Source organism: Pogona vitticeps, chromosome 6 (assembly GCF_051106095.1).
Source record: "Pogona vitticeps strain Pit_001003342236 chromosome 6, PviZW2.1, whole genome shotgun sequence".
Lineage (NCBI taxonomy): Eukaryota > Metazoa > Chordata > Lepidosauria > Squamata > Agamidae > Pogona > Pogona vitticeps.
This window is the reverse complement of record NC_135788.1, coordinates 32,833,946-32,906,034: the sequence shown is the minus strand read 5'-3', so window position 1 is coordinate 32,906,034 and position 72,089 is coordinate 32,833,946. Positions and strand designations below refer to the sequence as shown.

Below are 72,089 nucleotides of genomic sequence, written 5' to 3'. Positions count from 1 at the left end.
AGCTCTAATGTGGTTGTAAGTGCCAAATTGATCATGGATGTGCCTTATCTGTCTCTAATAAGCACGACTGCTTTAAGCAGTGCACAGCTGGCCATTTTAGAGGCTAGAGAGCTGTGTTCCGAACTGATTAGCAGACTGTAAGACCATTTTTAAAAAGTATGTCCATTACCTTTATTTTCCTTTTGTCCTGCTGGGAGATAAAATGATGTACACCATTACACTGTGCACACTATTGCTTTATTTTTACTTTCACAATTTTTTATCACATTATTCTCATTTTTATCTTCACAAGAAACCCAAGAGACAGGTGAGACTGAGAGACAGTGAACTTTGGAACTGAAGAGGGACTTCTTTCTAACCTCTTCCTTCTGTCCTATTTTGATGTAACAATAGGAAATATATTCAAAAAATTTAAATCAGAGTTAAACAAATATTACACAGAGGTTGAAGCAGAACTGTCAGGACTGGGTGTTATTTTTAATATTTGTGGGGTTTTTAATTTCTTTCAAACTGAGATAGCACTAGCTCCATATTACAAATGGGGGGGGGGAACAGAACAAATCTGACTGGAAGGTTTCTTGTGGCCCAACACATGCACAGAGGGGTGGAGAAGAAGAGAGAGCAATTGAACTAGCAAAGAAGGCACACCAGTGACTGGAAAAGAGAAATTGACCATAAGAGTTAATTCCTTATAGAAGCCATGCTTTAATAAGGTTGGTTGGTATTGTCTGGTTTATCGACAGGAAAATATGCAGAGATAATTGGAGACACTGACACGTTCTTCTTCTTTAGCAAGACAGGTATATTATACAAAATGTACAAATATACAGACTGGCAGCACTTCGGCATTGTAGGCAATCATCAGACAAACCGGCATAGAGGATAGCAGCAAGAGGTAGAGAGAGAAGAAAAAGATATGTACACACTGTTCTCTTATATACATTTACAAAGCTTCTTCAGTCCAATCACAGGACACATTACATCATCTTCTGCACCTGGGTATCATCTCATCTTCAGACATTGCATCATCTCTTCATCAGTCACAGTGACTCAGCAGTCACACATCTGTTCATGATGGCAGTTCATTAATAACACATTTAATCCAGGTTCAGGCCTACAAAAATTACAATATCCTGACAGGTATTTGTTGTCACCCTCTAAGTCTCTGTATCTGACATCACTGGATGACAGGCAGCGAAGCTGACAAGCAATGGAGGGTATTAGCCCTTTCAGATCTTCTGGAATTTAAATCCAGTTGAAGTCCAACATACCTGGAAAGTTGAGATATTAAGTCTTGGGATACCAAGTATGGGCCCACTTTCCCCTAAGCCTCTCAACAAATATTGTTGGCAGAGTTGGACTGAACTGTTGACAAACTTATTTGCTTGCTTGCTTACCTACTTTGTTTAGACTTGTATACCACCCAATTAGTGCTGGGCAGTTTACATAACAAAAATCAATGTAAATATATTGCAATAGACAGAAAGAGAAAACATATAGTCAAATAAAGGCCAAATAATAAAAGCAAGAAGCAACAACACAACTGTGTATAGGGGTCAGTATCCTATTGAACTTCCACTGAGTATAGTAAGACAGGATTGTTCCACTTGTGCAAACATGACTAATGTGTAAGTAGTTATTTCCATGAGGAAATGGCACAATTGCAAGTGGTCACACTCGTGGGACTTTCTGCTCAGTAGAACGCCAACAGGCTACTGGATGTGGTAAAAACCTGCAGTTGCAAAACCTTCTGGTGCATTTTTAAGAGACACACGAGTCTTTTAAGAATATCCATTTTCTTGCCGTTATTTTTAATACTCATATGGGAAGCTGCCCAGAGTGCTACGCAAATGTGACATCCATTTTGTTTCTAATTTGAGCTCAATTGGCAGCATACCAGATGGTGTCCCAGTCACTTTGTAAATGTAGTTTATGAACTGTTGAGTGAGCGCTGAGGAGGACGGAAGGCAAAAAGCCAGTTTCCAAACAGATTGAAAGAAGAAAGGCCGGGAAAAGCAGCCCAAGAGTTTTTTTTTAAAAAAAAAAGACAGAGAGAAAGGGGAAAAAAATAAAATGGTATGTCAGTAAGTCACCCAGCAGTTCTCTGTAAAATCTGAGAGGCTGATTTATAAATTTGGAAAGCATACACAGCAGCAGTTGAGAGCCAAGACAACCCGAGGAAATGGCTAAGCATTTCAACAAATACTGTTGGCAGAGCTGATCTGAGCTGGCAACAAACACAGGGGCCTAATGAGATTCCACTGAAGAAAACTTGCACCACTGTAGAAAGACAGGATCACACACTACTAGGCCTTATGAACACATGTTCTGATTTGTGGCTCAGTTGTTTTGATGAAACTCTAGCTGCTTTTTAAGTGTAAACTGCACTCAGTATTCGGGACAGCTGTCAGTCAACAACATGATGTCATCTGTTTGGAGGCTGATGTGAGCACTGATGGGCATACAGAAGAATGTAACTGGGAATGGATTAGGTCAAAGGCCTGCCTTAGCCTATTCATTCTTTTGTTCTCAGCTTGGGAAAGTTGAATGAATGTTATAATTTTGGATAGCTGGATAGCTCATGCTTTAGGCATCTGGCCGTGGATCCAGAGGTTGGGAGTTCAATTTCCCATTGTGCCTCTTACATGTAGAGTCAGCCTGTGTAACCTTGGGCAAGATGCACAGTCTCAGGGCAGAAGGGAATGAGTAGACCACTTCTGAGTATTCTTTACTTGGTAAACCCTGAAGAGGATTGCTGTTAAGTCAGAATTGACTTGATAGCAGATGATGATGATGATGTGCTGAATGAAGAAGGTACTTTTGCTTGTCTTGAAGCTGCTGCCATTAAGTTTCATTGGATGAATTCAGCTGCTAATGTATCATGGGAGATGGAGAAAAACACCCCTGTGTCCGCTTTCTCTTTTTGTTTGACCGTAATAGGGTGTTTCATTGAATCCAGTGTGGCTACTCTACTAGCCGGCCTCAGCTCAGGACTTGAATCTGAGCCTTTTAACAGAAGCACAACATCTTGAACCTGAGATCTTCTACAAGGAAAGCATGTGCTCCACTATAGGACTTCAGGTCCCTCCATTACCTCTTTCCAAATTAGCCCTTATTCTCAGAGATAAGTAGTTTTGCCCTGGGTAGAATTTGGTGCAGAAGCTTATCCAGAATATTCATTGATACAAACACTCAGGATGTACATCTGAACATACCTAATGATTCTGTACTGATACACATCCTTTCAATGAACAGAATGTAAGATCTGAACAGATTTTGGTGCAATGCCAGCTCACTGAGTTATGGACTTACCAAGATGGTCCTGGATGATTCCATTACCTTGAATCAGTGATGTAATGGAACCAGGACTCACAGGACTATGATATCATCTGCCACCCTGCATGGATTTCTCTTTCCCCTTTGACCTTAGTTGCAGTCCTCATAGTAGCTAAGAGAGAGAGTCTCTCTGGAGCAGTACATTGTTGCAGGGGTGGATTGGTTTGAATGGACAGTTAAGAGCCATTAACTTGACCAAAAAACCTGCTTCAAACTCATTGATATGGACTGATCCAGCTGCCTGCTCTTTGCATTCTTTTTATTGGGGGGGGGGGCTGACTGAGAACTGTTATAATGAGTACACGCACTTCCAACTTTACCAGTACACCATTGCAGAGGGAAAGGAAAAATATTTGAGGCACATGTGATTTTTACAGTTACATGGGAAATGCTTCTATATTTGAAAGGTTAGTTGGAACGAAGCCTCTTTACAGTTTCCATCCAGCCTATAATTGATATATGAATGATATATGAATGATATATACCCAGTTTGTAACACAGAACAGCAATAATGAACATTCTAGTTTTTAGGAACCCTTCCTCCTCCAATTCTCCAATGTCTTGATATGCTCCATTTCTTCATTATGTTTCTCTTTCTCTAAAAATGAAGTCTATAATTGGAAGGGAGAGAACCCAAGCATTGTTAGTAGCATCTTGTATTATTTCAAAAAAGCACTGGGGCGCTGTTCAAGCAAAATGTTATTACTTCTAGCAATTTGTATTAGTAATTTAATTTTCATTATTATCTAGTTCCAAGTGGGAGCTTTTTATTCCAACTTGACTTGTCTTCTAGAGTAAGCAGCCATCTTTCTTATTAATCTAAGGCTTGGCTCTGTCATGATAATGCACATCAGTACAATTTTACTAGAAGACAAAATCACAGAGTACTGTATGAGAAGGAGAAGGATGGGAAAAGGCAATGATTTGATGGTTAGTCTCCCATGAAATTCCAGTTATGGATATTCAATGTAGGCATGTATCAACGCCTAGAAGCCTCTATGCTAGGGATGGGCAAATCTGTTAATTTCCTTCTTTTACCTCCTCCAAGTCACTTCTATATGAGTTCTGTGTTGACTATTTTGACAGAGAGAAAAAAAACGGTCTGTAACAGTTACTAAAATGACAACTGCTACTGATCAGTTGAAGTAAAACTGAGTTCAAAGTATGTGCTATGAACAGGACCAAATCTTTATCATAATAAGTCCAAAACGATGCAGTGGTAAGTGGCTAATGGTGTACTAGTTAGAGTGTCATAATGGATTTAGGAATACCCATGTTAGAACCCTTCACTGAGATGTGAAACATGCCCTAAGGATGATTCATATACAAAATAAGTTAATCAGAAGTCATTGACAGGGTCACAAATACTAAAAGCTTCATTGCACAGGTGTGCAAAGGTTGTGCTTGTTTTATATAACAATTTTTTTTACAGCAGGTTTCTCTGCTCCTGCTCCTCCATTTAGGAACATCTTCAGTGAAGAGTCTAATTCAAAGTTAATTTTATCCCTGTTATTTGCAATAGCTTGAGTTGTTCTGTGGGCTTTGTTGAGTATTGGCTTCATGAAATATACTGGTGGTTTGACTTCTTGTTCCTGAGCTTCTATTTTCTTTCCTTTTTTGTTCAGAAGCCTTCATACTTTTCTGTAATGGAAAGAGGAGAAGAATAGCACACAATATCATTTTTTGCATCATATTAAGTAGTTCCAGGTCAACCCTGTACATAGCTATAAATTCCTAGCTGTATCTCTAGCTGCCTGAGGAACTGGTTCCTGATGTCATGATACACCTTCTGGTTAGGCAAGGGTGAACTTCCAAATTCAATGCTTGCCCCTCAATTACATGACTTTGGAAGGAATGTTTCTCCCACACCTGTGTTAACACAGCACTTAAGCTGCACTGCAACACCAATAGCACCCCATCTGACCTCTCTAATCCTAAGTGCACAATATATTATGCTATGATAACTAAATGACATATCTGTTTTGATCAGCCCCTTGTTCTCTCTCATATCTATATTGGTGATCTCCCATATACTAGTAGCTGCTTTGAACAATGGACCAAGAGCCAACTAGTTCAGCTGCCAAGTCTACTTTTTGTAGATTACAACTGGCTGGTGGTATCCTGGCTGGTGGTTTTGTAGTCTATGAATGGACTTTCACAGGCTCTGACCAGAAGCTGGGCTTTTCCCCCCTTTTGAGAAAAGCATTCCTTCAAGGGTGTTCCAAGCCTTGAGACTGGGTCATGAGTTGTTCACCCCGCCCCCCCTCAGGCTTGGGACTCAGGACTTGATATTAAGACGTAGGCTTCCTGGTGCCCTTCCCCACTCCACGGCCATTCCTGCTGCCATTGGCATCTCTGCTGCTGCCGCCTCCATTTGGGAGCTAGCCTGTTGTCCCCCCCCCCCCACTGCATGCACTGGCAAATTGATAGGCCATCACAGGCAGACCCTCTGAAACTGGATGATGGCAGAGGGCCTTTCGTTGTGATGCTGTAGTCTTGTCGTCGTCTAGTCGTTTAGTCATGTCCAACTCTTCGTGACCCCATGGACCAGAGCACGCCAGGCCCTCCTATCTTCCACTGCCTCCTGGAGGTGGGTCAAATTCATCTTGGTTGCTTTGATGACACTGCCCAATCATCTCATCCTCTGTCGTCCCCTTCTCCTCTTGCCTTCACACTTTCCCAACATCAAGGTCTTTTCCAAGGAGTCTTCTCTTCTCATGAGATGGCCAAAGTACTGGAGCCTCAGCTTCAGGATCTGTTCTTCCAGTGAGCACTCAGGGTTGATTTCCTTCAGAATGGATAGGTTTGTTATCCTTGCAGTCCAGGGGACTCTCAAGAGCTGTAGTCTAGCCTGCCAAAGGGAAGGTCCTCCAATCCGCCTCTTCCTGTAAGTATGGCAGGCTAGACTGTCACCAGGGTGACTTACAGGAAGAGGCGGGTTGGAGGACCTTCCCTCTGACTACAGCAGGCTAGAGTGTCACTGTGAAAGGACCTCTGATGCAATGCCTTTGGAGATGGTGGCAGTGGCAGCTTAGCTGGCAGGGGGCCATAGGGACTGGACAAAGTAACTCGGACAAATGGGTCCGAGTCGCGAGTTACCGCATAAACCCCCAAGTCAAGTCCAAGTCAAGTCATGGGTGTGACTTAAGTCTGGCTATACAGCGAGTCACGAGTCCTCATCCCTGCCACTCGATACTGCCTTTCCACCCACACTCAGAATTGCTACCTGTCTCACTCCCAGCACAGATTGCCGATACTCTCTGCTTTCTCCCTGCCTAATTCAACCTTCCTGATTTTATTCATTCATATGGCATGGAGGGGAGGAGATTGACTGGGACCTTCTGGACATTGGTAGGCCCCCAGTACAAGCCTTGCCATGTGCAAGCCTTAGCTAAATCCTACCGATTGAGTTTGCAGCCTGCCAAAGCTGATATTAAGTCCCAAAGGGCTAAGATGAGTGAGAAAGTAGTAGAAAGTAGATAAGCTTCAGCTCTTTCCCCCTTATAAGTAGGATCACATTTGTTGTCGTTATTTAGTCATTAAGTCATGTCTGACTCTTCGTGACCCCATGGACCAGAGCACGCCAGGCCCTCCTGTCTTCCACTGCCTCCTGGATTTTGGTCAAATTCATGTTGGTAGCTTCGATGACACTGTCCATCCATCTTGTCCTCTGTCGTCCCCTTCTCCTCTTGCCTTCATACTTTCCCAACATCAGCGTTTCCAGGGAGTCTTCTTACACTCCAGGTTCCTATGCAATATTTTTCTTTGCAGCATCGGACTTTTCTTCCTCTTCCAGGCATGTCTGCAGCTAAGCGTCCTTTTGGCTTTGGCCCAACCACTTCATTAGCTCTGGAGCTACTTGTACTTGTCCTCCGCTCTTCCTCAGTAGCATGTTGGACGCCTTCCGACCTGAGGGGCTCATCTTCCAGTGTCATATCTTTTAGCCTTTTGTTTATGTCCGTGGAGTTTTCTTGGCAAAGATACTGAAGTGGCTTGCCAATTCCTGCTCTAGGTGGGTCACGTTTAGTCAGAACTCTCCACTATGATCAGTCCATCTTGGGTGTCCCTGCACGGCATAGCCCATAGCTCCTCTAAATTACTCAAGCCCCTTCACCATGATTAGGCAGCAATCCATAAAGAGTGGATCACATAGGCTACCAAAAAAGAAAAAAAAAAGCCCAGAAAAATAGTTCAAAGAAATTAACAGCGTTATTTTATCTCTTCATTACTAGCTGCACTTGATAAATATTTACTTATCCAGAATATCTAAACTGGCGGCGTGACAGAGTCAATTTTACTGCTCTATTGTGAGCAATTAATTCAATTGACCACCTTCCTAAAAGTGCCTGACACAAATTACAAGCAGTCAATTACTCTGTTTTGTGGTGAGTAACATTTTTAATCATTTAGCTCAGTTTCCTTGTCCATAGTTTGAGTAGCTCGAAATGTCAATTGTGTGATTTCTATAGCCTGGGGGTCAGCTAAGAGTGTCTGTCCAGGACTGCAAACTGAAGGAAACACTGACTTCCAACCACTAGGTAATAATATTATTGATGTGACTTTAATTGGGCTCCAGTTGGCTCTACTTACTGGGCTAACTAAATTTTCAGCCCAGGACCCAGGTGGAGGATTTTTTTGGTGTGCTGTCCTGTTACCAGCCAGATAGAAACTCATAGTTTCAAAAGAATACTATATGGAAGAGTATATGCATAATGCCTAGGTTTTTTGGTTGTGGAGATGGGGTGTGATATCCAATCAACAGCTACTTGAGCCATACTTCCAATACAGCCTACATTTTTTCTACCTTATCTCTAAGAAACAAGCCCACATAGCCATCTGCCATGATCTTTTGGGAGTCTAATTTATCTGCATTAATGACAAAACACTGGTGCATGCCTGAGGAAATGGACTTTGATCCACAAATGCTAGTAGAACATTTGTGTTTTTTTCAGTGGTCTGACAAGGTGTCACTTATTCCTGCATTGTATTGTATAAGGACCATACAGGTATCTTTGATTTTTGTCCAGATTTATTAGACTACAACTCCCAGCATGCCTCATTATTGACTCTTCTAGCCAGCGGTGATGGGAGTTGTGATTAGAGGTGGGCACGAATCAGGAATATGGCAATTCATTTTGATTTGTGATATTTCAAGGTCAACAAATCATGAATAATGAATTCAAGATTTTGTTCTGATGAATCAATTTGTCAATTTGTTATTTCCTTTAAAACCCTATAAACAAGTCCCCCAAACACCTAGGAACATCAAATTCATGTGGAAGCTTCCACTGACTCTCTTCTAAAATCCCTGCAAGTCTGGTGAAGTTTGGGTTTCAGATGTCTGAGTTATACACCCACAAAGAGGCCTCCCCAGGAAAGTTCCACCCTACACACCTAGAAGCACTGAAATCATAGGGAAGCTTCCCCTGTCTCTCCTCTACAATCTCTCCAAGTTTGGTGAAGACTGGGTTTCAGACATCCAAGTTATACACACACAAATTGGGTCCTTCCAGGAAAGTGTCTTTTAGCACCTGACTTGGGGAAATCCAATCTTTACCAAACTTGGAGGGATTGTAGAAGAGAAGTCAAGGAAAGTTTCTCTGCGGTTTAGGTGCCTCTAGGTGCATGGAGGGGCATTTTATAGCCCAGTGATTCAATGAACCAAAATCTCTAAAATTGTTGATTTGTATTCATCGGGGGGGGGACATTGATTCAGATAAATACAAATTCACAAATTAGCCATTTTTGTTTTGATTAATTTTGCAATTTATTTTTTTTAATTCATGGCATCCTCTAGTTGTGATCCAACAATATCCCTAGGACTGTACTTTGCCCACCTGTGTCATAGATCCCCCCATTTATAGGGGGCACCTTTTCTAGCCACATTGTGTAATGCAGTGAATTTGTGCTTTGCTTAATCATCTATTACACCACATGGTGAATAGCACTGTAGCTGACACTGCTTCAGAAAATTTGGCCCTCCAGCCTGCAGTGGCTGTAAGAAACATAGAAAAAGCAGTGGCAGATGTGAGCAGTTTCAGACTTAATCTTTCATTAAGACTATTATGAAGGGACTCTTTAGATGGTAATAGATTTAGTTTATTTCAAAAGGTGCTTTACTGCATTTGGAGAGTCTCCTGCTTATGTAAAACTCTTCTAGATGTCTCCCCTGTAGGAATGTGACTCTTGCATCCTCTGGTTGTCCACAAGAAACTAGTAAGAAAAGTTTCTCTTTGCTGCAAGAAGAATCTTTCCAACTCTCCCTCCCAAATCCCCACTTTGAAATTTCACAATTTCTGGGAGAAATACTAAGTTGAATTGAACTCTTACATTTCTTTGTACCATGTCATCATTGTTATCAATTCATATTGGCTGATTATCATTATTACAAGTTTATAGATCATGCTGTGGAAAACTGAATGCATATTAATTGATACAATATTATTTGTATGGATATGCCAGTTGTCCTGAGCTTGTTGTTTACAAACTATTTTTAAAAAATGTATATATAGTTCCTGAAAAAGGCCTGTGTTCCAAAATGCGTTGAGCATTTTTAAATCAAAATAAAGAGTATTCACATCTTTCTACATCCTGAGACCTGGCCTCTCATTTTGACTTCTGCAGAGCAACAGGTTAAATAAGCAAGTAAATGTTTTTTTTTTTTTAAATTGTCAGTAGTGAGAAATTCCAGCACAGATACAGTATTAAAATGAGGCCAGCAAAACCCAGATACAAGTTCTGTATCAGTTGTACAGTATTTGCAAAAACACGCTAGGCATTGCAGGGGGAGCATGTTACAATTTTCTAATCCAAAGGCCGCATATCTAAGATAATGATGATGATGATATTTCAAAGAGGATGAATGCATGTTCTTGCGGAAAGCCAGCAAATGAGGGGAAAGGTTTCCATTTGTATGTTTCTCCTTCTGATATTGTCTCCATATATGATCAGAGTCATACAGTACATTTACATTTCATAAATTAGCTGCTTCTATATGACACTGACACCCATGTATTTGAAAAGAGATTGAGATAATGAGTGACACATCGCTTGGAAGCATTTTGCAGCTAATGAACTCATTTGCTCTTGCAGTTTTAAGCTGAAACTAACACCTCTCGGCTTCTATCACGAAGCTGTTAAATTGTACTCATTACGGGCTTTGTTCAGTCTCTCCCTTCTGGTTTTATTTTATCTCTTGTAGGGTCATTAAAACTGCAGTTTTGTTCCACGGAGGAGACGAGACGTGCAAAGAAAACTGTGTAGTGAATACACCGATGGCATGTGTCTTGGGAGGCCCTTCACACACTCTGGACAGCCCCCTCCTTTGTGCTGGCAGCTTACCCAGAGATATCATATAAATAGCCTCTTAAAAATATGACTTCCTCCCCACACGTTTCCACTGTCCTTAAAATGTTCCAGACCACTCTTTTCAAATGATAGAAGATGGGGAGATTATGGAGAAGGAATTTTTCAAAAAGCCAGCGGATACTATGTTTCTCGCCTATACTGTTCAAATTGCAGTGGAATTGCACAATGGGGTAGACAACGCTTGCGAACCACTCCAGCACATGAAAGAAAATGTTGGGAGTGAAATCATACGCTGTAAAGAACAAAGGGAGAGCATGTGCGTCAGATGGGGCCTGAGTTACACAATGCTTGTGGTACGTTCCCATTTTTATTGTTTGCAGGTCTTGCTACTGAGCTTTAAGCTCTATGTCCCCATTTATACAAAAAAGGGAAAGAAATGAAGTAATAATGGACTCTACAATTTGCAAAAGGCTGATATGTGGCAATGTGTCCTGCTACAATAACAGGACAGCTTTCACTAACAGCAGGAAATAAGCTGGAATGTATTTTTCTAATTGGATGTACTTAAATGTAGGTTGCTTGTGTGTGTGTGTGTGTGTGTGTAGCTCAAGGAAAAGGGTATATTAAAAATATGTTCTTGCTATGTGAGAAACTGCTGTACAACAGGGATGGGGAGCTTTCCTCCCTCTAGATGTTTTGGCCTACAACTTCCATCAACCCCAGCCATCACAGGTTGTGAGAGGTATAGCCTGAATCATCTGCCCACCTTGTGCTATATGAGAATTATTCCCTCAGCAGAGCTTCACTTACACTGAATTGTCCACCTAGGGTTTTTTTTTCTGATTCTGAATTACTATCTGCCAGCCATTCAGACAGTGCTAACAAATCAACTGCATATGAATAAATGGAGTGGAAAAGGAGTGTGGACACCCCTCAACTCCAGCCTCCCATCCTCTTCCATAGCTCCAATATGGCAGCTGCTCCTCTTGCTCAAGTGTTGGGAGAGGGTTGCCAGGCGTCCGCCAAAAGGAGGACATGTCCTCCTTTTTAGTCTAATGTCCTCCATCCCACAGGCAAAGCTAAAAACCTTTAAAATGTCCGACTTTTGTAATATTTTATGTTCTCTGATGGAGTCACTAACTAAGACACCACTTCAGGCTGTAAATCAGCTACACCCACATACAGCCTTTGCTTCTGGAGGTGACTTCCTGCTTCGTTTTGAACAAGCTGCATCTAAAGATTAGCAAAGAAAGAGAGCAAGATATATACATACATATATACACACACACATACCACGAGTGAGGGAGAACGGGAAAAACAAAAGGAGAGAGTAGAGAGAGAGTGGTGGCCGGAGAAGGGCAGGATCTTTTTTTTAAAAAAAGGGGGAAAAAGTTTGTGGGTTTGCCCAGAGATATTTGAACAAGCAGCAGGAGTCAAGAAAGGAGAGACGCTAGAAAAGATTGAGGAAGGTTGGCGGAGAAGAAGTGAAGCTGCGGAGAAGGGGAGCCAGAGCAAGAGCGGGCCTCTGCACCAGGCGCCTGCCAGACAAAGAGGGAGAGGGAGAAGAGGCGGCAGGCCCTGCCACTGCTGCCGCAAAAGGAGGTGGGAAAGAAAGGGAACCTTCTCGCAGAGCTGGCCTCGGCGCAAGTGGAGGAGCAACAACAGCAGGCGCCAGGATATGTCGTGTAATTAATAAAGATTATAAGGTAATAATTGTGCAATTGGCTGTTTAAATAAAGGTGTGTTTTTTTGGTATTTTGGAAAAAAAGCGCCTCCATTGAATTTATTTTTATTTTTTAACATGATTTGTTTCTTGGCCGGTTCACTAAGAGACTGAAGCTACCATGTTTAGAAGGAAGCAAATAGCTTTCTAAAAGTGATAGGGCAAATGTTTTCCAAATTAAAGGTGGGAGGAGAGTAAGTCTAGATCATAGGATCCCAAAGTGGTCTATATGGACCCCTGGGGGTCAATTTCAACTTCCACGTCAGAGAGAAAAAAATTGGGGGTGCACAAAATGTAAATGGGGGTCTATGTGAGCAAATCCCATTAGGCAGATCATAATAAATGTTTAGGCGATCCGTAATTACACCAGACACAGATTCTGTGTATATAATATTTCATAATATTATTTAATTAGGTACTATGTACTATCTGTATTGTTGTGTGCTACATTCATGTGTAAGTTCATAAAATTATTGGTAAAATTTTATGGTAAATGTTGGTGTGTAGTAAATGGGATTGACGACAAAATTGTATGTTTTTTTCTACACTTGTGCACTCTTTCAAAAAACCCTTAAAACACATTTGAAGTTAATAGGTTTAGGAAAATGTGATATTAGGCAGGCAGGGGGTCTACGGAAAACAAGTCAGCAAGAGGTCGACGGGGCAAAAAAGTTTGGGAACCCATGGTCTAGATCTACGGATGAATCTCCAGATTCTACAGTATGTTGCACCCCTATGTAGGTCACTGTCGCCCGAAGGAAGTGTGACAAGACGTGTTCTCCACCATTTTCTGTGCGACCAATTATCTGGTTAAGTAATTTATGGTCAAGTATATATTTTCTGTATTCTCGAAGGCTTTCACGGCCAGGATCTGATGGTTGTTGTGGGTTCTTTGGCCGTGTTTTGAAGGTTGTTCTTCCTGACGTTTCACCTGTCTCTGTGGCCAGCATCTTCAGAGGACTGGAGTAGGAACTCTGTCCACAGAGACTGGTGAAACATCAGGAAGAACAACCTTCAGAACATGGCCAAAGAACCTGAAAAACCCACAACAACTATATATTTTCTGTTGGGAAAATCTGAATGACCAAGTGTATATTGCTTATTCATTTGAGAATGGGGTTGTGCAACCTAATGCTTTCATAATGAAGGAGTATAATTAAGGGTATTATTGAAATCATGACATTAGGGGACAAATGCTAAATGACCTGACAAGTGTTAAATGACGGTTCGTTTACTTAATGTACTAGGAAGACTTGGTGAGCTACAAGCATGCTGTGCAATAATATTGACATTAGGCATTCATAATAACATATAAACAACAGCTACAATGCTAGAACAGAGATCTCCTGTGAGGAAACACAGAGAGTGATGCAAAATCAATTTGGAAAAATCTGAGAGTTGACTCTAAGGGTGAAATCTCAGTGAAATGTATCTTCTGTTATTGGGCTTTCCCTTTTCCCCTCTGCCCTCTCAAGCCTTTGCATTTCTTAAAATCTGTTCCAGAAATGCCCCTCCTCCTAAAACCTGCTCATGAGGAGAATCTAATAATGCAGGCACTCTAATCAATCCACTTTGGCAAAAGAGGATCAGATCTTCTGTAACTGCCTAGTTGTGATCAAAGCACCTCAAATACTTTTTATTACAAGGATAACTTGCAACAGTTTAATTTTCCTGGGGGAAAAAATCAATTTATCTCTTAGTTATTGTAAGGACTGCAGTTTAAGTAAGAGGGAAACTTTATGGAGATTGGCAGATGACCAGAATCCCTGCTCCTCAAGTAGTTCTTGGGCTTTGACCCTGCAAGGCCTGACTCTGCCACATCACTGCTATTACTGGGCAACCCAGATTCATATTCTATATCTTAATGCTCTTCACTGGGATAATCACCTTAGTGGGTTGGGCAGTGAGCACACATTTCCTGACCTTCAAGCATATTTTCAGTTTTATTTATATGTAGCAAGTGCTGGAACTGTGTTGTCCAAGCCTGTCCTTTTCCAAGTGTGGGAGGTCAACACAGTCTGTGAATTAAGCCATTGGTCCTGGTTCGATAAATTAGGCCACAGGAGCAGGCAGAGGCCTTGTCATCAGACTGTCCATATCATTAGAAATTCCTGGGATCTTGAGACGCAGTCTAGGTAGCAGACAGGAATTGAATTTATTCATTGTGTTCAACAAAAGCTACGATGGTATTTATATCTCTCAGCTAGCCCCTCTCTGGAATCTAGCGCTTCCAGTTAGCAGTCAGGAATTCTTAAAGCACTGACCCCGCTTCTGTTTTAATAATTCCAACCGCTGCCTTTCCCTTGTAGAAATGGGCCCACTTCTTTCACACCCTCTTCATCCTCTAAGACTTTCCTGTCAGTTGTCCTGCTTCCTAAAACTTCTGAAAGAACACTAGCAGCTGGAGTACTGAATTCCCTTTCTATGCCAGCCTCCTACAGCTGCACAAGATCTTCCTCCCCCTCTGAAGAAAACTCGACAAGGTGAGGCATGACACCTCCATCTTCAAGAAATTACTACAATGCCTGAAATTTCACAACCAGCATGGCCAGTGGCCATGCTTGTTGTTAAATTCCAGAAGTTGATGCTCAAAGAAACATTAGAATTCCATCTTTGTTCAAGGCAGTGTAAAACAGAACTGGAAAGGGGAGTATATTTCATAGGATGAATGTAGAACAGGTCCTGATGTTTTGCCAAGTCTGAAAAGAGACTATTAAGAAAAGCGGAGATTTTCAGAAATAGTGAAATTCCTTTCTCAGCAGCAAAGTTTATTTTGCTTTAAAAATGGCTAAGCTTGGACTACCTAATATTAAATTATATTATATCACAAATCAGCTTAGACATATACCAGATATTATGATACACAATAGAAACCTAATATGGAGGAAAATGGAAATGTCAGAATATCCTGACAGAACGGAGGTCTTTTTAAAAAGAAAACATTGCAGAAGAAATTAAGATAATAACTAACCAGTTTCTGACAAATATGATAGAGTGTTCGAATAATTATAGATACATATTGAGTCCACCTATATCACCTTTGGAACAAGTACTGGAGGTTCAGAGCTTCCTCAAAACTCTTTAAACTTAAAGAAGTATTAATAGAGAAAAGGTTAAATACAATAAGGAATTTGATGAAAAAGATTGACGAGAAAAATACTGTAAAGGAAATTTGGGGGGAAGAAGAGGGAATATCCTGGTTAAATATACTCCAAATGGAAAGATGGAAAAGAGAGTGGACTAGAAAAGTAGGAGAGGTTAGAAAATTGACAAAATATGAGGAGATTATCGAACAAAGACAAGGTCAAGAAGAAAGAAACAAAAGAAAGGGAACAATTAGTGTAATTTATAAGATTTAGTACATTCCAAATTTGAACAATCTATGATGAAAAATCAATGGCAGGAGGACTTCGAGGAAGAGAATAAAGGAGAGGATTGGAACAAGATATGGTCACAAAGAATAATGAAAATATGTCTATAAGGGCAAAAGAAAATTGTTATAAGATAGCATGGAGACAGTACATTACTCCAGTAAGACAGAATATATTAAATAAAAATATAGCATTTCAATGCTGCAGATGCAAAAATGAAAAAAGGGGACCTATATGCGTATGTGGTGGACATGTGAAATAAAGAAAGAATGGGCACTGGTTTTAAAGGAAATTAGAGAAATTATTGGATATGATATTCAGATATCACCAATTATTGCCCTCCTAAATATAATTAAGAATGGCCACCAAAAAAGGATCAGAAAGAATTAGTTGTTATAATGGTTACAGTAGCAAGACTAATATTTGCAAAGCATAGGAAAAGCGACAAACAAATTAATCTTGAAGTTTGGTTTAAAGAAATGTGGATCTTAGCAATTAATGATAAATTAACATGTGAAATGAAAATAAGAAGAGGAAAGATTTCTAATGATTTCAAAGATGTATGGAATTCATACTTGGAGCATGTCTTTTTGAAGGGGAAAAGCTATATGCTAGCAAAAGAATCAGTGTATTTTTGAAGAGGTATGGGGTGAAAAGGGACATACATTGATTTTACTGGTCACCCAAGGGTGAGTTGGCATGGGTGGGAAAAGTTATTGTATTGTATGTAGTTACTATTGAAAGTGTGTTGTATGTAGTTACTATTGAATTTATATTTTAGTTTTAATAGTAAATAAAAAATTAATTAAAATGGCTAAGCAAAGGAGATACTGGTAGTTTTCAAGGTAAAAATAAAACAAAATATCTACATCCTAAGATACTTTAATTCTCTTCCTCCCTGCTCCTCAGTCTGTCTCTCAGATTTGAAATAATTAACACCTTAATACTTTATCTTATTACTGATTGGGTCATTAAAACTGCAATACTGTAATTTAACCACTGCACCTCGAGGCTCCTATAATAGCTGGGAATATTTATGGCACATTCCATGCTGTTAATTGTATGAGTAAAGGGAAGAGACGGGAAAAATTACTCTGGTGGACTACAATTCCCAGAGCCCCTCAGCTAGCATGGCCAATGGTTACACACTTACTTGTTGGGAAATTCTAACAATAGGGAAGTTCTTGGTGAGGCGTCAGTATCTCTGACTCACACTGGCTAGGCCAAAAAATGGGGTCAGTTTTTCTTTCCTCCTTCAGCCTTTATTGTTTAATCGATGGAGATGGTTCAATATTATACACACAAGAGCCTCCACTGTTCTTACTAGTGTCTCAGCAGTGTTCTGAAGTGGTGACCAAAAAAGTATTCTAAAGGCTGATTTAAATCCATTGGATCCAAATCCATCTAAAATCTGGAATGGGGGGGAAATCATGTCAACTCCACCCATTTTTTCCCCTGACAATGTCAGTCACTCTCTGAATTTGGCTATTCTTCCACCTTGGATTCTCTCATTATTCTAGGTTTTATTATTATTATTGTTCATGATAGTTTGTTGAGCTGATTGTCATCCATGTTGGAAATGGTGGTGCTTATTATGATAGATGAAAAGAAGAATTTAAATTAATTGTTAGGTAGCTGACAAAAATACCTGAAACACATATAACAAGATAATTTAAAATATGTAAACCTGGTTAACTGGTATTAGCCCTCAAACTCGACTGCCTTGGTGGGGATTTGGAAAAGCCAGTCGATCTAAAGTTGCAAAAGGAGCTGAACAGATCTAAAAATAGAACTTGCTGTGGCAGTTCAAGCCATAGCTGACTCAGCAGTAAGCTATACTTTTGAACTCTTTCCCCGTCAGCTTTTCCTCTTAACATTCTCATTGCTTATCTTTATAGACACAGGAACAGAGAAATATGATGGCTCAAGTAATCATTTTAAGGCTTACTTTGATTTAAGCCAGTTTACGAGACTTTGGAAAATAATTCACATGCTAAAAAAAATGCATTAAGTTGAGATTCGCCTCTTTCTGCAAGGATGTTGGGTTGCCAACCTTTTTACTGGTAGTGATGACACAGAGAGATAGAACATGTAACGTTTATTTCCCAGCACTTCAATCTCCATTCTAGGTAAAGTTTTCACAACGTATTTTCCATTTGCCAGGCTCCTGTTAGAGACACAGAAAATGGTTGATGGCCTTATGAGGAAGACATATAAATCTCCTCCAGTTTTCTCTAGGGCCTGCTGTTAGCTGATTCTGCCTCCTTCCTTGGTTCAAAATTTTAATCAAACATTTCCTTTAAATTTAATTGCAAGTCTTTGTCTGAAACCTGTGTTAACATTTGAAATGCCTTAATAGAATATGTTCGGTGAAGCATTCTCAAAACCCCACTGAAGACTGAGAATGGAGAGTGATCATCTGTATTTCCGTTCTCTTCGGCACATGTGGAAGGGCAGTGGAGTATAATACTTGGAGTGTGAGAGTGCAAGTTGTGTGATCCTGAAACTCAAGGGATGACCTTCAGCAAGTCACTGTCTCTCAACATGAACTCCGTCACAGCCATGTGATTAAGCAAGGAAGAGTAGGAGGAGTGTCAAGGAGACTGCTTTGACTCCAGTTGCTAAAAAGAAAGGCAGCATAACCAATAAATGTATGCTCCCCACCCTATTACAGTGGTGCCTCGCTTAACGTCAATAATCCGTTCCAGGAAAATCACCGTTAAGCGAAAACATCGTAAAGCGAAATAAAAAACCCAATTGAAACGCATTGAAACCCATTCAATGTGTTCCAATGGGGCAAAAACTCACTGTCCAGCGAAGATCCTCCATACGGCGGCCATTTTCGCTGCCTGTATAGCGAGGAATCATCCCTAAGCACAATGGGGAGCCATTTTAAGCACCCGGTGGCCATTTAAAAAACCCAACGATCAGTTGTTTTTGATCGTCGTAAAGCGAAAATAGGTTCCTGCAGCAGGGAACCGATCATCGCTAAGCAAAATCCCATTTAGACCATTGTTTTGTGATCGCAAAAAGATCACAAAAAGATCATCATAAAGCTGATTCATCATAATGCGGGACAATCGTTAAGCAAGGCACCACTGTATTTAGAAATGTTGCTCGCATGCTCATTTGATACAGGATCCTGGTAGGACAATATGCAATGTCATACTGTATGTTGAATGCAATAGGCATGATTCACACAATCTCCCACTCCAACCCCACTTTTTGAATGGGAAAGATGACCTGCATCAGACATTGTTTTTCAGAAGAACCAACCCAAAGTGTTTTTCATTTCAGTCCTTCAACTAATATACACCTAGGAAGATCTAGTGAACAAGTCCTGGAATAAATAATTTGGAGTAGTGACTAAACAATACATCCAGTGCATGATATATCTGAAAATGTGGAAGTTTGTTTCCACAAGCCATTTCACAAGATGCTATTTTTATGTATATATACTATATATCTGTCAACACACAGGGAGGCTACTTCTGGGGTCGATGGTCTATTTTTAGCTGCATCAGAAACACAACTCCTGCCTGTCTTGCTTTGTGGAACTGTAGCCCAAACCTGCTACTAAATTGGGTCAGTCCCCCATCACCCCAGCTTTGCGTTGAACATACAGACATGGGGAATAGGGGGTTATTTTGCAGGGCAGTCTTTTGAATGTGCCTTATGCTGCTGTAGAGGAAGTGACATTGGACCCCTGGAGAGCAGCACTGCAGTCCGGATCTGCTCCGCTGGACTTCTAATGTGGCAAGCCCTGGGAGAAGATCTGAAAGACCTTTTCTGCTTGTTTGCACACACTGTTATTTTCTCAGTAAATTAAAGTGAACCCCAGGAAAGAGGCAAGCTACAGCTCTGCACAGTTGCACTTTCTTTCAGCGGGAAGAGTAGAAATATTATTTTGCTTTCTGAAACTCCTAGCATTCCTGATCATTTCCGTCTGCCTTTCTTTCAGAGAGCAAATTGCTTGCTGCAATGGCAGTCTTTAGTTTCTGCTCCCGTAGTGCATCAAACTGTGGTTCACTCAGTAGTTACCTAGTTTCTGTATCAGTTCAGATGACTGTCGAGCATACAGACAACTCTATTTTCTATATATTACAGCAAGGGGTTGCGAAATGTCTGTGGTTCAAGGATACTTTTTCCATGAGTCACCATCCTTTTCCCAGTGCAAGTGTGGAATTGCTTCCTTATATCTATACAAAGGAAGCAGATTGGATTTCCTTTACAAAGGAATTTTGTCTTTCCCGCACTTTTGTACTTGAAAATTGTTTGTAGCGCATCTTAAGATAAGCAATAAATAAACTAGATATAGTGCTAGAATGTTGATGGCTGTGTCTGAAACTGCAGAGCACCCAGAACACTGTGTAGCTTCTCTGTTATGAGGGTGCCTCGCTTAATGAGGATAATCTGTTCCAGCAAAATCACTGTAGAGCGAAATCCTTATTAAGCAAAATAAAAAATCCCATTGAAATGCATTAAAACCCAGTTAATGCATTCCAATGGGCTGAAAAACTCACCGTCCAGTGAAGATCCTCCATAGGGGCGGCCATTTTAGGTGCCTGTAAAGTGAAGAATCGGTCCAAAAACACAGCGGGGAGCCATTTTATACAGCGGGCGGCCATTTTGAAGCAGCCGATCAGCTGTTTTAAAAACGTCGTAATGCGAAGAATCGGTTCCCGAAGCAGGGAACCGATCGTCGCAAAGCGGATTTTGCCTATTAAAACATCGTTTTGCAATCGCAAAAGCAATAACAAAACAGTCATTGTATAGCAGTTTCATTGTTTAACGAGGCAATCGTTAAGTGAGGCACCACTGTAATAGGTAGAATATCCCTAGCCGAGGCTTCTGGGATGTGCCTGTGTAAATATGGTCCTGCACACCAGGAGAAAATTCCTTCATTATATATGGAGAGAAAAGGCATGAGTTGGGTCCTGATAATGAAGCTGTTCATATTTGGCAGACTACACAATTCAGAACATGTCTGTGCCAGCTGAATTCCTACTCAACCCAACAGAATCCGATACATGCAATCTGATGATGGATTTGCAGCCATCATGTCTAGCCAGATATTGTTACTTGAAACAAATACTGAGTCAGAACCAAGGCTCAAATTCACAAAAAGACATAGTGGTATTAGTATTTTTAATTAAGTATTTGAAAAAGGTTTCAATTTTAATTGGCACTATCAGGCAAAGCTAGAAACAGGTGATTTACTGGACTGACACAGAAGATCAGAAACTCATGTTAATCCCAGCTGAATCCATAAGGCCAAAGAAGGCAAAATATATGAGAGGGTGTCTTTGGGTGAAATAGAATAAGCAAACACAATGCAATCTCTATACATGCAGTAAATATCAGGTGTTGACTTTTTCCAGTCTTCTGCAAAAAAAGAAAATAGAAAGAAAGAAAGAAAGAAAGAAAGAAAGAAAGAAAGAAAGAAAGAAAGAAAGAAAGAAAGAAAGAAAGAAAGAAAGAAAGAAAGAAAGAAAGAAAGAAAGAAAGAAAGAAAGAAAGAAAGAAAGAAAAAGTAATTCACTTAACATTTGGAGACATCCAACCAAAACACATAATCAATACAATAATCTGATTTATAGTGCAGATGGGTAAAACTATAAATTTATATCTTTTTTATCTGTATGTAGCTGGCTGGATAACTCAGAGTACCTGGAACCAGAGATTCAGATTCTCCACCATGATTCCTGGGTGAAGAGCTAGCCTGTATTGCCTTGGGCCTGCTGCCCCAGAAGATAAGAATGGTAAACCACTTCTGAGTATGCTATACATAAAAACTTAATGACACACAATTATTATAATCTGTATGTTGGGTTGGGGAACCTCTATTTTCCTGGATAGTCTGCACTTGTGCAATCCATCTTTCTGAGATAAGGGCAGGGAAAACTTCTAAGACATAGGCAGGAAATTGGGTTGGGAACTTGCAGTTGGAATTGGTCCCAAGCCCCCCTGTGGATACTGAAGACAATAGATAATAGTGAATGCGATGATAGATAGATAGATAGATAGATAGATAGATAGATAGATAGATAGATAGACAGACAGACAGACAGACAGACAGACAGACAGACAGACAGAGAAATAGATAGATAGATAGATAGATAGATAGATAGATAGATAGATAGATAGATAGATAGATAGATAGATAGATAGATAGATAGATAGATAGATAGATAGATAGATAGATAGATAGATAGATAGATAGATAGATTGATAGATAGATAGATAGATTTGTAAAAGGAAAAAAACAGGAAAAAATCTCATGCATTACCGGAACTGGCTACTAGAGGGTGCTAGAAACCATGCTATGTATTCTTCATTAATAAGTATTCACAATACAGTCTCTGGCTTCCTCTAGTGGCCAATTCTAGTAATACATTTGAAAATAAGGATTTTTTGGATTTTTTTCTTTTAATATTTTTAATATTTTCAATTCATGGATAAGTAAATCAGTGGATATTGATCCCAAAGATAAGGGGGTCCTACTATATTATTGGATTCCAACACCCATCACCCCTCAGCAACAGGGTCAATGATCAGGGATAATACGAGCTATAGCCCTGCAAATTTGTGGAAAACCACAAGATCCCGTTTTCTGTTCTAATATTTTATATTATCCATGTGCAAGCTACTCCCAAATAGAATGTCCTTAGAATTCTGTTGCTTCTAAGACTTCCAGTTTCTCCTATACACACAAAAATGAATTCTCAAGCTTACTTGCTGAAGGATCGTATTAAAATAATAATGCTGAGACTAAAGATAGAAAGACAAAACAAAACAAGATGCTATCCAAATGTAGAATCTTGTGTATAATTCCAAATGATCCTGAACTTCCCAACCTCCCACCTGCAAGTTACTCAAAATCCCAATTATTTTTCTATGCTGTATTGTTCTCTTATGTTATTACTTTTCCTTCTGGTTTTATTCCAGGTTATTTTCAGAATACATGTTGACTATAAAACAGCATGTGTGATCTGTCTCCCATATCATTTGTGTATTGCAGCAATTCATTTGAAGAAATTTGTCATTCAATAGAGCAGGCAGACAATGCATTTTTGGTTGCTTGGGTTGCCCCAGGAAGCCAGAAACAGAAGCACAGTGGAAGCAAATTGCTGCTAAAAATAACATTGCTACCAGGTCAAAAATAGATTCTAAAATCAGTCATGAAGAACTATAGTAACAATAAAAAAAATCCTCTGGCAAGTTCCAAACATTAATTTATTATTTGTTCAATTGCCTTACTTATAGGCTGTCTTTTTCCCAATTAGGGACTCAAGACAGCTCACAGTACTAAAAAGAATAGAATTAAAAACATAATAAGGCATACATTAAAATAATTAAACTATAAAACTGATTAAAATACAATTGAATAATTTAAAACAAGCAAAATATAAAAAACTATCTTAACTTTTAAAAGGCATTCAAAGACTCAGTCATGGTTAAAAGTCTATCTGAAAAGATGGGTCTTCTGTTGGTGGAAGGATAAAAGGGAGGGAGCCAACCTCACCTCCCAAGGGAGGGCATTCCATAACCTGAGAGCAGTCACAGAGAAGGCCCTGTACTGGCAATGAGGCAGAGATGATCTTCTGATGATCTTAAGCATCAGAAGAAGGCTCATAATGAGATACGCTGCTTCTGGTGCTTCTCTCCTTCACCCCACCTCTTCTTACATAATAATTCTCTGGGGCCACTGAGCATTATTGCTTTTTGTGTTCACTTTTCCTGGAGAAGGGGAAGTTCAGGACAAACTTTCCATGTCATAGGTGTCCTAAGTGAGGGAGCACTGTTGAGTCACAGTGTCTTTATCGTTAGCCCTTTCTTTCCACTGAACAGATATTACAGGGTATGTAAGGAAGCTATGGTTTTTCCTGTCGTGATGTATGGAAGTGAGAGCTGGACCATAAAGAAAGCAGACCGCCGAAGAATTGATGCTTTTGAATTGTGGTGCTGGAGGAGGCTCTTGAGAATCCCCTGGACTGCAAAGAGAACAAACCTATCAATTCTAAAGGAAATCAACCCTGAGTGCTCACTGGAAGGACAGATCCTGAAGCTGAGGCTCCAGTACTTTGGCCATCTCATGAGAAGAAAAGAGTCCTTGGAAAAAACCTTGATGTTAGGAAGGTGTGATGGCAAGAGGAGAAGGGGACGACCGAGGATGAGATGGCTGGACAGTGTCTGCGAAGCAACCAACATGAACCTGACACAACTCCGGGAGGCAGTGGAAGACAGGAGGGCCTGGCGTGCTCTGGTCCATGGGGTCACGAAGAGTCGGACACGACTAAACGACTAAACACACACAAGGAAGCCACAGGAGGACATAGAATTGCTCCTCAAGTAGCATCAGTGCCCTGAAATTAGGAGTCATTTGTTACAAACCATGGATTGCTCATAAGGAATGACTTTACTCATTTTATAATACTATTGTAACTTGTAGGCTTACTACATCCCACAAAATTTGTGCTGAAGAAAGTCTATTAGTCTTCAGGTTTCCACAGCACCCTTTGTTGGTTTAGCATCAAGAGAATAACACGGTTAACGCCCCACGTGCTTGAAACTACAAATTATCACTGACTTTTACATGGCGAGGTGACCCAACTAAGTGGACTGAACTAAACTCTGTTGCATTGATGAATGAGAAGCTGGGACCACAAAGAGGTGTTGTGGTATTGACGTGATAACAAGCTACAAAGAGTGGACATTTCATATCACAAGGCAGTGTCTTGTGGCATTTAAATATTCATAGTGTAATAGGTAAAGCAATGGACTATGACTCAGGAGAACTTAGGCTCAAATTCTTGCTTGGTCGTGACATTCACTGTGGAATAACAATGGTAAAATGGTAAAACCACTCCTGAAATACCTCAGATATATTTATTTATTCAATTTATATGCCGCCCAAACTACCCAGAGGTCTGGGTTTTGTTTTGTTAAAAACAAACAAACAAAACCAGAAGCCATTAACTTCTTAAAATGGCAACCTAAAAGTGGTGTATAGCAACCACAATTGAGTGCCATTCTACCTTCACTGCAGAGCCTGCTGGTTAAAATCTTCTCAAAGAAGGAGACTTCAGTTATTTTGAAAGGAAAGAGTCCAGTTCTTTGTGGGGAGGGAATTCCAAAGTGACAGTGTTGGTCTCATGACTGAAAAAGCCCAGCTCCAAACATCTTTAGACTGAATCTCACTGTGTTGGTTCAGCACCCATTAAGAAGCTGAAGATGGCAGAATCTGGAAGAGGGCCCATGTGAGCCCTTAAACTGGGCAGACTTCGGCCTTCTATCAGTCAGAAGAGAGTTGCACTTTCACAACTTGGGGGGGGGCTTGCACGTTCCTCACCACTGCATACACAAACAACCCATTTGAAATAATGTTAATGAATGCACACTTCAAAAGAAAAAAATTAAATCAGCAAATCAACAACATCAACAACATTTAAAATAACCCTATCGATGCAAAACATGTTTTTCCAAGGGGATAACTGTGTTAGTCCACTGCAGCAAAAATAACAAAGTGTCTTGTAGCATCTTTTGTTCTTTTGCCAAATAACACTTGTTAGTGTTTCAGGGTTTATAAGACACTGTTGTTTTTCATTCTGCTATGCATGTTTGGCTCTAGATCACTTTGGCTGCATTCCACTTAGGTACAAATGAAATCAAGGAGGTTTAGACCAGAGAGGCACATTAGAGAAAGCCCATAACTGGAAAAGGAATATCCTTAACTAATGTGCAGAGCTGAGTTACGACACTGAGTTGCCCTTTCCTCTGGGGTTGTGAAGATTAGTTTCCTTTGTTTGCTGATTGGTCTTCAGGATTTAAGCAAGGAGTTCATTTGAGGTCTGATTTCAGTTTCTGTACGCAATTCAAGGTACTGGTTTTAACTTATGAAGGCCTAAATGGTTTGGGTCTAAGCTATCTCAAGGACTATGTTTCCCTTTTTGAGCCTGTCCTGGTGTTAAGACCGTAAGGAAAGGCCTTTCTCTCAGTCCCACCATCCTCACAGATATGTTAGGTGGGGACACAGGAGACTGCCTTCTCTGTTGCTGTTTCCACACTTTGGAACTCCCTTCCACAGGAAGCCAGGCTGGCCCCATTTTTCTGTCCTTCCACAAGCAGATTGAGACCTTTCTTTTCAGATAGCTTTCCCTTAGTGATTGCCTGTCTGAGAGAGGTTTTTAAATGGAGTGTTGTGTCTTGTTGCTTTGAATGTATTTCTGGTATTGATTTTGCTTACCATTTTTAATATGGCAGTTGTTTGGTTTTTTTTTTTTTAATATTTGTATAGGTATTGTTTTTAGCTTTTAAATATTGTCTTTTAAGATGAGTCCTTTTAAAGTCAAGGTATAATATTTTATATAAGTAAACAAACATGGGAAGAGTGCCTCATTCACTTCTCTGCAATATTAATGACCTTAACATGTTTGACCTTCAATGTGCTCAGTTCTCCGTTGGATCAGGACCAATGTATTCAGAATTCTTTGGGATACAAATGTGTACTCCACTGACTACTCAGGGAGTAAGTACTTTCCAGCCCCTATATGTTGCGTGGTTCATTTTCCACTATCAAAATGCCACAGACCCTCCTCTATTAGTTTCTTTTGTTCCTGTTTTTTAAAAAGTTAATAGTGCACCATTTACAGAAAGAGCTGAAGCCAGTCAAATTAGTGTACAGAGAGCAAAACCATCTTATTTCCAGAGCCAGTCTCTGTGAGAAAGTATACATCAGGGACATTTATCTTTGGCATCCACGCTACCCAGCTTTGAAGCTGTTTGGCTCAAGTGGAAGCAACATCGTTATTACTGCTAGATTACCAAAAGCATTATGCAAGCCAAACTAAACCCCACAGTCAATGGAACTAAAGATAGTTCTTTTCAGCTCTTAAATATGCAATCCCTTGTTTTATCCCTTGTTTTAAAGACAAAAAGCAACCATTACATGAACATTTCCCACAAAAGACCAGGGATTTTGACTGGACCAAAAATTGATTTAAAAAGTCCCAGAGATATGAATCAATGAACAGCACTGATACTATGGACTTTAATCTTAAAGTTTAAGAAAATGTAATGTGGTCTTGAAATGTTATACAGTTCAGATTGCCTCTCCTGAGACTTGAGAGCTACTGCTGATCACTACTATTTTGTGATACACGGTTTAGTTTTACCTGTATTTTATTCATTTGCATCTGCAAGAGATTATATTAATAATCACAATAATAATGAACACTACTTGAATAACTAGAAAGTTCTGCATTATTCCTTGGAGACCTTACAGATTGTCTGCTACAATCCTCCTGCAAAACATTTCAACTACAAACCGATTTTCAAAATTCAGAATCACTGGTGATTTTAGGGCCGGTTTTTAAAAAGCTGAAAGAGTGTTGAAAGGAAACCGACTGACTTTGCAGACAGCTTAAGCACTATTTTTGTAAAAAAAATTTTTTTAACACACTTCGCTTCACAGCCTGACCTGAAAGACTTTATAGGAGGTAAGGTAGAGTATGGAAGCTGGATTTCGAAGGGGCAGAGAAACTAGAAACCAAATTGCTAACATGTGCTGGATTATGGAGAAAGCCAGAGAGTTCCAGAAAAACATCTACTTCTGCTTCATTGACTATGCAAAAGCCTTTGACTGTGAAGATTACAACAAACTGTGGCAAATTCTTAAAGAAATGGGAGTGCCTGACCACCTTATCTATCTTCTGAGAAACCTATATGTGGGACAGGAAGCAACAGTTAGAACTGGATATGGAACAACTGATTGGTTCAAAATTGGGAAAGGACTACAGTGGTGCCTCGCTTAACGAGGATAATCCGTTCCAGCGAAATCGCTGTAGAGCGAAATCCTCATTAAGCAAAATAAAAAAATCCCATTGAAACGCATTGAAAACCCGTTCAATGCATTCCAATGGGCTGAAAACTCACTGTCCAGCGAAGATTCTCCATGGGGCGGCCATTTGCAGTGCCTGTAAAGCAAGGAATCCATCCAAAAACACAGCGGGGAGCCATTTTACACAATATCAAAAAAAGATCATGGCCACTGGTCCCATCACCTCCTGGCAAGTAGAAGGGGAAGATATGGACGTAGTGACAGATTTTACTTTTCTGGGCTCAATGATAACTGCAGATGGTGACAGCAGCCATGAAATCAAAAGATGCCTGCTTCTTGGATGGAAAGTGATGACAAACCTAGACAACATCTTAAAAAGCAGAGACATCACCTTGCCAACAAAGGTCCACATTGTCAAAGCTATGGTTTTTCCAGTAGCGATGTATGGAAGTGAGAGTTGAACCATAAAGAGGGCTGACCACCAAATAATTGATGCCTTTGAATTGTGGTGCTGGAGGAGGCTCTTGAGAGTCCCCTGGACTGCAAGGAGAACAAACCTATCCATTTTGAAGGAAATCAACCCTGAGTGCTCACTGGAAGGACAGATCCTGAAACTGAGGCTCCAATACTTTGGCCATCTCATGAGAAGAGGACTCCCTAGAAAAGACCCTGATGTTCGGAAAGTGTGAGGGCAAGAGGAGAAAGGGATGACAGAGGATGAGATGGTTGGACAGTGTCATCAAAGCTACTGAGATGAATTTGACCAAACTCCGGGAGACAGTGGAAGACAGGAGGGCCTGGCGTGCTCTGGTCCATGGGGTCATGAAGAGTCAGACATGACTTAATGACTAAACAACAACAACAACTTTATTGTGATTTGTATCAGTTCGTTGAGGTCCTACCTTCTGTAAGAACAGAAAAAGCACATTACTCCATCTTCTCTGTATCAGCCCCTAAAATATTTGAAGATGTTAACACATCACCACTAAATCTTCTCTTCTCCAGACATGAATTCATGACCTTCTAACATCTTGGTCACTTCCTCTGCTCATGTTTCAGTTTCTCATTCATTAGCATATTTATTAACAATTCATTTACATGAATTAATGAAATGTCATGTCGGAAAAAACATAATTAATAAACAGGTAATGTTAACGAAATAAGCTAACTTCAACACATACTTTTCAACTTTGGCCATGAACCCAAGAAGTACAGACCCTGGAGTGGACCAATCTGAAAAAAGCAGTGCCCAGCCTCACTTCATTTACTTAGAGTACTTCAAACTATCTCCTCAGATAGATTGATAGATCGATAGATAGATAGAGTGGTGCCCCGCATGACGATGATAGTCTGTTCCATTGAAATCACTGTTTAGCAAAATCATCGTCATGCAAAAACCATTTCCCCATTGGAATGCATTGAAATCCATTTAATGTGTTCCAATGGGGAAAATACCTCTTCGTTTTGTGAAAATCGCCCATAGGGCAGCCATTTTGCGAAGCGTCGATCAGCTGTAAAAATGGCTGTCCTGCTAAGCATGGGTCCGGAAAACACAGGGCAGCCATTTTGCGAAGCCACCTATCGGCTGTAGAAATTGTCATTTTGTGAATAAACAGTCTGCAAAGCACGGACCAAATCGTTGTCAAGCGAAAATCGCCCATTGGAATGGCTGTTTTGCAAATCACTATAGTGATTGCAAAAGTCATCATTATGCGGATTTGTCATTTAGCGGGGTTGTCGTCTAGCAAGGTACCACTGTAGAGATGATAGATAGATAGATAGATAGATAGATAGATAGATAGATAGATAGATAGATAGATAGATAGATAGATAGATAGATAGATAGATAGATAGATAGATAGATAGATAGATAGATAGATAGATAGATAGATAGATAGATAGATAGATAGATAGATAGATAGATAATGCCCCAAATCTATGTGCATGCTTAATAAACTTTGTGTCTATATCCTTTTACTGTCTTGCATTTCATCTTGTGACTCTTCTTGCCCATTCAAGACAAAGTCACCTAAAAACTGGAAGCCTTTTTACAATCATACCATTTATTGGTAGCATATTTGTTTTTTCACTGATTTGATTTCCTGTGCATATTTGGGTTCCAAATGGATGTTTGCCCTATTCCCTGAACAATTAACATGTTTATTTAAGCTATTTCCATTATGTTTGCTTAGGGGTCAGGACCTTTTCATATTTTTCTTTTAAATACAGCATGAAAACCAATTAGACGAAACAAAAATTGGCATTGAAGTAGCTCCAAGGAAGAAATATTTTCCTGCAGGATTGGGAGAGCTAACAAATTCAATTCCGCTAAATCTTTGGGAGCCAAATGACAAGGCTTAACACATAGTTTTCTTTCATGGAATAATGGCACATTCTATGATGTGCTACTTTGGGAATGTGACTTGGAAAGCAGAGCAACAATGCAACATGTGGATTGCATGGCCCACCCAAAATCATTGCTCTTTTCATGCCTGTGTGGTCATTTTCTGTAGACGTTTACTGGCAAGCCCAACAACAACACTGTGTTTATTATCCCTACCGCTGGTGCTATTTCATACTGTATTGTCTCCATTGCCTTAAACTTTTCTATTGCTGAAGTAGATATCTTGATAAGTCGTCTTTTACTTCAAGCTGTTCACTAACAAATGAATGCTGTACAAATGCCAGACTTGATTTATTTTATACCAATAAATATTTGAGAAAGGAACAGTTCCATTCTCCAAATACCTTTCATTAAAGAAATAAGTCAGCCCCCAATGGAGTTTGCAGTAAGCAAACAGGAAGTTTTGAAAGGATGACATGGAAGTGTGTGGGATTTTCTCTGTACTTTTCCATATTTGAGTTTAATTAGGCATTAGTCAGCTAGCAATTTGAAAGGAAAGAGAAAACAGCTACGTTGTGTGAAAAAAAATTCTCCTCACATACCCTCCTTTTATTCTTCAATTACTTATATTTTAAACCAGAGCATTTATGAGGGGAGAAAAAGCCCAAATCTGAGGGCAGCGCCTCTTCACTTTCTCATGACTAATGTAAATCTGTAAAGCAGGTCTGTGTGACATTAAGCAGAGTCTTAGATATATTAATGAAGATGATGGTTAGAACATTCCAGTTTTAAACACAGAGCAGCTTTTTATAGCTTTCCCTCATGATTGATTATTTGCATAATGGACAAAGATTGGTGGGAAAAGGAGCCAAAGTAAGGTTTATTCAAGGAGATGGAGGTTTTGATCTCCCTCACCAAGGAGATGTCCTCTGCATCCAATATGCCATTTGGATACATTTTGTTTATAATATTGGATTTGCTTGACTGTTCCTTGTCTTGTTTAATTGGTTCTCAAATAGTTTGTATTGGTTTATGCTGTCCAGTTACTTCAGATTCATGATGACCCTAATAAGATTTTCAAGCTATCTGAGATGTTCAGCCATAATTGTTTACTGCCAGCTGGTTGTATAGCTCACTGAGTTAGAGCACCAGAGGTCAGAGGTTAGATTGTCCACTGTGTCTCCCAAAAGAAGAGCCAGCCTGTGTAGCCTTGGGCAAGCTGCACAATCTCAGAGTGCCTGCAGAAGAAGGGAATGGTAGACCACTTTTGACTGTGCTATACCTAGAAAACTCTCAGAAGGTCAGTTCTCATTTGATGGCTTGCAGTTTTCATTGCTAAATGTGGTACAAATGCCATGCATATAAGCAACTCAGGTTACTGGCTCTCTACCAAGAGGTAGGAGGGCAAGTGTGAATGCCTAGAAAAGTCACTTTTTCGAACTAGCATCTCAGAGTGCCCTGGTCATCATGGCCACTGACTGGAAAATGTATCCAGCCAAACATTTCTCTACCTTTCTATGTTCCCAGGTTCATGTCCAGAATCCCATGTTCTGTTCAGTGTAGCTGCTCTACGGGCTAACCTCTTCTCCTTATTTTCACTTCCTTTGGATAGTGGCTGATAGTTTAGTTTATTATTATTACTGTTCATGACCAACTAAATTAATTGACTATTATACAGGTCAAATTTATAAGACAGTCACAATGCTAAAACAGAGGGGGGAAGTTAAAGTAACGTTTTAGCTTACAATCATTACCTATCAAATCTTTGTGTATCTTGCATTCAGTTGTGAGAAATTTTGTGTAGGTAAGTGCGATCTGAGGATTAAGGCCTAAAAGTAGTTTGTGTGAGATTTCTGTTTCAGGACAGCCCAAAAACTATTTAAGCAAAGGGAGAATAAGCTGACTGTGTAGTTCATGATACAACTGGCAGTGTAATATTAAGTGTGTGGTTGATTCTATTGTGCCGTCATCACAAAGGCAAACCCTCTCTGCCACAGTGATATTTTTTATACATCCCGTTGGTAATCTCTGAAGGAAGAGCTGATAAATATGTGATGAGGAAAAGCACAGGAGGAGGTTGTACACCTGCCATTAGAAAGCCAGGCATCTGCTAGTTCAGAGAGTGATAAATCTTGCGAACATGACGTGTGAATGGGGCTGACTGTGAATCTCTGTGAATCATCTGGCTGGGGTTTGGGGGCCAAAAATAACTCCTGCACTCGATCAACTTTTTTTTACAGGCTACTGGGATGAAGCTGCACATTCTGTGCCCATTCTGGGCTAGAATGATTATGCATGGCCATGAAAACACAAAAGTGTTATAACTTTGATTCATTGTGTACCAGAGACAGTAACACGGTGGTCACAGACAAGAAAGGATAAGAAGGAAGAAGAGAGGAGTAGACAAAGAAGGTTTCAATAGAAAAATTTAGGCTGATTCATTTAAGGAGATGGAGGAAGGGGGTCTAAGAGTCATTTTGTCTTGTGGTGGTTTTGACATTTGTACCAAACATAACACTGTTTTCCTTGTCTGGTATTTTTCCATATGCAGAATGACTTTGCTCTGAGCTTATATTAAAAATGACCATTATCCAGTCCAAATGATGAGGATGCTGGCCTTGATGAAGTCAGACTATTTGCTGGTAAAATTCATTTAGTGTTTGGGAAAGTTACTCATGGCAGCTGGAGCGGGAGGGTGCCTCCAAGTTGCAGCCCAAAAGAGTAACTTTTCCAAGGACTAGCAGTCCTTTTCCAGGGACTGAGGCTGAGTTTTTTCCTCCTCACCTGATCCTTATAATTTGGAACTGGAACATGCAGTTCATTTACTTTAAGACAGCAAGTTGCCTAACCATCTTACTTTATGCTGGAGCTTGCCCAGGACATGTGGGGGGGGGGCATACACATACATCCTGCCAAGTTGCTTTTGGATTACACCCAGATTTACATCTGTAAATTCAACATGCGACTTTGAAAATGGAGAAATGACCATGGCAATAACAATTAATGCAGAACTCATGAACACTGGAATAGAGATTGTTATCACAAAGGGAAATGACTCATGAATGACTCTTTGCAGCCCTTCTGGAAAATGCAGTGTTGAATGCCCTCGTGTGCCCACTTGTTTCTGAGAGCTCACGTCAACTCCAGTCCAAATTTCATCTTGTTCTGGTGTTCCCATTTGTTTTGTGCTACTGCAGAAAACAATTTGTGTGAAACAAATAGGGTAAGAATGTCAGTGCGGGATTGCAGCTATTCCGGCAACATCTTTGCACTGCCTGCTCCATGTACACCCAGCATTTGTCTGAGCTTCTGCAGGAGAGAGATGCCACACGTTTTGCACATAGCCTTAGAGAGATTCATAAGAACGAAATGATTCATTGGTAAGGAAGCAGGAAAGAAGAAACGTAAGCAGGGAAAATGAATGACATATTTAAAAATGTGACCAATAAGAAAGGATTAGAGAAAGGATAGGAAAAACACAAGGGTAATACATGTAAGAATGAGTACAATATGCTCTCTCTCTCTCTCTCTCTCTCTCACACACACACACACACACACACACACACACACACACACACACACACACACAAACACACACCAACACACACACACACACACCCCACACACTGACAACCTCCCCACACTCACACATATACAAATACACCAACAAACCCCAAAGGAAATGGCCTTTGATCAAGTGACTTTGTATAGACATAAAATAATATTTCTGGCCTACATTTCCCTAGCATAGGACATCCCAAATTGAGGCAAAGAAACCTAGATCAATCAGATGCCACTTGCATCTCTGTTGATGAGAGGTATTTGATTCCTCCATGCCCACAGTTGCTCAAACATCCCATGCTCATGTAGAAATGGCAGTAAAGGACATGAAAAACAGTGTCAGGTGAGAGTCTTCTAACCCTTGTGAGAATTCTTACCTCCGGCATCAGAATGAAACAACAGGCACTTCCCGCATCGTGTTTTCCACATTTTGCCCAAAATGCCTCCATGCAAAACCAGTGAAGCAGAGCACACAAATACATAACAAGCACAAAAACCAAAACAGACTGGTTGATCAAAAAAGACGCAAATAACCCATCCACCATGTCACTTTGTTCTGATGTCACAAGCAGAAAATGATTACATCTCATCGGGCAAGGTGGAGTACGGAGTACTTAGTAAGCAAGTAGTTGTTGAAACATATTTCTTGACTGAACACAAATAGTGAATTAATCTAGAGGAATCCATATTATAGAACACCATAGTGTATTGTAGGTTTGAAATCCAAACTAACACTGAAAACACACGCTAAGGTAGTATGGCTAAAAGACTCTTTAGGGCTCTGTGCAAACATCCCATCATCTGATAATCTCTCATATTAAAAGAAAATAATGTGAATGGAACTATCCAAGCAATGAAGTTCACAAATCACAACTGACATGTCCCAATATGGATAGCTCAGTGGCTATGGAGCCAGAGGTTGGATGCTCAGTTCCCCAGTGTGCCTCCTTGAAAGGGGCTGGACTCCGTGATCCATAGGGTCCCTTCCATCGCTAAAGTTCTAAGGTTATAATTATTCTAAGATATCAGTGGTTGCTGCAGACACATGCTTGCGAAGTAGCCAATGTAACTTCAGCTACATCGTTTCCTTCCCATTTAGTATCATATTATGAGGATTAGCATTTACTACACGCACATCCTATCTGTCCTCTAAAAAGTCAGAGCTGACGGTTTGGTCACACAAAGGAAATTCAAGTCCTGTATGATGAGACCAAGACCACAAAATCCTGTTGTGGAAAATTATGTACGGTAAATAAGAGCAATTGTGCAAGTGGCTTCACTTTCCCTTCAGCTGGCTATCATGGCCACGGAAATATTTTGTGGCACGATTCTCAGGGGGGCTTCAGAAATTGCCTTGGGCCACATGCCGTCTGCAGGCACTGCACAGTCTCTGTCCTTGCTTTACGAACAAAACCACTTCATATGGTTTTGCTGGTGTTTGGAATCTCTCCTGCTCCAACATCTTGCCCTGGGGGTCATTCCGGGTCATTACGTTTTAGCAACATCAGATTGAAAGGGATGCTTTTATCTCAGATGACAACTTCCTAGTGAGCAGTAAATATTAAAAAGAAGAACAAGAAAAGTCTTGAGTTTCTCACCCCCATAGTGTAGATGTTATCTTATTTTACACAGTGTGTTGCATGACACCCTGTAAGAGATCTGACATACTGAAGGTGGTCAGCAAAGCTAGACCAGGTTTTGTCCCCCGCACCATCTGCACTGGAGAATATTTGTAGGAAGAAAAACCCACACGCTGCATATTAAAATCACTTAAAATATGCAGTGAAATGCTCACGTCAAAACTTTTCAAAAAAAGTTTCCAATCTCCATTACAGCTTCCAAAAGAAACTTATAAAAGAGAAAAGAACATATCTTAAAAAGAACAAAAAGTGTTTCAGAGGCTCAGTGCCCCCTGAAAACTAAATTTATTTCTGCATTCTTTTCCAGATCCAAACTACTCCAGTTAATAGAACATTCCTACCTTAGTACTCACAGGAAAAATAGAGACAGTATAGCAACAAAGCTTCATTAGTCTTGCTTTCCTCCCTCAAAGGAAAATGGAGTAAAGGCCTAACCCTAACACTAATTAAAATTAGGAGTAGCTCACGGGCCAAATGTGGGGGTCCCTCATCTGAACATTTTAGGAGAACTGGCAGCCTTTGGTCCTCATACCAGCCTCAATCTTGTGTCATATAAAATAGCAGAGACAGGTAGTCAGAGAGAGATAGGTGGCTAAAAGAGGCAAAGTCATGTCAGGATTACAGATTCCACCTACTTTTGCCTCAGTCTTCTACCACCAGTGGTGGCTCAACCAGTCCTCAACAAAAGTTTTCTGAAATATCAACAGCCCTTTACAAGAAAAAGAAATCTTTGCTTCTCGTGTTTTGGCCATGATACCACATTGGTTTAACGTGGTCGGACTCGTCATCTGAAGCTGCGAAGGGGAAAAAAAAACCCATCTAAGTAACATTAGACTTCAACTGCCAATCTGAACTATGCAGCCAAACTGCCAATTATAGCTGGTGGAGATTTTGTCATCATATGTTCATGATTTCCAGTTCCTGTTTATTTGTTACATTTATATCAGATATTTCTGTCAATGTGCTCCACACATTATCTATGATTCTCCAAGAGATTAACTGGGCCAAAGTCACCAACAAATTTCATGGCTTGCTGACAAACAGAATTTAGATTTCTCAAGTCCAAGTCCAACACTGTTACCATGAGTCTCAAATGTTTGTGAAGATAGTCCACAAGACCCACATTCAAATCAGGCCACTGCAAAGAAGGCTGTGCCCACCTTAGATTGGACCACACAAGCCATATTATTGATCAAGGGTAAAAATATTTTCTTGGGGAAGAGAGAAACAAGCACAAAGAGATAGACTACCTTAGGCAGGATAAAATTGATCTGCTAAAGTGTTCAAATTGATCATGTTGAAGAACTTTGAGTATTAGACCTGGAATGTTGAGAAACAATTGGAATTTAGATCAAACTAACAAACATTATTAGATACAACAAACATTATTTACCCAATCAAAGGATTTCAATTCTATCCATAAGAATAAAAACAGAATGAAAAACACATCTAACAATATCTAACAAAATATTCTGGCATTTCACAAATTGCACCTGTTTCACAATGCTGCCAGATCATTATGGGTTATTTCCCTCACTGGATGGGTTGTTTTTGATCAACCAGAGAGTACAGCTTGGGGAGAGTCTATTGGCTCCATGGAGCCTCAATTGTGGGGTTCCACAGGGCTCGATTATCTCCCCAATGCTGTTTAATATTTACATGAGGCTGCTGGGTGGGGTCATCAGGGGGTGTGGAGCTATGCTGATGACACCCAGCTATACATCTCTTTTTTCCCCAACAACAGTTGATGCCATTTTGTCCTTTCAGCACTGCCTGGAGGCCATACTCCAATGGATGCAGGAGAATGGACTAAGGCTGAACCTGGACAAGACAGAGGTCCTGAGGGTGGGTGGTCCTGCCATTGGTGATTTGGGAAACTCCCTCTCTTTTGGGGGAGTAGCCCTCACCACGAAGAGTGAGGTTCGCAGCTTGAGGGTCCATCTGGATCTGGCGCTTACCATGGAAACCCAGGTAACGTCTGTGGTCTGCTCTGCCTATTTCCATCTCAGGTGGACTGCTCAACTGCATCCCTATCTTGATGTTGGCACGCTCACCTCTCTGGTCCATGTGCTTGTAGTCTTGAGATTAGACTACTGTAATGTGCTCTACATGGGGCTACCTTTGAGAGTGATGCAGAAGCTTCAAATGGTGCAGAATGCAGCAGCCAGACTACTCACCGAGGTGAGAAAATATCAGGATATTTTCCCCACTCTGGCTGCCCGTTCATTTCTGCATTGATTTCCAAAGTTTTAATGATGACATTTAAAGCCCTAAACTGCTTAGAACCTCGATATCTAGTGGAATGCCTCCTCCCTCCTAGATCTACCCGAATCACTCATTTTAGCCAGGATGGGAGGCTGAGGGGCCTAACGTCAAGGGAGGCCTGGAGAGAAAGAACAAGAAAGTGGGCCTTCTTGGCAGTGGCCCCTTGCCTCTGGAATAGTCTGCCCACAGAGATTTGCCTGGCTCCCTCGCTGGGTGTTTTTAAGAGCAAACTTGAGACCTGGCTCTTTAAGGCAGGCTTTCCCTCCTATCATCACTTAATGACTTTCCCATTTTGAATTATATTGTTAAGAACATGGCCAAACACTCCCCAAAACCCCACAACAACCATATATTGTCACTGTTGTTAATTATATTGCTTTTGCTTTTATGTCTTATTGGTAGCTGCCCAGAGTAGACTTCAGTCTAGATGGGTGGGGTATAAATCAAATGAATAAATAAGTTAAGAGAAGCCAAAGAGCCAAGGCAATGCCATCAGATTTCAGCAACTGGCCCAGAGATATACATCAATCTTCAGAATGTTTCTTTCCAGTCCATGAGAAGAAAATTTATCTATGCTGTGGTATATTTACAGGGTAGAAGTGTCGGCCCTTCAACACTGCCTCTGAATAAGAGCCTTGGGGAATTACTCTGCCTGATAATCCAATCCCTTGCATCTTTATGAAACTAAGACTTGCAAGTGCATTTGATCACAATTGTTTCATTCATCCCTTTGATTAAAGTGGGAGGAGTGGAGAGACCTCTTCAGCTTCCAAAATTACTGACCACTGGCCATAGTGGTTGGGTGGATAAGAGCTAAACCTCTAGATGATCAAAGGTTTCCCAGCCCTGTCTTACAAATAGCATTCCTAAGGATCAGATGGTGCAAATAGTAGGAAGAAAGGAAATATTTCTGCACATGAACTAGAAAATAGTTAAACTGTGGAATTTACAAATTTGCAAAGCATGGTGGTGGTGGGCATGGTGACTGCCACTATAGGGGACTGTAAAAGAAGACTAGACACGTTAATGAAATATATTGCTATTTGCTGATATCTTTAAAGGGATGAGAAGAACACTCTATAAATATTGTAGTGTTTCTCCAGATCTCATCTGCATTTCCAGCTCACAGTTTGCGACTTGATTGCATCTTATCTCATGAAAATTTCTACATGATTTCCACACACATTTCCAACAGTATATACTGTACTTCTCTTTCTACCCCTTCTCTTCAAAGTATTCATATTTTTGTACATATTTTCTTTAGTGACTAGGGTGGGAATGTGAATTTTTTTCTAACTGTATGCATTTAACATTTTATTTTTTCAAAATATACCACAAGCCTAAGAAGTCCACAAATTTCTGAGGCAAGATACATTTTGTCTGTGAACCGCTGAAGGTGCAAAGCAATAGTTCCTGCAAGAATATGGAAATTACTGATCCCCTCCCTTTCCTTATCTGCTACCTCCATACAAAAATATCATGCCTATGAATATCTGTTGCTGGAAAACAATAGCAGGAGATAGCTATTGCCTCCCTCAGGACCAGAACAGAGCCAGCTTCTTCACTTCCTACTTGTCAAGAAACTCTTGTCTTCTCCCTTGCCATTGGTTGAAGCTAAAAAAGGGGCATGGTGGGAAATCCATAGACATTTCTATCAGAAGATGAAATTTGGGTGAAGAAGCACTGAAGGTAAAGTCTATCTAAATGTACCAGGCTAGGATTCTTGCACTTGATTGGTTGTATTACTGCCTCATCATATGATTTTTAAAGATACAGTAGATAGACGGATAGATAGATGTTTTGACTTCATGTCACAGAGAAGCAAATTTATATGGAAGTAATGCACCTCCAAGCATAATTGGGGGTAAAAATCAAATGTATAGTTTCTCTACTATGACCTGTGAGTTTTATGGTGCTGTTTATGTGGAATTTCAGCATTGCTAAGCTAGCTTGATCAATAGCAGGGACACTGGCTTATTTCTCTCTCTCTCTCATCTATCGGAGAAGAAAATCAATTCCAAATATATTGTTATTAACAAAACTTGACTTCTTGCAAATATGAGGGAGCCTCTCAGCTGTGGACCTGATCTGGGCCATAGAGGGTCAAGCATCGGTCCCATCTTAGGCCTGGGGTCCCCCATCAAACCCAACATCCTACCAATCACTTTGTGATAAAGGATAACTATGGAAATTCACAGCTCGGATTACACTCTCCCTGCCAATGGAAGTTAGAGTCCCTGGCAGCCCTCACTTGACGTTTGAAAGTGCCAGCTTAATCCTCTTCAGAGATCAGCAGAGAGTTTACAAGTCTAAGTGAAAGTGGATGACATCAGAAACTTCACCAGTGTTTCAATCATCAGTCTGGTGGCCTCTAATCTTATGGAGGTAGGATGAGGAACCCTATCTACCATTCCAAGATGGCTTCCACTCACCTACTTTATATACATTAGATGCTCATTCAGGATGTTCAGCACAGATTTTAAAGGTCATATTCCCAACAAAAAATGAGGCATTCACTATCCAGCCACCATATTTTGTCAAAGTATACAGTATGTTTTTTATAGGCAAAACTCCCTCAAAACTACTATAGTAAATGTCCTGTAGGTTGGCAATGTTTATTTATTTCATGCATTTCACACTATCTCTACTATTAGGCAGACTGGGGTACTTGTTTCTGGAAGGTGATTTCATGAAAAGGCAGAACAGTTTAGTTTTCATTTTCTGTTTCTGGTGCCAAAATATGACAGGCCATGGATGCTACACATCTTAACTTGTGAAACGCCATTTGCTGCTGTGTGTCATAAAAAGAAGTCTTGGGTAAGCCATGACTGAAAGAGTTAACAGAGCCACTTTATGCGATCACATCCGGAATCGTAAATTAAGCATACAGCAGAATACCCGAGGAAATATTGAGGGTGAATTTGTAGCAAGGAATTCCAGTAAACTCAAAAGGAAGCATGCATATTTTTAAAAACGCAATTAAGCATATAAGTGTGCTGATAATCAGGCCAAAACTGAAAGCAATAAAGTTGTGTTGTTATGTACCATCAATCATTTTTACTGTACAGCAACATTCTAAATTACTGACCTCCGAGAAGTCTTACCATTAACTGCCTTGCTTGGCTTTTGCAAAATCTGTTGCTTCTTTTATTAAATCAATCCATCTCTTTTTTGGTCTTCCTCTTTTTCTTGCTGCTTTCTGTTTTTCCTAGCATTATTCCCCACCCCACCCCCAAAGCAGTCTTGTCTTTTTATGAACTGCCCAAAGTCTGATGTCTTTAGTCATTTTTAGCTTCTAATGAGAGTTCAAGCTTGATTTAATGTAACACTCACTCACTCACTTATGTCTCTGGCAGCCCTCTGGTATTTGGAGACTCCAAGACCAGAGTTTGCATTAATTGCTCCCTTTATATGCCACCCACATTCATGGTTGTTGAATTGAGGGCAGCTCTTTTGGGTCACAGGAACTGAACCTATCTGAAGATGCTGTTCAGATGCTTAGTTGTACAAAGAAAGCATGCAGGCACAAAAAATATACATTAATATTATGGATGTGTAAGGATAGGAGGGCCTGGCATGCTCTGGTCCATGGGGTCATGAAGAGTCGGACATGACTAAACAACTAAACGTTGATGAAACACTATCCAATCCAGTTTGTGTCGCAATATTTGGTATACAAATTGGGACCAACTCATCCTGAGCTCAATTGGAGGTGGCCTGAATCAATTTGCACTCAGGTTTCTGCAGATATTTGCATATGTTTGTATGTTTCAGGATCAGAAGACCCATTCCCTCAGGAAAAATGTGAAAAATAGAAGGCTACAATCTGAGATGGGGGGCTATATCCAGTGCCATCAACTTTGGGAATGTGGTGGATCTTCAGATTGCATGCAAAGCGCCTCCAAGCTTCCTTCTTTCCTTCCTTCTAGCCCTCATGGAACCATGCAAAGAGAAAATATTTGTTGGTATGTAGAAGTTGTCCCCTTACGTGCCCCTAGTTGGTAGCCTGGCTTGCCCAGATATGTTTACTGATTGCCTAGTCCAAATCAGAGTGCTGAACTTCACACCTACCCACCCTGGAGCATACACAGGCACCCACAGCAAGAAAACTACTGATCCTTTGTCATCAGTAGCACAAGACAGGTCCTCCCTGCTCCATCTCCTTCGGACATCCCACCACCACCAAGCCACTTCACATATCCCTAGTTAATATTATCCCTCTCAGTTTCAATTATAAAACATGGTTCATGAAATCAAGTCAGGTCTTGATATTACAAACCTATTAGATTTAAAACTGAAGAAACTGCTTTTGAGTAGGACTGGCACCACTGGAAAAACTGCTGAAGAATTGTTGGTGAAAGTGCATTTACACATGTTGTCTTAATCAGCAGGATTCTGGTTAAAGTGTCTTTAAAAGGAGACACACTTTAGAGCACTGGTTCCAAACCTAGAATAAGCCTATTGAATCATCATGGCCTACAGAAGTGTTGATTTAATAAATCTCAAAGGACCTGCTCCAGTTAGAACTAACAATGGTCTTGAGCCTCTTGTGTGTGTCAAACATGTGGTCAGTATCTCTCTGCACAATAAGGCAAAGAACAATGGCAGCTCACATTATTATGACACCTTTTAAAACTGGCATTAAACACTCCAAATAGAACTCAAGCTGTTCTCACAAAGCAGTAGGTTTCTGCTCCAATGTGTGCCTTTCGGGACCCTGTGTAGCTTGGCTTGTTGATCAGCTGGAATTATTGGAACGTTTTTACAGAGCCAGCTCATTAACCCAAAATGACTTCTTACACAATTTATCTTTCTGTTTTTAAGTAACGAAAGAAGAAGAAACACCATAACAACTATATTTGTAACTGTAATCAATATCGCTTTCCATGTAAACTGTATTATAGTGATGCCTTGTATAACATGGGTTAATTTTCAATTCCAGTTCAACCACGATATATTACTAGACTTGGAGGAGGACTCTTATAAGAATTTAGTTGCACAAATACGGGATGCAAAAATGAATTCTGATTTAACTGCACCATATCAAAGAAAGTTTTCCCAGAAGATTTTCTGTGAGCATATATAAGATTTTCTATATATAAATAATGTGCCCTATGATAAATTCTGCTTGAAATGAGCCATTTGCCATTCATATGTTAGAAAGTGAAAGAGGAACAGGTATTTTTGGGATTGTTGATGCAAAATCAATTCCTTGGTGTTTGGTCAATACAACATTTGATTCAGTTCCTTCCATCAAAACGATTAAAGAAAGTGATTTATGTAAACTAGGTGAGGATGCAACTCTAAAGGCAAATGAGGTTCTCTCATTGTCTGATAACTGAGAGAAGAAATTGGCTCAGAGACATAGCATCTACTACTGTACATAACAGTGGATGGATTGGGTCTCAAGGAAGACCAATGTCAAATTGTGAATTAGTTTCAATAAGACTCTAAGCCATAGATCATGATATTATAAAATAGCAGAAGAACCAGAGGCTCTCAGTTCAGGATTTAATTTCTTTATTTTCAGCCTTGACTCTTGTTTTCTTTCATTCTCTCCAAACATTACCTCTCCATTCAGGATTAAAGTTTGGGTCAAAGTAGACAGTATTTTTATCACTCTTTTTGCAAATATCACTGTTTTGTGCGTGTGTGTGCACGCGCGCACACACATCATGACTTGATTTAGGAAGTCATTCCATGCAGCTTACCTGATGGATATTTTGAAAAAAAACTTGCAACTCATCAGCAACTGGTTGCGGTGGGAGTCAAGTTACAGAAAAATACTTAGAAAGAACTATTGATTTGTGCTGAATACAAGAACAACTTAGAGGAAGATTGACTTGGAGCATTTTCATCATGGATGGATCAAATAGCCAGTATAGCCCTTGGGATACAGTCCAGTATCTTGAATGGTAAAAGTGCATTTATCAGCGCTTGGAAAGATGACATTATGTTCTCCTGCAACTGGTATATAAAAGCATGCCTCCTCTAATTCTGACAGTGGTATATAATATCAGAACCTCTTAAACATTGTTGGCCTTCTCTTCTGTACATTTGTTTAAACTCTGTTGAAGCAGGCGGTCATCACCAAATCCTGAGCAAGCAATTTAACTTGCATTTTAATGCATTGTATAAAGAAGCATCTATTTTCAACTGTCCTGAATCTCATGTTAGTTAGCTCCATTGCATGACTCTGTGATCAAGTACTGTGAAAGAGGGAGAAAACCATTTTCTCCACTTCCTCCATACTGTGAATAAGCAGAATCTTATTACTCATGTCTCCTAGTGTAAATCCAGTTGTGTGACTTGGCAGACAACAAGGAATACAATCTCTTAGCTGAAATTTATGCCATTGGATTTATTCCATTTCATTCAATTATGTTCACTATTTGATATATTTCTGCCATGTTTCCCCTTATAGCCCTTTCTTCTAATCCAAATGGACACACATGTTTTATCCTTTCCTCATAGCAGATTTGCTTCAGCTGAATGGCAGCTGTGCTCTAAGCAGAGGAGACACAGCCCCCTGAAATCATGGGGGAATGTGCCCCCCACTCATGTCATGAATCACCCATGCTTTGACTACTTGATCTTTTTAGGTGCCCTCTTCAGCAGCTTTTCCATTTCTACAATATATTTTCGATAGTAATCCTATTCTGGCATTATGCCTGAAAGTACGCAGAGGGCTATATTTGTGGTGGGGGCATTCATGCAAGTCTCACTCTGATATTCCCCTAAACCAGATGTAAATCAGACTTTGAAAGCATGCCGATCTGAACAAGCTCCCCTTCAGATTTTCATGCTCACCATGTGGGTGTCTGATTTGCTTCTGGGTGGATGGGCCATACACGTCCTCACCCACTTTGTGCTTTCAGCCATAGTGCTCAGCTAGTAATTTACTGTACCGTGATACACAGAAATGTACCTGATATGCTATTTATCATCACCTCAGATGTTTGTATAGAGGCATTGCAATTCTGGCTATTTTACTTTGACCATGTCCCTAATTATCCCTAACACTGGAATTTATCTTTTTTTCACAGCTGCTGCATATTGGATCAATATTTCCATATAGTGATCCACCAATAGTTCCTAGATATTTTTCTTGGTCAGCCATTGCAAACTCTAGCCGCATTAGCGTATATGTGAAGTAAGAGTTTAGGAGGCATAATATAAATGTGTTTATATTTGTACTTAACTGTATTTGCCCTTTGAATGCCTTTACACTCAGGGAGGAGAAATCCTTGTGAAATTCATCTGTTTACTTTTGATCCATAATGTTGTTGCTTGGAGCAGTATCTAGCACCTCATAATAATCACAGCAGGAAATGCATCAGGCCAATACAAGCAAAGCTCTTAATTGCCCAACTTGAATCACTAGTGATTTTTGTGTTGCAACAGAGGGCGGTGGCCATTTTGATTCTTTCCACAGCATTGCTTCAGCATCTGCTCTTCTGTACTTTAACCAGAACCCAGAAAGCAGTCCAGAGCATGTTGACACTTCACAGCTGCCCCCTTTTTTGCCTGTAGGTCGATTTGATGCTAATTTTAGAATCCTCACTACTTCACTCCAGGCAGCATCATAAGCTAGAATTTAAAAAAACTCAGGGATGATACATTAAAATATCCTTTTTGCAAGTAATGTAGCTTGCCAAAATAGTTGGACTTTGTAAGCATGCTTAAGTCTTAAGGTGGTAGACCTAACTTGTCATTTTTATGTTAGAAACTAAATTGTTTTGACAATTAACTGCCCAAGGCCCTTTTCCTTCCTGAGAAAAATTATATAAGTGTGCAAGGATCTCAAGTTTAGTATTAGTAGAGATGAGATGAGATGAAATAAGAGACATTTTTGAGCTATACCTTCCTGAATGCCACCCTGGTAGATAGAGCAACCTGTGAGTTCTGGTCCAATAAAGTAATTTATCTCTGGCTAAGCCTGTTATTTTGGAGGAGATGTGGTGAATGCATTTCATCATTGTAGGTAGGCCCTTACAATCCTTAGCAGTGCTTAACTATCAAGTTGCAGATGGTTGTATCTGAGGATAAACAAATGGACATGTTCCTTCTGTTCCTCAGAATTTTACAGTTAGTCAGTGGAATTGACCTGTATACATCACCAAAGCTTTCACTCTCCAGCGAGGGCAGACTGGAATGTGTAGCCCTGGAGAGGTTGTTGGTTGTTGGGTAGAACCTCACAACAACTGAAGACAGTACATCCAAAGGGGAGGAGCTGCCACGTAGCAGCTGGAGGCCTACATGTTTCCTGGTCTTGCTCTCAAGTCATGGTTCTCAAACTTTGATCCTCTCGCTCAGTGGTTCCTAACTTTGGTGTGTTCTTGGATTGCAACTCCCAGAAGCCGTCACCACTAGCTGGGCTGCTGCTCGGGGTTTCTGAGAGCTGCAGTCCAAGAATACGTGGGTTACCCAAGCTTGGGAACCACTGTTCCATTCCCAGAAGTCTCAGCCAACATGACTGGGATTTCTGGAATTTAGGTGCTGAGGTCCAAAACATCTGGAAGTTTCTTTTGAGAATGACGAAAATGAATGTATACCTTTTCAAATTATAACTTTAATAACAGGTAACGTCTTTGATTGGCCTGGAGAATTCTGAGGGGAGAGGATCCAGGGGCTGGAAGCTGACAAAACAACGGCCGGTGAGTGAAGGATTGCCTGAAACCGAGCCTGGAGCCTGGAACTGGAGCTGGAGCTTGTATTGGTCTGATGCATATCTATCTATCTATCTATCTATCTATCTATCTATCTATCTATCTATCTATCTATCTATCTATCTATCTATCTATCTATCTATCTATCTATCTATCTATCTATCTATCTATCTATCTATCTGTCTGTCTGTCTGTCTGTCTGTCTGTCTGTCTGTCTGTCTGTCTGTCTGTCTGTCTGTCTCTCTCTCTCTCTCTCTCTCTCTCTCTCTCTCTCTCTCTATCTATCTATCTATCTATCTATCTATCTATCTATCTATCTATCTATCTATCTATCTATCTATCTAAAATGGCCAGTATGTTGATACACAATTAAACTTATGTGAATGGGCAAGTTTCACTCTACCTACCATCTGGTAGGTGAAACAGACTTGGATGGCAGTGCCAGGTCCATTGATTCGTGCTGAATACAAGTACAATGTAGAGGAAGATTGATTGAGTGCAATACAGTTCTTCCAGAGAACTGTGTTCCAGTTCTTGCCAGCACAACAGAGGCAATTTTACCAAACAGGAACCTCTATTTGACATATCAATATATCATTATTATAATTTTTTAAAATTAAAATAGGGGACTGCAGTGTCCCAGAAAACAATAGAGAAATAAAATCAGTGCCACAGTATAGCCGGCCATAACGATTCAAATAGGAGAAAATGAACTGGTAACAATAAAACACATTGGGATGTTTGTCTAGGTATATATACCATGTGACTGCGATTCAGTACAACAAAGGTATGGAAAGTAACATTTGCCTGGTGGCAAGAGCCTTGTGGCACTGCAGCTAAAACTGTGCTCACAACCTGGGGCTCAATCCCAGGTAGCCAGCTCAAGGTTGACTCAGCCTTCCATCCTTCCGAGGTGGGTAAAATGAGTACCCAGCTTGCTGGAAGGGGGCAGTGTGTAGCCTGCATAACTAACTTGTAAACCGCCCAGAGAGTGTTTGAAGCGCTATGAGGCAGTATATAAGCAGCACACTTTTCTTTTCTTTTTTTTTCCTTTTTTTGGTGTTACAACAGCCTAAGGGTTTTTTAGAAATATGTATATGTTTAATTTGGGTTTAATTAATTAAATTAATTAACTCTTTATGTTTAGTTTAGGATTTAATTCATTTAATGAAACCCTATAAGTTTAATTTTTAAAAATATGATATTTATATAGTGTTTTCAAAGCTGTTGTTTTATCTGTTGTGAGCTGCCTTGGGCCCCCATGGGGAGAAAGGCAGCAAATAAATAATATAAATAAAATAAATAAATAATAAATTAACCCATGCCTCCAAGTTATGCTTGTGTTTATGGGCAACTGTGCCTGAGAAAATGCATAAAGTCTCATATATGGCCTTGCTGTCCTCTAACGTCAGTTCTTTCAACTCTTGCATGACACAACTCAGAGCTGGTACAGCTACTGTGGTTGAAGCAGATGGAATGAGGCAACTTGTAGACCCCTGTCATCTTATCTTAGCACATTGCCATAGCGTACTAGCTTCCAGATGTGTTGGACCTGATTACCCATCATTCCTAGCTGGAATAATATTTTTATTTACTTATTTTATTTTATTTATTTTATTTATATCCCGCCTATCTAGCCACTTAAGGCCACTCTAGGGGGCTTACAACAAGTGCAATTACAATAAAATTAAGACAATTTTAAATATGGGGAAAACTTAGACGAAAAGGGACAAAGACGAAGGGAGAGGAGAAAGAGGAAAGATCAGGGAATGGCTGAAGGGAAGGCCTGCCGAAACATCAGTGTTTTTAATTGATTTTTAAAAATACCCAGCGAGGGAGCCGCGCAAATGTCAGGGGGAAGGTTATTCCAGAGGCGAGGAGCCACCGCCGAGAAGGCCCGATTTCTTGTCTTTTCTTTCCAGGCCTCCCTCGGTGTTAGGCTCCTCAGCCTCGCCTCCTGACTCGCGCGAGTGACACGGGTAGAACTTGGTGGAAGTAGGCGATCCGCCAAGTATCGAGGCCCTAATAATTGGTCTTGGTAGATGAGGATGACAGGAGTAGTAATCCAGTATATTGGAAGGATCCTATCAGTTTGGGGAAACACACTCACACACACACACACACACACACACACACACACACACACACACACACACACACACACACACACACACACACACACACACACACGTCACACATGTGAATATGTGAGTGGCACTTGGAATATAACGAATTCCTTTGTTTAAAAAGATACTCCCAGTAGGAAGGGAACAGGAGGGGGAGAACTCTTCTCTACATTGGTTCTCAACATGGGAGTGCTGTCTTCAAAGTTTTACAACTCAATGATTCAACTTAAAGTACATTAGGGAAGGTTTTTATGGATGTATCTCAGCAAAGCACACCAGTCCGTCAGAAACAGAACTGGGAATGAAAAGTAACCCATCCTGCAGAATCAGCAGTTTTAATTTTAACCAGCCTGTTTTAAGATTCCTTCTTCTGTAAATAAGATTTCCTGTAGATTAGGAATAGTATTTCTCCATCAACCTAGATGGCTGTAGCAGTCTTTGCTTAAACACTGTGGCAATATTAATGAGCTCCTATTTATTTTATAGGACATGTCCAGAATTGACGGGGATATGTTCATCCACAGTATGAATCTCAGGGTTAGTTCCTCAAAGAGAAAATATTATTAGTTGTATTTTTAATCTCATAACATTTGTATGCCAACTAATTTCTCCATTTTAAGGAGGAACAGTACAATTGGATGTTTTAGAAAAGATAATTATGAAGCACCACATACTTTCCTGTGTGGTTCCCTCCATGCCACCTCAACAAAGCCCAATCATTTTTCCCACTATGAGGTACCTTTTTTTCCTCCACAGTCACCTTATGCCACCTGTCTGCATGCAGCTGGTGGTGCGAATGACTCAATAAGTCACTGACAGAAGGGGGGGGAAACTTAATTATGTGAATCCATGTTGAGTCATCTTCCCTCACAAAAATGTCAATGGGAATACTTAGCAACCTATGTTGTCTCACAGAGTCACTCTTGGTGGCTGGTGAACAGCACTTCCTAGGCCAGCCTCATGACAAGATGGAGGTTAGGCCAGTGCTTTCTATAAGCTTTCACTACCAATGACACCAGTGTGTCTGAGGTGACCTTAAGACTCATCTGTACTAGGAGAGGCTCAGAGCCAAAATATACATTACAAATAACCCAGGATCTCCAAATAGGGCTGGGAAGAAGTCCTGCTTGGAACTCTGGAGAACTACCTTCAAATCAGGTCAACTGTCTACAACTGAATGCCCTCCAGAAGTGTGGGACTACATCACCCATCATGCTGACCGATCTGGCAATGTTAATGAGGGATGATGGGGAATGTGGTCCAACACATCTGGAGGACACCCAGTTGAGGAAAGCTGAAGTAGTCTGTGCTCAGCAAGATGAATGAAAGCTCTGACTCAGTATAAGGCAACTTCCTGAATACTGTAATTGATAAAGTATCTTTGAAGGTGTGTCACTGCTAAGCACAAGGTTGACCCAAGGCAGTTTGCTGCCTGAGGCCCATTCCACCTATTACCTATTCCACCTATGGCGACTGACCAGGCTGGCAGCTAAAACGTATCTCAAACAAAATTAGGAAAAAAACTTCTCCTTCATCTTCTTCTTGAAGGAAATCCCAGAATCCCCAATCACAGCATGACCGACGAGCGCATGATCTTTATGACACAATCACCACAAAAAAGATTGGAAAAATAACGGAGAGTCCTGGGGTTAGATTTGTGACATCAAGGATCAGAAGGGGTTGGCGACATGAATGGCAGTGCTTGTACTCCCAAGCTGAGGTTATTCTGGCTCAGAAAAAGCTCTGCTGAACAAATGATTCTTAAAGAAGGATTTAAAAGGAGAAACATTTAACACAGAGAAGCGGGAAAGCTCCCTGTCAATCCTTCTGCTACCTGCAAAAACAGAGGAGAAATATGTTCAGGTTTCCCCCACCATTTCCTCCACAATCTTCCTCTTAAGGCAAAAATAGCTCAATGCTGATTTTCAAAAGGGCCATTAGAAGCTGTGAGTGAATTATGGCTTGCTTTCGAAAGCTCGCTGCAGACAACACAAATTGGAACCAAGGCACAGTGCAGGAAACTCAGGAGGGGCAACAGCATGAAAAATAACAGTAATTTGCCCATTACTTTCCCCTGTGTCCTCCAATGTCTCTGATGACTAGAAGCTACTAATTGTGCTGAATCTTTGGATTGCTCCTAGAGGCACAAATGGGGACTAGTAAAAGACAAGCCATTTTATGTATTTATGAGCTTTGAATCTGTCTGTCTGGAAGAGAGAGGGATGGGAAAACATGGCTCTCCTGCTCTGGCAATCATGTTTTTCCTCGCAATGTGATCTCCTTCGTTACACATGCCTCAGTAATTTGATTAAGAGAGGAAGTTGGTATTCAAGTCAAGTCCAATGGTCAAGTAAAAACATGATAAAAGCTGTCACTATTGTTTAAAATACAGAAATGGTCAGATAAAATCATTTTAAAACCAAAGACATGTAAAATAATAAGAGACCCTTCAAATCTGGGTATGTCCCACACAATTGATCTCAGGAGACAAAATATAATATATTAGACCGAGGAAGTTGGTATTCACATTACAATGAAATTTGCCTTCCAGCAACAGAGCTGCCACATCCAGACCTGGGGTGGACATGACACCCTCCAACCTCTAGATGGAAAGGAATCAAGAAGAAGGGAAACACGTAGTGCAACGTCCCCACATGGCCAACACGGTGAGGAGTAATAGTAATGTATTACATGTTTGAATGGGAAGGCTACAGGATTACAGGAATGAATGACTGGGGAAAAAGCCACTTTCTAAGTGCCAGTTCACCCCTATACCCTGCTGGGCATTCAGTAGCAATTACTGTTGGTCTTAGTGGAGATCGTGTCAGACATGGGGCAGGGTTAGGCTGCATGGGAGCCAGAACAGCGGAGGGGGAGGAATGGATCGCTGCTCTTTGGACATCTTCCCTACTTTAGTTTTTCCCTAACCAAGTAATCAATTTAGGCCTGAGATGGTGAAGTTACTTTTATTTTTTAAAGAAAAACTACAATTGCCAACATAGCTTTGCCAGCTTGGCCACAGGAATGGCTAGGCTATTTTGGGACTTGTGGCCTAAAAAATTAAACCCCCCTTGTTTTAGCTTTACTGTCCTTAGGGTGAAGGCTGAGCCTCCTTACACTTTTCCTGCAAAGATAATTTTCTGAATGGAGGCGATCACATCCAGACCCCTTTCCACAAAGGATATTCATCCAAAGGAAGACAATGCAGTTAACCTGCTGCCACACCGAATAAAGGAGGACAGCTGACGGCATCCTTGAAGCCAGAAAGCTGCTTAATGTTCCTGTCCTTTCAGCAGAAAGTACTAGGGCAAGACTATATTTGCTATGCTGCACCAAAGACACTGATTACTCATGGCATTGTCCATACAAAGCCTCCAAGAAGCATCCTCCAGAGGCCTGTATCTGTTAGCTGCAGGCAGTACACTGACGCCTGCCATGAAGCCACTAGCTTCCTTTGAAACATCATAAAGGGAGCCTGCACATTTGCCTTAAATGAGTTAAAGCGAGCAGATAAATATAGGTACAAGGTATTTGCTGAATAGAAGAAAAATGCAAGTCTAGAGGACATTGTTAACCAACAGTCATTGGCAATTATCTCAGAGAAACACAAGGCTCACTTGAAAGCACAATAAGCAAGAGGATATTAAATAAAGCATCTCACTTATTGGAGAAGTTCGGTCCTCTTCTAACCACAAGAGATGAATGTCTGCTGCTTTTGTGCGGAGATATGAAATATAGGCTAACCTCAAAGCTATTTTCTGTGGCATTACAGAGAGCAGGATATGGAGGGAAGTCTTACAAAGAAAACAAACTGTCCAAGGTGATGGCACAATGAAAGCTTCCTTCAAATCCAAAAAAAAATCTCCTGGATCAGAAAGTAATATATTTTAGAGGCAATGGTGATTTTTTTTATGGCTGTTGGACCTGACTGAGTGGTTCAGAAGCATCGCTGTTATTTTTGGAAGGCCTCCACAAAGGAAAAAAAGAAAGAAAGAAAAGAACCAACATCCTAAAATGAGGTTGGCTACTATCAACATCCTAAAGTCAAGGTGAGCCCTGCCGTCCAAACTCATTAAACTTTACTAAGGATCTAACTACAGTACATTAGAGTCTAGGAAGTTGTCTTGTGTAAAATGAGAATATTTGTTCATCTAGTTCAGTTTGTCTTCTCTGGTGGTTGTCAAGATAGCAATGATTACTTCCAATGTCCAGAAGGAGGAGGAGGAAGAGGGGCATCAACTCTCCAGAATATCTCAGGCAGAGTCCCACCAAATGGCAATTTTAACTGGGAATGCCAATGATTGAAGCTGGAATCCTTGGGGGTACAAAGCATATGTTCCACCAGATTCTCCCCTAAAACAGATACAAGTTACATAGGTGCAGATGGTTTTATTTCTGGCTGGCAATGGAGGCTGCATGAATGGGTGGACAGATCAAAAGGAAAGAGCTATAAGACAAATAGACTATGGAGAAAAAAACAGAGAGAGTTCGACAGGCCACTTACCTACCACCTTTGTGCTGGGGCAAGTCCCAAGACCTCAGCAGTGCGTAGTGTAAGCCCTTTGAACAAGTCTGACCTTAAAAGATCATTCTACTCTAAACCAGTACTTTGCAAGTACAGACACATGGGCTTTGTGATTCCTTAGAACTAACTAAAGCTCAGTTAGGCAGGACTCTTAAAGATAGCTAGTTTGTGGCCCTCTCCACTCCTGGGTTTAGCCAGACCCTGCTGTTCAAGAGACCAGTCCTTTGGTAGAATTTTTATAATTAATTTTTATTAGAAAATAGACTTTCATAGAATCAGTTTATATTGCACAAACTTTAGCATAAAGAACATATTCAAAGATCATTGCAGTTAAATAAAATAACTATTTCCCATTAAAATAATAAACGCTAATAAGCTGGGCTGAGGTGGGCTACAGTAGGTTAGCCCCATCTCTTTCTTTCTCTTTACTTGCATCCTCTCTCAATCATGGACTTGAATCCCAGAACAAGACTGGATCTCCATCACTCCATCATTGAATAAATTAATCAATTTTTCTCACATAACCCATTGTCCATTTTCTACACTCTCTAACTCCTCCCTTCTTCTTGACAATTCTGGCTGTTGTGACACCTTCCTCCTTTCCTTATTCCCATGGAAGTCCATGTGTTTTATCTCTCCTCCAATTAGCTCAGAATGTTGAATCTTCCATGGGCCTCTTGATTTGACCTTCAACTATATCTCGAACCAGCCTGTAACAGTCTTCAGAAAAGCATTCTCAAAGCACTTAGAAAAACACATTCCAATGTCTCTCAAATCATCTTCACACAGAACTTGTCAGACTCCATCTTACATTTCTCTGAATATCTTACATATCCCATCATCATGACACACCTCATAGACATCTAACTGGTGCTGCGATCACTATAAAACACAGAGCACTCGGGCCAGCATCCACAAATACGAACAAGAAGGGGTTTAATAGCAGGTGTGTTTTTCACCAGTATGGTGAGGGCCAGTCCAACTAAATCTGAAAGGCCTTGCTTCAGCCACACCTGCTGTTTGATCGCGGGGGGGGGGAAGGGGAGGAAGCATAGTTTAACACATTGTGGAAGCTGTTATGGTGTGAAGTGGGTGTGTGTGTGCACACGCGCATATGTCTAAACTGAGTTCTCTTTTAACACAAAAGACATTTGGCAAGTTCAGAAATGAAGTTTATCTCAGAAGGGCTACGAAAAATAAAAATGCTCCCCGAAGCCTTCTCTAATTTATCTTTCTTGCAAATTACTAAGGATTTAACTGCCCCTCCACTTTCTTCTGTGATGTTCTGGTATATAGAATATAAGGTTCCATACTGACCATGTTTTGTTCATTTCAACATGTCTGTTCTACCATGTGCCTTAATGACACACTGGTGGCTGATCACATCATTATATATTTGGGGTTTTTTTTTAAACCACTACAGAACTTTACTGATCTTATAGATCCTTTGCTTGACCTTTCTGGCAGAAGCCATGTCCTCTGAGGTGTACTGGCATGGAGAAATCTCTCAGAAGGTACAAGGTTGCTTTGATTAATACTATCAAGAAATGTCCTGCCAGCAGTCCTGAAGTATTGGCAAGACTGGGAAATGCTGCATTCCTCTGGCTACATCTGTTGGGCTTGTTCTACCCAAGTATGTCTGTCCTCCACAAGATGTTAAATGTTTGCTTGAAACAAGGCATCAGCAGAATTCTCCAGTGATTGCTATGGGCAAGACTTCAGCTGCCAATCAAGAATTTGGCCTCAAAGTTCTTTAAAAAAAAGGGAGAGGGCAGCTTTCAAAATTGCCAAGTAAAGCCTTAGACTGGGGATCAAAAGTCCTGTAAGATCTGATGTCTTGGTCATGATTTTTATCAGCCCCTTCTTCTCAAATGTTTTTTGGATAAACAGTCAGAGCTTGGAAAAATGGCTCTGTCTGGAGGATTCTGGGAGTAGGGGTAATATTTTTTAAAGCTTTCTCAAGTTCTGTCTGAAATAATGGGAAAACAAGTTTAAAAAAAGGAAAGAAAGAGAACTCACACGTGGGCCCTTTAAAGGAGAGCAAGAGTTCTCCACTAAAACAGGACTGGCCAAGACTTTTTAGTGGCCTGAGATGAAGGAGAAGATGGCATCCTGCCCCATTCCATGTGCAAAAGCCAGGTGGACTGGCACTGGAATCTTATTTTAATAGCCACAATGGGCCAGCACTCCTAAGCTAGCCTAAACTGCCCTCATTGCACCTGAGGACAGTTTAGGGTAGCTTAGGGCAGTGGTTCTTAACCTTTTTGAAAGAATCACCCGCTTGAGCCATTGAGGAAGTTACCATCGCCCCCCCTCCCCCCATAATAACAGCAGCACGGCGGTGGCGGCACTGGATCTGCTGCCAGCACCAGCTGCTCTGGATCCGCCTGCCAGATCCACTGCCAGCACTGTGGCTGCAGCTGCCTTCTCAGGTTTGGCTCACTCCATCACCCCATATTGCCACTCCCTTTTTGTTCCTTTGCTCCCGCGTCACCCCTTTTTGTTCCATCGCCCCCTGGGGAGCAATATCACCCAGGTTAAGAACCATTGGCTTAGGGGACACAAGATAGGCTTTGTGGCACACACAGCTCTGCCCTCAAATACCTCACTGCTGCTCTCCAGCATTTCCGACTTGAGGCAGCTACCTCACTCTGTCTAATGACAGGGCCAGCCCTGTGGATCAACAGTAAAGAAAGTTTGTGGTCCTGCTGTGTCTTGTTGGTCATGGCGGGAAACACATTGCTGCGTGAGATAGACTTTTGTAGTAATCCAGTAGAATTATTCTTATGATTTTATAGCACAACATCAGCAAAAAGAGTTGTGAATATGAAGTCAAGAGTACAGTAGTAAAATGCAATCCTTGGAGGAAAACCAATAAAGTGAGATACACACAGATCTATCATCTATACAATTTGTGTGTGTGTATTAGCAACAAAATCCAGTTTTATTTATTTAGCACTTTGCAGGTAGCTGACTGTAAAGTTGTTTCTATATTAATATAAAAAGGATAAGTACTTTCCCCCCCCTGATGTTGCTATTAAATTGCATTTTTGAAGGAGATTGTTGAGGTTGTCAGACATTTCCCTTCAATTTAGCACTGCAAGATATGGATCAGCATTAACAGCTAATATAGTCACAGTTCACACCTGGTTTTTCATTAGCCCATTTCTTAGATTGTTGCAAAAGACAGTGAGACTGATGTGGTAATACAACAGGAAGGTTAATATCAAAATTTCAGAAATAATGGCACTGCAACATTGACAAATTTAGCCAAAGGCCTTTGGCTGCTGGCAAAAAAATAACAGGAAGGCTGCTAGCCTTGCCTCCCTTAGAAGGCAATTTTCCAAGTGTGAGGGTTTGGGTTGAATCTCGGGTTGTCTCCCCTCCTCTTCTATTCCCACATCGCCAAATACGGACACTGATCTTGGTTTTAGAACTATCAAATAAACAGTTTACTTCCACTGGAACATAGTCCTCTTCCTTTCCTTCCAACTGGGCCAAAAATGGTTTCCATTCCTCTTGAATGAAAGGGCTCACTTTGTCCTCTTCCTTGGTTCCATAATTTCCCAGGCTCTCCTGGTCCTGGCCTCCTCCTCACCTCCCACATTCTCTGTTCTATCCTTTCTCATCTTTCTTATTCTACTTTCTCTCTCTCTTCTCTTAACCTCCTTCTGCACTCCCTTACCGCGATTTCTCCCCAATAGGAAGGTTTTGGTGGAATCACCACTCTCCTCCTATGGTCTGCTTTTTCTCAGGGTATTTTCAATCTCTCCTACCTGTGAGTCCAAGGATCTTCTAACCAAATCCATTCCCACCCTCCTTTAACTTCTCTCCTTCTCCTGCTTCTACTACTGTTGTCTCTTCTTCCTTCCCCTTTTTTAACCCCCTCCTCTCTCCTCCTCCTTCCTTCTCACCTTTTCTAATTGCTCTCTTAGCTCTCCCATCCCTCCCTTCCCTCTTGGCTCGCTTGAGGGAATCTGCAGAAGTATTCTCTGAAGGAGGCGACAGTTCATAATCCCCTTCTCTCTCTCTCTTTCCTTTGTGGGAATGGATGGCACTCCAGCGAGAGATGCTTCCGTCTCACTTCCTGGCTCACACCGAGCCTAGGAGACACCACTAGGGAAAGCTGTCTCGTATGTCCTTGCAGTTGCACCTCTGAGTATGGACACAAGACTTAGAGAAGTGCAATCCCCAGAGATCTCAAAAACTGTGCAAGATCATATTGGAGAATGAAGGCCTTTGAGTCATCTGACCCCTAATCATATATGGCTTTTCAGCATTTCAAATTGTTCTTTAATAGCAGAATATCAGAGGCAGTGAAAACTTCCTGTAGCCAGGCCCAGTCAAAGCAACAAGCAAAAACATATGGTTCTTCTATACTGCCCCATAGTGCTTAAAGCACTCCCTGGCCAGTTTAGAATTTAATTATACAAGCTACACATTGGCTGCCCCTCCCCATGATTTGTGTTCTCAGTTTACTGACCTAAGAAGTGTGTAAGGCTTTAGCTGGCTACCTGAACCTGCTGGGATCGAACTCAGATTGTGAGCAGAGACTTGGCTGCAATACTGCAGTTTAACCACCACACCATGGAACAGTTGGCAGTTTGACTGCAACATTTTGGACTAGAAAATTTGGACTGCTTTACATGTCATGGTAACCAAGTGCACAGGGGCTGTGAACTGTGGCTAGCATCCTGTTGCCTAAACCTGGCGCTGGAGGGCTATCCTGTAAATGTCTCTCCTGTTCTGACAGGCTTCCTGTCATGTACCTGTTCTTGCACTGCTTGAGAAGTTATGTACAGTAGTTAGCTACACAACACGGAGGAAGCTTACACAAGTGCTCTTCTGCTCTACATTCAGGCAGTAGGCTACTGGCTCTCTCTCTCTTTTTTTAAAGACAAATTGTAGTTCCTGGGGGCTTCTGGAAGACAGTCACCTTTAAAAACAAGAGTGGCACATACAAGCTGCCAATTTTGTGTCTGCTGAAGGTTAGTGGGACCAGGGAATATTATAGGCTGAGGCAGAGGACCGCCCCATCCTGACATTTTTGGGGGGGTTGTTTCCCATGTCCCAGTTGCAAGCCATCCTTTGCTGGGACTATGATGGGCTGAGAAATGGTGTTGAATGGAGGGACATTCTCATTTGGATTTTGCTAAATTGCTTGTCTCATTTTGTACAATTCTGACACTCAAAACAGAAACAGATCCCTCTGGCTAATAATGAACCTGATACACTGCAATTTTGAGACGAGAGAGAGAGACATTTTATGGATTGCAAAGGGTTGTTTCTCTTAAACATGCTGGCTTAGATTAAAATATGTCATATTTTCTCCCAAGCACTGCACCATATTCCCTTGTTATGTGCAACTTAAGCTTGATTTAATAATTGCCTGGCACATTCACTGAAGTACAACACATACAGAGATCAGTGGTGAGGCCTTCTCTAGCATTTTGTTTTTTAAAAGGAGGGGGAAAGCCATCTGTTTGGATGTTTCCTGTCTTTTGCAGATTGGATGTCTCTTGTGATTTGTGTGTAACAGAACAGGCTACTGGTACAGAACCAAACATATTGGAAGGTCTACAGCCATGCCCAGCTGCTCACTGTATTTGGGAAAGAATGTCTCCTGCATTTTGTTTGTTTGGGCTAACTAAAGCTCTTGGATTGGACACGACATAAATGGTGCATAAATCATTTATCAACATAGCTTTGGAAGTGAAATATGCATGTGGTAGCTTCTTCCTCTAAATTCAGTTAAATTCGTCAGGGCGCTCCTTTAAGATTCCTTGGGCTACACTTCTACTACATCCTGTGTAAATGAGAACAGCTTTCATTTCCCTCTGGTGCTGAGTTTGAGATGTTAAGTGGAAACAGTAATTACACAATTACAGAAGTGCACATCCCTCTGGTTCTGAGTTTCATAATTGGAAAGGGAAAAGTTATTCATAGAAACACTGGTGCTTGGATTTATAAACCCGGGATCAGAGGCTCATATCATAGGCAGAATAAAATCCAGTAGCACAATTAGGCATTTGTGGATGACAACCAAAGATTTTAAAGCCGGGGTCTCATTGTCTGGAAATAACATTATCACAGCCCATATTTCAAGGAAGTGAGGAATCTTTTTTGCAAAAACTGTAGTCTCCAAAATAGCACATTTTATTTGGCACTAGCAAATGTACAGTACCTACGTTTATCTGGGCTGGAAACCCACAGAATCTTATTGTTGCAATTAGACGCCTTTAATGGATGAATCCACCGAAAACCTATGCTCACATATCAAGCAGAAGCAGCGTCCTGTCAAGGCATGGTAGAGGCTGAACCTGGACAAGACAGAGGTCTTGAGAGTGGGCGCCCCTGTCATCAGTGGTTTGGGAAGCTCTTTTTGGGGGGAGCAACTCTGAAGCTTGGGGGTCCATCTTGACCTGGCGCTTTCCATGGAATCCCAGGTAACGTCTGTGGTCCGCAACACCCATTTACATCTTTGGCGGATTGCTGCACTGCGTTCCTATCTTGATGTTGGTGTGCTCACCACACTTGTCCACGCGCTCGTAGTCTTGAGATTAGACTACTGCAATGCATTCTGCATGGGGCTTCCCTTGAGATTGATGCGGAAACTTCAAATGTTCCAGAACACGGCGGCCACATTACTAACTGGGATGAAAACATATCACCATATTTTCCCCACTCTGGCTGCCTTACACTGGTTACCTATTAGATTCAGCATCGATTTCAAGGTTTTAATGTTTACATATGAAGCCCTAAATGGTTTAGGGCCTCGATACTTGTCAGAGCACCTTCTTCCACCTAGTTCTACCTGTGTCACTCGTTCTAGCCTGACTGGGCGGCTGAGGGGCTTAACTCCGAGAGAGGCCTGGAAGGAAAAAAACTAGAAACCAGGTCTTCTCAGCGGTGGCCCCTTGCCTTTGGAACATCCTCCCCTCTGAGATCTGCTGGGAGTTTTTAAGAGTAAATTGAACACCTGGCTCTTCAGGCAGGCCTTCCCTCCTGCCACTACTTAACTTTTTCCTCTGTTTTTTGGCTTGTTTTAGTCTTTTTATTTATGATTTTAATGATATTGCCTTCTTGGACTGTAAACCACACAGAGTCGTCATCTAAATGGGCAGTATAAAAGCTGAATATATAAATCAATCAATGGTTCTCCCCTGACCAGACTAGGCAGTTTGCTACTGAAAGGTAGCTCTCCCAAAGCACCAGACTCAGGAGCAGTTCCTCTGCATCTATCTATCTGCCTGCCTCCCTCTCCACCCACCCTGAGTCCTGCTTTCTCTATCAACTGTCCTCCATCTAGGAAAAGGGAAAAAACACAACCCTTCCATCTCTACCTTCACCTCCACCTCCACCTCCACCCTCATCCCCATCTCTGGGGTGGGTCTTTCTGCTTGCTCACTGGCTGACCATGTCTCAAATGTCTGTACTTTGCCAGCATCTTGTCTTTTCAAGCCTTCTCCCTTGGCCCTTTGAGGCCAGTGCAATTAATCATGATCAGCAACATCTCTGTCCATGGGTCCTGGGAGTGGGTCAGTTTTTCAGCAGCACACTTCTCTGCCCTTCTGACGGGCAAGAATGAATCTTCCTCAAGTTTCAAAGTGGTGGGCAAAAGAACGAAGGAAGAAGAGATCTTGACTGGCCATGCAAAGAGTTGTTCATTAATAGCCTGCAGGTGTTATTAAAAAGCAATGACTATCAGTGGCATCAACTAGGGTTCTGGGAAAGCCTATTTTGAAATATAAGAGACCTAGATATTTAAATTTGAACATAAGCAGCATCTGTGCACGCTTCATGTTTCTTACCATTTTGGAAATCCTTCAAGGCCTAAAAACAAACTATTCATTTTATTTATATTATAGGCATATATGGACAGCAGCCCACCTCAACAGATGCAAATGCAAAGCCCGTGAGAAAGACCGATGAAATTACAGATGTGAAGAAACACCGTGCAGTTCTTGGGAGCAGCAACAGGGGCATCGATACAGATGTATCTGATCACTGATCGGGTATAACAACAGGGATTTTTTTTCTCTCCATCCACCTTAGGGGGTGGAGTTTGAGGAGGGGGCTTAAGGAAGGTTGGGGCTAGGGAGAGAGTTCCTAGGGCCAAATAGGGAATCTCTGCAAGCTGGAATAGGTCCATGGGTCAGAGGTTCTTCCTCCCTGTTAGGAGAATTATTAGTTTGCAATGAAGGAAAACAATTTTGGGAACTTCGAAGTGCTGCATGAATGTTGCTTTTAGGGCAATGGTTCCCAACCTTGGCTCCCCAGACTAAACCTCCCAGAAGCCTTCACCACCAGCTGTGCTGGTCAGGATTTCTGGGAGTTGTAGTCCAACAACATCTGAGGACCCACTGCTTTAGGGAAGCATTCAAATACAAAGAGCTGAGTACACGTGTGGAGTTTGTTAATGTGGGTCGGCACGGATTTTGTTTTGTATCGGTTCTCTGTCCCTTTTCAACTGCTTGCTTTTTAACAAATGTACAAGTATGCACATTTGTTCATATTGCAAAAAGAATGAAAGATGCAGCAGTGTCATAGAATATGCCAGATTTAATGTCTAAAATCTATCAGCGGCTGGAAGAATCTCAGTTCTTCCTTACAAAATAGCCTCTGTCTTCTCCAGTCTGTGACACAACCAGGACATTCTGAAACTGGTTTGTATCAAGGGATGCATGCATACACTGCTAATCCCATTCATCACATTCTCACATAGCATTCACAAATATAGTCAGAGGACAGGTATTAGGACTGGGCATGTAAGGCCTTAGAAATAGCAGAGAGGAGAAGGGAAACAAAATGCAAGGGAGATAGGGAAAGTTACAGAAAATTGAATGCAGACTTCCAAAGAATAGCAAGGACAGACAAGAAGGCCTTCTTAAATGAACAATGTAAAGAGATAGAAGAAAATAATAGAAAAGGAAAAACCAGAGATCTGTTCAGGAAAATTGGAGATATTAGAGGAACATTTTGTGCAAAGATGAACATGATAAAGGACAAAAATGGGAGAGACCTCACAGAAACAGAAGACATCAAGAAGAGGTGGCAAGAATACACAGAGGAATTATTCCAGAAAGGTTTGGATATCCCGGACAACCCAGATAATGTGGTTGCAGACCTTGAGCCAGACATCTTGAAGAGTGAAGTCAAGTGGGCCTTAGAAAGCTTGTCTAACAACAAGGCCAGTGGAGGTGATGGCATTCCAGTTGAACTATTTAAAATCTTAAAAGATGACGCTGTTAAGGTGCTACATTCAATATGCCAGCAAGTTTGGAAAACTCGTCAATGGCCAGAATCCTGTAGCTAAGATCCTCCTAGACAATAGGAATGACATCAACATCAGTGGCAGATTATTGCTGACTAAAGACTTCCTTTTTCAATTCTAGGACGTGCACAGCTTGGATGCAATGAGACAAAGTCATGCAGACCCCAACATTGGAAAAGGAAGTCTTTAATCAGCAAGTCTTTAATAAATTTGCTGATGAGATCCTTCCTATTCCACAGGTGTAACCTGCCCATCAGGATTTCAGTCTATTTGAGAGAGGATTTTAAATTGATTGTTTTACCTTGTTGCTTTTAATTTGTTTTTGGTGTTAATTTTATTTACTGTTTTAGTGCGACATTTGTTTGGTTCTTTTTAAATAGTTGTATGCTTACTGCTTTTTAGCTTTTACATTTTGTCTTTTACTGATATAAACCACCTTGAGTCCTTTTAAAGGAGAAAGGTCGGATAATAAATAAATAAATAAATAAATAAATAAATAAATAAATAAATAAATAAATAAATAAATAATGGGCACAAGCAGCAGAAGTCACAAAAATCAGTTTGTGTAAATTTTTAAACACCCTCCAGTATTTGTGGAGAGGGCATAAAATGGCAAAAAGTCTTGGAAATCCCACATCACCTCTTTTTTCAAATCTGGATAATCCTATGTTTTTTGTGAATCCCTTAACTTTCTCTCTGGATGTAGTAACTGTCCTGAAAAATGACCCAATGTCAGTTTGAAAACAGATACTTAAATCTTTTCTTTTATGCCAGCTTCTACTTTGATAGCAACACCCTCACAATGGATGAGAAGTATTATTCAGTGCAAATATTGATTCTAGGTTTTGGCGTGTGTGAACTGGGCTGAATGTCGTGTGGATGGTTTTGTGTTGGGACGTGCACCAGCTGGTTCCCCAAGGAGATGAACTGAGAGCAGCTGTAGCTTTGCACATACAGCACTTTATTCATGGCACAAGGTGACAGTGAGGTGAGATTTGCAACACTCACAAGAAAGGCATTTTTTAAAAAATTGCCTTTGGCATTAGGCTTTTGGTTTTTAATTTGTTGTAGTGGCTAAGACATGAAGCTTTCTGTCTACTTCGTTGTTGTCAGCTGACTGAGACGGCTACCTAGTGATTTGAATAAATGTGCATGGCTATTTTTCTCTCTCTGTGTGTGTTTGACAATGTTTCCACACTTCTATTGTTTTTAAAACCAAACCACTTCTTCCCCTCACTTCAACAACCTTTACTGCATATTCACCTTTACTGACCCTGGAAATCTGTTATGTATTCCTCAATTCTTTTCCTTCCAGTCCGTGTCACAGTGAGAAAATGATGAATCATTTAATTCCATAGTGCTGGTTTTTGGATCATACTTCTTGGTAGCAAACCACATTCCAGATTGATAGATGGCTGATGCTTTATTTACCTTATTTATTGGTTTATTATTATAATTATTTTTTAAAAAACTAATCTGCTATTTGAGCTGACAGATTCCAGGTCAGTATATTATAAAAAGTACAGTAAAAATTTTACAAGCCTGTTGGTACTAATTTTCTACCATAGCAAATAACAGATGTGAGGTCTATGGTAAAAGTGAAGAATTAGCACATCTGACCCACAGATTATAATCCTGATCTGGCTTCTTTCATTCTGTCCCCAATGGTCTGTCTCTTAAACAAAATTAGTTACATAATGCCAAATAGCAAGGTAAATCCAATATGTGGTTTGGAAATGCATTTAAGATTATGGCCGTCTAATAAGGATGAGATTTTTGGACTACAGCTCCCATAATTCTCAATTCTTGGAGGTCAACTTGATGGTCAGACACCTCATAGACAACTGAATGTGCCTCACCTGGGAGAAAGGCTTCAGCTGGGAGGTTTTGAGGCTTAACTAGACCTCGCTGTGCCTAACGTCTGGTTCAGAAAGAGAGCTCCCTTATAACACTGAGGCAGGGACAGGAAGCTTGGGCAGACCTATGCTTAGCTAAGCATCAAAGGCTTCCCACTGAGGCCTCCCTCCCAGCTGAGCCACATTTATGCATCTGCCAGGTAAAATTCCCAGAGTAGGGAAATTATGGAATTTGTACCCCAGGAAATTTGAAAACCCCATCCCTAGTGCCCAGTATCCCCCTGATATGGTTTGTATGCCAATTTAATTTATTTATTTATTTATTTATTGGACTTATATACCGCCCCATAGCGCTACAAGCACTCTCCGGGCGGTTTACAATTTTTTTTATTATACAGGCTACACATTATTTAAGACTTTGAATGTATCCTGATCTGGTCTGGAGTGATTTGTTTCCTGTCCGTTTCAAGATGTGCCACAGAACTGCATCAAGTTTGTGAATCTGTAGCAGCAGTGCGCTGGAAAATCAAAATGTCTGCAACTTTTTAATTTTGCTCTAATGTGCATGATATTTGGTGACATGATGAAACAGGGAGTGGAGCCTGTCAAATTTCAGATAGGGATTTGTGCACTAAGCACCTTTAAATTTGGCAAAAGAAAAAAAATCCTAGCAGGCCGAACTGATTCATGCCCCATCCTATTCAGTTCATGCTCTGGGCACAGACTGATTTCTAAAATCGGTTATCTCCATCCTGGAACCAATTCTGATCATTTGACTTTGATGCGGACATCATACAAACTGCCCCGAATCACACTGATCTTATTTGGAAATTGTGATGAATCTGACGCACAGCCCTCTTCCCAATTTGATACTGTACATTCAAAAAGTGAGGAAGGTGTTCCTTTGATTCTCAGGGAAAGGAAAAAGAACATAGTACAAACTGATCGGATCAGTCTGATTAGTTGGCAGTGCACCGAACACAGAATCATAACAGTTAAGCAGAGAGATGTAGTCCCAGCTGTAGAAAGTTTTACATTTTGATTCACGTTGTTTAAATCCTCTTGCTATAATAATTTACAATGCTCAAATGATCACCCTTTTTTTCTCTCCAGGCTCGCTACATCCCCAATTTGAATATCTGTTCTTTGTCATTTTTTGAGCTGAAAGTTCAGGGGAATCCTGTTAAGCTTCATGTTGCATCAGAATGAACTATAATGAGTGCACTGTTGGGGAAAAGATGCAGTCATTAGGATGTAAGCAAACCATTTTTTAAAACACTACTGCTGCATCTGCCTAGCAATAATATGTGGGCAGATTTACATTTGCTTTCTTTTCAGTGCCAGACAAAAGCATTTCTCTATTGTTGTTTTTCCAGGCCTTTAAAACTTTAAAATGCATTATCTGAAACTTTGTCTCAATTTATTTTAGGTTGTTTGTTCATTGATTTGCTGGTAGAATCATTTTTCTGCCTTTTATTATGTTAAATATATATGCATATACATTTCTAGTATTATACAGCATTCATTTATTTTACAGTTCTGTCTTGATGATGAATGTGTTTATAATTTCTTTTTAAAAATAAATCAGAAAGTGTCTGATTGGAGGTACATTATCATGAGCAGAGGAACATATTTAGACAAGAGTTAGGTCAAATAAATGAAGAACCTTCTTGGCAGTTTTCCTCACATTTATAAACTGTATAATAACATTCAAAAAGAAGAACTAAACCAATAGGCATGAGACTTCCATATTTTTTGGCACTGAAACCTCTAGAATATACCAAAAATTTCCCCAGTCAGAATCCTGGGAGCTGTAGGCAATAAATCAAAGACTTCAGGGTTGTTTTCAATCACTCGTAGGTGTTGTCCTTAGAAAGCCTCTTCAATGACCTCTGATTTGTTTGTGAAGAAGAAGGAAGTGGCTAGGAGCAGCTAAGCTGCAGGTGAGCCACAGGGGATTATGAGGCTGGTAGTACTGTGAGAGGTACTCTGTACCAGTGGTTCACAATCTTGGGTCTCCAGATGTTCTTGGACTGCAATTCCCAGAAATCCCAGTTGGCACGGCTAGTGGTAAAGGCTTTGGGGAATTTTAGTAGACGAACACTTGGGGGCCCAAGGTTGGGAACCACTGCCCTATACAGAGCCTAACTGACAGATGCAGTACCAATCCCATAAATTTGTGGGTCTCTCCTGGACCTTAGACTCCCTCCTCCACCACTTCCTTCCTCTTCACACCCAAAATGGAGGTCATTAAGAAGGCTTTCTGGGGCCTACACCTGTGAGTGATTAAAAACGTATCTGAAGATGGTCATTTCTTGCCTGTAGCTCCCAGAATTCTGGATGAAATTGTGAATTCCAGGAGTGGCAGTGCAAACAAACAAACAAAAAACTTGACAGTCCAAAAACCCAAAACTGGAATTATTCAAAAAGAAAGATCCCTCATGGAACAGATGCCAGGGCTTGGTGGCTCGTCGTTTTTACAGAAATATATTGATCCCCTTTTTCTTTTCCAATACTGTATGCCTTATTAGCTTCAGAAACTCAGAATCAGCATTCTCTCAAAGTAATGCCTCCCAAAACATTAAGCATTGCAGCTGTGGAAATTGTCTCCTTCACCTTCGCAACATAGATAACACAGTGAAGGATGCAGGAAAGTCCCAAAACCTAAGGCCAGGAGTCTAAAAGCCAGCAAGGAGGAAAGTAACAATCCTTCCAAAGATAAGAACTGCGTCAGAATTCCAGTTCATCAAATGTAACATGTGAATATGGGGTGATTATATTCACAGTATGACTATTGTCCAAAATAAAGCGAGAAGAGTTACAAGGCCATATTCTGGTGCCTCAAAGTAACAACAGTAACAACATCAAAACACATATGTAACTCTAGGTCAGGATTGTTTATGGAACATTGGATCTTGTCGTTCTGCTGTTACCAGTATTACACCAGCATTGCATGATCAGTTGTGTTTTGAGAAGAACCCTATATAGTATGTATGCTCTTCTGCAACAAATCAAGTTCCTTTTATGTTCAGTCTCTGACCAAAGCACTCCATCTTGCTAATAAACCTCTCTTCCTAATTTATTATGTGGGTTCTCTGCAGTTATTTTCTCTTCCAGGGTCAGAGGAACAAAGAAACTTAATTTTTATTTCAAATTTACAACATTGTATGTGTGCTGGGTGTGTCATATTTCGTTGGGTGGTAAGAATGGAAAGACATTAAATTTTTACCATTTTTACCATGTACATCCCTAGTCACCAGCTTAATGAGAGTCACAAGCCTAGAGAGAAACTGCATGCAGAGGTTACATGTCTGTTGTTCTCAAGGTGACAACATGAAGACCTGTTCAGGGGAGGAATTTGTGCCACTTAATATATAATAGTTTTCCACCCCTCGGAGAAAGATAGTGAGTGACTATGGTTTCCCATTCTGCCCTGCCAGTTTCAAAGTAGAAAGGCTAGGGAATGAAAACCTTTGCCAACTTATCCCGGAATAACCACGCGAGACCAGGTATATGGGTTAAACATGGGCCACACTTTATTAATATTCATTCATATTCCATGAACATGCTAATCCTCTGAGGAAAAAAGGGGGGTCCTGCTGTAGTGCGGATTCAAATTCTCACTGGGTAATAGGTTGGCTCTTGCCCAGCTGGGAGGCTGGGCTCAGGCCTCAGTTATTCCCTTCGTTATCAACATGGAATAACTGACGGTCTCTGAATTTCCCCGGACCCCTTCGTTCTCTCTGTACCTTTCACGGGTCTGGTAGCGTCCCCAGCGCATCTTTACCTTCCAGCACCGCGGTTGCCTGCCCGGGCATGCTACTGGTCCAGATGCGCTGGAATTTGTTGCCACTACCCAATAAAACAATATCCAGTACCTTTGAATCCGCACTACCCGCCACAGCAATGGGAATATGTCTACTATTTCCCATGCCAGTTCAGCAATGGCTGCTGGAGGACAAAGGGGAGAACCCCCTTTAAATGCCCTCTGACCTGCCCACGCTGTCTGTGCGTTCGGCCACCCGACGTCACGCGTTAATCCAGGTAAGTTGGCAAAGCCCCGCCTCGATTATTGGATCCCTCCGATCCGTCTATCGGCGTGACCATTGCAGTGGGAAGGAACAGCAGTCATTCATGCACCACTACTATTTCAATAAGCATGGTGCCCATGTGGAACTGTGTGTGTGTGTGTGTGTGTGTTTTTCCTTTCCTCTTTTTCTTATTGTTCACCTTCCATCTTGTTGAATTTATTACATAATTTTTTTTTGTATTTATCTGTGTATTTTATGTTGTGAGCCGCCTAGAGTGGTCGTAATTGACCGTATAGGTGTAAAATAAATAAATAAATAAATAAATAAATAAATAAATAAATAAATAAATAAATAAATAAATGTGTGATGGTGTCTCCATGTTTCCTTTCATGGTTTACTACGTTAAAGTAAGTCATATTTAGAGTTGACTCATTTGAATCAATTAAGGATTTAACTCACATCTGATTCAATGGGTGTATTCTAGCACAATTTACTGCATTAAGCAATGGGGGTTTGGCCATTGTATCATGTTGCATCTATGTCTGCTATCTGTACAATAAACCTTCTAAAGCTCCAGTGGCCTTCTGTCTTCATTACAACTCAAAGAACAGAAGGTGATGGGAGTTCTGAATAATAAAAAAACACAGAAAAAATTATTCAGTGTGATGTCCATCAGGTTTCTTATCTGTGCCATAGAGCCTTATGCAATATTACCAGCACTAGGCAACATATGGAAGATCAGATGCCCAGTTACGCCGATGGGTTCCTTGAAAAGGTTTGTTCCCCAGTTTCTCATTAAACCTGCAGCCCTATTGCCTCCCATGAATGGGACTGATGTTTGCGCAGGTACTCTACAACACCCATGTGGCTTAGCAATCTTTGGAATGACACCCCCACACTGGATAACAATACCTTGACCACACTTTGTGATGTCACTTTTCATCAACTTTATAAAGTATCCAGCAGAGACTTTAGGTAGAGTCATCATGTCCTCAACAGAGGAAAGCAGCTTGGCAACAACTCCTGAAAACCAAAAAGTGGAAAAGACAGAAGACCTTTCCTCCAACAAAACAGCTGGGGTGAGGAAGTCAAATCTATTTCACTGGACTGAGCAGGATGCTTCCGACATAGAGGTGGGTGAGGAAAGTTTTCTTCCAGGTACTCCTTTTAAAAAATCTGCTTGTAGGTTTCCTGAAACATCCTATTGGGCATCCTAAAATATACCTTTGTTTTTTGGATCCTAAAGGGCTGCTGTAACAACCTGATTTCATTGCAGAAGTACCAAAAACTTCTCCAATGAAGCAGTAACTTCTGAAAACCAAAAAGTGCAAGAAGCAGAAGAGCTTTCCTCCAACAAAACATCAGATGAAGTATTCTAACAGTTTGGGGACTGAAATAGGCAGCGGGGGAAGATCACAGAGGTGGGATTGACCCGGTTCGCACCGGTTCCATAGAGGTGGTTGTTATTTTTTATTTTAGTTCGGAGATCCGGTTACTGGCCTGAGATGAATGAAGCCGGAGGAGCCAGGTGACTAGCGACGAGCGGGGGAGGGAGGGGGGCTATGTGTTTTTTTTCAAGTTAAAGACAACTAAGGCTGTTGCTCTGACAATTTGAGGAGACAAATGGCAGGCTTACTCAAAAACAGGAAGACAGCTATCAGTTTTTTAACACTAGTAAGATTTACCATCAGGCCAGGGTTGAAGAAAGCAGATCAACATATCAAAGGGAATCGAAACTATCCAGACATTCAGGCTGGGGGCTGGAGGGACTGCGAGGAGGAGGAGGAGGAGGAGGAGGAGGAGGAGGAGGGACTAAAGCATACTAATCAAGGATTTGTGACCAGCATCTTCAAGAGGACTGTGTTGAGATAGGTTTAAGTTTCAAGCTTTCATTTTTGAGATTATTCAAGTAAGTAAGTATAATACATAAAAGGCAAACTATGTTTGAGCATAAAGCTGGCTTTTTATTAAATATTTCCCTGCCTTAGCTGTTTGCCATGCAGTCTTGACTCTGGCAGGCAAAGACTTTTGTGGTAGGCTTTTTTAACATGTAAACTGCTGTGGAGAAATGGAGGGAGGGAAATGAAATGGGATTGCTTTTTAAAATTTTTATCATGTAAAATATATTTTCAAAATTATTTCAACAGGATTCCCTTTAGAACCTTTTAGCATTTATGTATTATTGCATCTTTATGCTTCCTTATAGTGGGATGTAAAAAAAAATATTTATCATTGTGTCAGGGTTTGTGAACCACTGGAGACACTCTCCAGGGAGAAAGATGGGTTAAAAATAAAAATAAACAAACAAACAACCCAAGGCTCCAGGGTTTTAAAAAAACTGATACTTCTATTTTTTGAAAGAAATAAATACCTGAACTTTGGAGAAAAAAGGTCAGAAGCCTGTTGGTGATTAATTAGTTATTTAGATTTTCAGGGAGGGAACAGGCCACTTTTTCCATTGGTATGCGGAAATCTAGTATTTAGGATCTATGGAAAAACTAATGGGGAACCAGGCTCTATCAGGTATTATATTTTATTATGATTGTAAAAAATTTAAAAGTGGCTAAGGGCATCTATTTGCAAAGGCTTTCACGGCTGGGATCTGATGGTTGTTGTGGGTTTTTCAGGAAGAACAATTTTCAGAACACAGCCAAAGAGCCCGAAAAAAACCCACAACAAACAATTAAGGGAATAACCTTTCAACTTTCTGGAACTGGCAGTTAGATGCATAAAAAAACTGTTGTTGCTGTTATTGTTATGTGTCGTCAAATTCCCCCCTACTTAGGGTGCCCCTAGGAATGAGCAATCTCCAACATGGCTTGGCCTCAACAGCCCTGCCCATCTATTGCAAACTCAAGCTTGTGGTTTCATTAGGAAGTAGGTCCATCTTGCATTTAGCCTTCCTCTTTTCCTGCTGCCTTCCACATTACCAAGTATTATGGTCTTTTTCAATCTATGCCTGCCTTCTCATGATGTGCCCAAAGTAGTACAGCCTCAGGTTTTGTTTTGTTTTTTTTTTTGCCTCTGGAGATAATTTAGGCTTAATTGGATCTAGAACCCAGTTACTCATATTTTTTGGCAGTCCAGGGTATCTGCCATACGATCCGATCAGGCCAAGGGTGTCTGCAAAGATGATTGAATTTTTGTTAATTGGGACAGTCCTCTTTGAAGAGCCACATGTCAGCATGCTGTTTTAAGCTTCTGTTTTTGCAACGTTGCCCCTTTGCGCTGTCCTCAACAGCCCTGCACAGCTGGTGCAAACTCAACCTTGTGGGTTCTTTGATGGTGTCAATCCATCTCACATTTGGTTTTCCTCTTTTCCTGTTGCCTCCAACTTTTCTACAGAACCTGGAATGGGGAGGGATTAAATGTTGGTGAATTGGGGAGTGGGCGGGAGATGCTTGCGTGGCAGCCTAGTATTGAGTCAACATGTTTTTACAATTATTTTGTAAGAAAAAGTGACTCATTTGAAAACAAGACGAAAAGAGCAGAACCCACAAGCTGCAAAAAAAGCATACATTTCATAAATAAATAACTGGCCAATGGGTTTCTCTGGCCACTGTTTTGAGGGAGATCGTAACCCTGTCTTTGTGGTTGGTGCAGGATTCTGGGAGTTGTAGTCCCCCCATTAAGGGCATTTATTTGCAAAGCTTTCACGGCTGGGGTCTGATGGTTGTTGTGGGTTTTTTGGGCTCGTTGGCCGTGTTCTGAAGGTTGTTCTTCCTAACGTCTCACCACAGAGACTGGAAGAAATGTTAGGAAGAACAACCTTCAGAACACGGCCAAAGAGCCTGAAAAACCCACAACAACCAATTAAGGGAATAACCTTTCAACTTTTTGGAACTGGCAGTTAAATACATACAAAACCTGAGGTTGCTGTTATTGTTATGTATCGTCAAATTCCCCCCTACTTAGGGTGCCCCTAGGAATGAGCAATCTCCAACATGGCCTGGCCTCAACAGCCCTGCCCATCTATTGCAAACTCAAGCTTGTGGTTTTCTTAGGGAGTAGGTCTATCTTGCATTTGGCCTTCCTCTTTCCCTGCTGCCTTCTATCTTTCCCAGTATTATGGTCTTTTTCAATCTATGCCTGCCTTCTCATGATGTGCCTGAAGTAGGACTTTTCCACAGAACCTGGAATGGGGAGGGATTAAATGATTGTGGCATTGTTCAGAGACCAGTTCACATCCCAGGGTGGCAGCCCTCTCTTGCTCGTGCTACA

General features: G+C 40.8%; 1 long non-coding RNA gene across 1 annotated transcript; it reads left to right on the top strand.

Moving 5' to 3' along the window:
- Positions 1 to 45,752: 45,752 nt before the first annotated feature.
- LOC144583441 (uncharacterized) lies at positions 45,753 to 62,506 on the top strand. The gene is made up of 4 exons (XR_013537204.1): positions 45,753 to 46,044; positions 50,734 to 50,848; positions 52,148 to 52,231; positions 60,576 to 62,506. It is a non-coding gene; the product is annotated as an uncharacterized LOC144583441 (long non-coding RNA).
- Positions 62,507 to 72,089: the final 9,583 nt, after the last annotated feature.